Below are 71370 nucleotides of genomic sequence, written 5' to 3'. Positions count from 1 at the left end.
TGGATGTGCAGACGTGAACCCGCTGGCTTGCCCGTGCACTGTCACATACAGTACACGCTCTCCACAGGGTTCACCAAGGCTCTGCTCCAGGAGGCAGAAAACAGCCTTACTTGGTTTGTGTGGCTTTGGTTTTAATTGGTAGAAACTGGACATTTAGTATTCTAATGTGATAACTTTTATCTTCCTCAGTGATCCCTCCCCCACAGATAATTTAAGGCTCTAATAGTCCCTAATAGGAACCTCTAGTGGCCTATTGGCAAGAAGCTGTGCTGCAATCTTGAATGCACATGGTTTGAGGCTACCAGCTGCTCCACCAGAGAAGGATGGGCAGGCAGCCTCCTCGCGTGCGATTAACTGCCTCTGAAAACCCACTAGAAGGTCAGCTATGGGTTGGTTCTGACTCAGTGATACACAACAACAACAGTAGTTCATAATAGAAAGCTCTGGTCGCTTAATGGTAAGAAGCTGCACTGCAATCCCAAAGGCAAGTGGTTTGAATCCATCAGCTGTTCCGTGGGAGGAGGATGGACAGTCTCACAGTGCTATTGACTGTCCCTGAACACCCTTTGGAGGGTCTGCTATGAGTCACGGCAATGCGGTGGGCCTCTACAGCAGCCCATGGGGAGTTGTGTTGCTAATTCAAAAAACCTCCTTTCTCTCAAGTTGGATCTCACCAGCAGCTCTTTGGGAGAAAGGCAGGCGATTTACAGCCTTGTGGTGCTAAGAGCCTTGAACATAGTATGGGCAGCCAAAAAAAACCAAACAAATGGGTCTGCAAAATCCTGGAAACGTGCTTTGACAAAGAACTACTAGAAGTACAATTTGGGTTTAAAAGAGGCTGTGGCACTAGACACATTGCCAGTGTCAAATGGGTCTTGGCAGAAAGCAAAGTACCAGAGGAATGTCTGTTTCATTGATTCTACAAAAGTATTTGACTATGTGGATCACAACAAATTGTGGCTATTCTTGAGAATGGGAATCTCAGAACACTTGATTGTGCAGGATTAGGGTTAGGTGAAACCTATACTTGGACCAGGAAAACAGTCTTCAGAACAGAGCAAGGAAACACTGCATGGTTCAGAATTAGAAAAGGAATTAATCAGGGATGCATCTTACCTGCATACCTTTTCAATTTATATGCAGAACAGATCACGTGGGAAACTGGGCTTTATGAGGAGGAATGTGGCATCAGGCTTGGAGGAAGACTCATATCAACAACCTACATTGTGCAGATGACACAGCCTTGCTTGCTGAAACTGAGGAGGACCTGAAGTGCTTGCTGCAGAAGGTCAAGGACTGTAGTTTTCAATATAGACTGCAGCTCAACATCAAGACAGAGATTCTAACCAATTGGCAGCACCATGATAGATGGAGAAGAGATAGAGGTTGTTAACAATTACAGCTTGCTCGGCTCCACAATCAACACTCTTTGACACCAGCTGTCAGGAAATCAAGACAAATTGCATTGGAAACATCAACTGTCAGGGACCTCTCCAGAGTACTGAAAAACAATGATGTCAGTCTAGAGACTAAGGTCCACCTGATCCAGGCCATTGTAGTTATGTGCTGTCAAGTCACCTGTGACTCATAGTGACCCTGTGTACAACAGCCCTAAACCCTGCTCTATCCTTTGCCAATCTCACTGTCTCCAACACACCCACTCCTATTACCCAGTCACTGAATCAATCCACCTCATAGAGACTCTTCCTCTCCTGCGCTGTTCCTACACCCTCCTAAGCATGACGTCCCTCTCCAAGAACTTGTCCCTCATTGCAGCATGTCCAAAGTATGTCAGACAAAGCTTCAGAATCCTTGCCTCCATGGAGCAGCCTGGTTTAACTGTCTCTAGGGTGAACCTGTTCATTTTCTTAGCAGTCCATGGTATATTCAATACTTCAACACCACAGTCAAAGGCATCATTCTGTCTTTGACTCATTCTGTCTTCCCTAGTCGTTGTCCAGCTCTCTGACGCATAGCAAGTGATTGCAAAGACCATGGCCTGTATAAGGCACACCTTAGTCTCCAGAGTGACATCATTGATACTGTTTGAGAATTTCTGCACTCTGTCAGGTCACCTTTCTTTGGAATGGGAACAAATATTGATTTCTTCCAGTCATTTGGCCAGGTAGGTGGCTGTCCTCCCAATTTCTTGGCACAACTTGGTAAGCACATCCAAGGCAGTGTCTGTTTAAATACGTCGATTGGCATGCCAACTCCTGGAGCCTTGTTTTTTGCCAATTCTTGCAGAGACACTTGAACTTTCTCCTTCATCACCACAGGCTCTTGCTCATATGTTATTTCATGAAATTCTTCTGTGTCAGCCAATTCCTTCTGGTACAGTAACTCTGTATGCTCCTATCTTTTAATGCTTCTTGGATCATTTAACACCCTGCCCAAAGCATCCTTAAGATGCTTAAGAACTACTTGTGTCTTGAATTTGTTTTTCAATTCCTTCAGCTTAAGAAATGCTGAGCGAGTTTGGCCCTTTTGATTTTCTGCCTCCAGCTCTTTGCACATTTCATTATAGTAACTTGCTTTGTCATCCTGAGCTGCCCTTTGAAATTTTCTGTTCAGCTCTTTAATTTCTTCCTTTAGCTTTGGCTTCTTAGTGCTCTAATACAATATTCAGAGTCTCATCTGACATCCAACTTGGTCTTTTCTTCCTCTTCAGTCTTTGTAATGATCTTTTGCTTTCTTCATGGACAATATTCTTGATCTCCTCCCACAGCTCATTTGGTCTATGCTCATTGGTGCTCAAGGCCTCAAGACCTGTTCCTGAGATGGTTTTGAAATTTGAGTGGGATAGACTTAAGGTCAAATATTGGTTCCTGTGGATTTAATTTAATTTTCTTCAACTTCAGCTTGAACTTGCACATGAGTAGCTAGTGGTCTATCCCACAATCAGCACCTGGCCTGGTTTTCACAGCTCTGCTCTAGCGATTCTTTCCATAGATGTAATTGGTTTAATTCCTATGCATACCATCAGGTGAAATCCATGTGTATAGCCTGTGTTTGTTTCTTATAAAAGGTATTTGCAATGAATAAATCATTGAATGTGCAGAATTCTGTAATTCTGTCTCCAGCCTCATTTCTGTCGCCAAGTCCATTTTTTTCAGCTACTGATCCTTCTTCCCTGTTCCCAACTTTTGCGTACCAGTCGCCCATTATTATCAGTGCATCTTGATTGCATGTTCGATCAATTTCTGACTGCAAAAGTTGTTAGAAATGTTCCATTTCCTCCTCTTTGGCTCTAGTTGTCAGTGCATGTATTTGAATGATAGTGGTACTCACTGGACTTCCTTGTATGTGTACGGATATTATCCCGTCACTCACCACATTGTATTTCAGGATGAATCTTCTAGAAATGACTTTTTAAGTCATGAAACCAACCCCATTTTTTTCTCACCTTTTCATCCCTGGCATAATAGAATATGTAATCATCTGATTCAAAATGTCCTATGCCAAGCCATCTCACTTCGCCAGCCAATACCTAGTATGTCAGTATTTATACATTTCATTTCTTTCTTAACAACGTCCAATTTTCCTGTATTCATGCTTCTCACATTCCACATTCCAGTCACTAGTGTTTGCCTACAGCTGTTCTCCTTTGTGTTTCCATATCTGAGATCTCAGCCTCAATTGCCATGTCATGGTCTGCAATGACTTGCTATGCATCAGAGAACTGGGCAATGATTAAAGATGGCAGAAAAAGAATCTATGCCTTCAAGTTGTGTTGGAGAAGTCTTGAATATACCATGAACCACGAAGAAAACAAATAGGTCTGTCTTGGAGAGGGTGAAAACAAGTTTCTTTTTAGAAGCTCGGGTTTTGACTCTCTGTCTCACATACTTTGGGTATATGGCCAATAGGGTCTGTTCCTCAGAGAAGGACATCATGCTCCGAAGGGTAGGGGACAGTGCAGGAGAGGAAGACCCCAGATGAGATGGATTTATAATTAGGGCAATGGGTGTAGTGTGGAAGAGTTAGTGAGACTGGCTCAGGACCAGGCAGGCTTCCGAGTTGTAGACAGGGTCGCTATAAGTTGCAGGCGACTCGATGGCACATAAGAACACCCAACAGTGAGTCAGCCTGAACGTAGTTTTTATATGACAGCAATGCTCTTGTTAAGAATTTGCTCAGCAAGGGACCTCTTGTGACCTAGTGGCAAGAAGCTGCGCTGCAATCCTGAAGGCACACGGTTTGAATCCACCAGATGCTCTGCTGGAGAAGGAGGGGCAATCTCCTGACCAGTCAGATCTGATTTGACAGTACACACACAAATAATAATAATAAAAAAAATTTGTTCAGCAGTCCTTTCTAACTTTTCGCAAACTCTCCCTCCAGAGTGTGTGTGCACTCAACGACCTCCTCAGTGCATGCTCAAGGGAAGCTGAAGAAAACGTGTACTCCAGAAAAAGAAAAAAAAGGATAAATACCTTTCTCAGGTCTGACATGAGAGTCAATCCTAAAACGCATTTCAACTTCAAGGGGAGTTAAGACTTGGCACCTTTTCTTACCATCTTGGTTTTTGCTGTCACATTAAAAGGCAAATGAAATGCCCACTTTTCCTCAGGAATTGTAAGCAGTTCATTAGTGAAGGCCAAAGTCAGTTGTTGGAGCACTTTCTCAAACTAGTTCTGAGCCTTGTATCCAAATTGTTATCTCTGCAATTAACTGTGTGGCAGATTTTGTCCAAAAAGTGCCAATTAGAGAATAAAGAGAAGAAATCCCTACCTAATTCTGGATAATGACAGAGAAATATAAAATCTTAATAGTAAATATGCACAGAAAACATGAAGATAATGTGGATGATAATAGAAACAATAAGGAATCAATAAAACAATACTGCAACAAAATTGGAATTTTAACCAAAAAATATAAGAACTGAAAAATCCAATGAGAGGACCAAGCTCGGAGAAGAAAGAATACGTGAATTTGAAACTAAGGCATCAAGATTATCAAGTCTAAAAGAAACACAAGGGGGATAAGCTGAGGAAAGTGTGATGGGGTCGTAGGACATGGTCATGTCCTCGGTCAGGGGCAGTGCCACTGACATGCATGTGGTGAACCAAAGGCATGAGAACCCTGAAGCACCCAAGGGGAGAGCTCCATAAAGGACTGGCCACTTTCTCCTCAGAAACCTTGGTGGCCAGAAAGTGGAGACGGTCAGCATGCTCTGTGTGGCGAAGCAGCCCTTCAAATTCTGTTTTAAAAGCCACACGCTTCCAGATAAACTTGTTACTAGTAGACCTGCTCTCCAGGGACTATGCTGATAGTCAATTTTATGGTGTTTTTGGTATTGTTTTTTAATTTCTAATTCTAGATACTGTGCTGTGAGTTATTTCAAATGACAAGAACTAAAATAGTATAAATTGAGCTTACGTGGATTTGTGTACTGTCACGTTGGAACCAACCGATAGCTGACCCTCCAGCGGGTTTTCAGAAGCAGTAAATCACACAGGAGGAGGTCAGTGCCCAACCTTCCTGACTAGAAATGTGGAAATAGGTTCTTTGTGATAACAGCAATATAAAGGGGAGGCTAGTTTTACTTTGGCTAGTTTTAAAAAAAACCATAGTAGAGTAGACAAAAGACAGATTAAAATCAGACTTTATATGTTGCAAGATACAGGACATTAGCTGCTACTAAGGACAGTGAAGTTTGACATGGTGAATGTAGTCACTGAACTGCAGACGTCAAAATGGTTCAAGTGACATTGTTAGATTTCATCACCATGGCATTATTTTTTAAAAATGCTAAAGGTTTTTCAGGCAAAAAAAGTAAACTAGCAGATAGAAACCAAGACCTTAAAAGAGAATAATGGAGGGGAGCTCTGATGGCCTAGTGGCAAAAAGCTGCACTGCAATCCCAGAGGTGCATGGTTCGAATCCACCAGATGCTCTGCCGGGAAAGGAGGGACAATCTCCTCCTGTACCAGTCAGATCTGATTTGACGGTACACAGACACACAAAATAATAATAAAATTTAAAAAAAGAGAATAATGGATACGTTATAACATCAGAGCAGAACAGAGGGTGAGCCATGACCAGGACTAAAGGAGGGCATCACACCCTAACTTACCAAGAGGACAGCGTCCGAAATGCTCAGGCGTCAGCAGCAGATCCACGCACAAAGGCAACACGACTTGGCAAAATAGACAAGGAGAAAAAGCCAAGTCCACATTTCACCCATTTCAAAACTCCTCAGTAAATGATAAAAAGAATGTAAACCAGGATGTAAAGTGAAGACACACCAGGGACTGCCAGACACAGCAAGCAAATCGATCTGAAAGGAATGCAACCAGAATGTTCTTTAGAAAGAAAGATGGTGAAAGGAGTAGAGTCAACAGAAAGGGTCAGGCCCGGGTAAGGGAATGGAGCAGTGGGGTCATGACAGACTTTTCAACACAGGCGACGTTTCCAGCTCTGACTTGGACACACTGTGAGCATTCTCGTTCCCTGCTTGGTTTCTCTTTCAATCACATAAGCTGACAGCCTCTCAATTTCTTATCTACCGAGTTTTAGTTATCACACTGACCCCTTAAAATCTGAAAGGAGCACAGCTCCTGCAGACATGCTCTACGACTTAGACTGGGCTTAGTTTCAGGAAGACAAAAGGATCTTTCTGATATAAATCTTTAAGGGTTAAAGACTAACTTTATTGTTTTACTTTTCTAAGTTGTAATTTTAAAGGAAGATTACAGAAATGTTGGATTTTCATTCATTGTTGCACATTTTCCTCCCTTCCCCAGAACACCCCACAGTGCACCGCTTGTTCCAGATTGTTGACATACATATGCTTAATCTTACATTCTTTTCAGACAGTTCTTCCCCTCATCTGTTCAATGCAGTGTTCATTATCTGTCCACTCTTTTCCTATTCTCTCCCCAACCCCCCCCCATGTCTGTCCTATTTTATGCAGCCATATTGTACAGTATTTCTTTTTGTGACTCAGATTTTGCTCAGCATGAAGTCCTCCAGGCTTAGCCATTTTGTGTTGTGTTTTATTATGAATATATTGTTTTTCAGTGCTGCATAATATTCCATTGTGTGAATATACCATAGATTTTCTGTCCATTCATTTGTTGATGGGCACTTGGCCACTTCCCTTTCTTTACTATTGTGAATAATGCAGCAATAAACATGGGTGTGCATACATCTGTTTGGGTGGCTCTTGTTTCTTTAGGGCATATTTTCAGCAGTGAAATTGCTGGATCAAATGGTATTCCTATTTTCTACTTTTTGAGAAAGTGTCAGACCACCTTCCATAGTGGCTGAACCATTTTCCATTCCATCCAGCAGTGAATACAGGTTCCACTCTCTTCACAGCCTCGCCAGCATTTGTTGTTTGCGGCATCTGTTGAACTTGGCTGCTATGGCTGCAGTGAGCTGATCTCTCATAGTTGTTTGGATTTGCAGCTCTTTGATACCTGGGGATGATGAACATTTCTTCATGTCTTTGTTTGCCACCTGAATGTCCTCTTAAAGACTGCTTTATTCTATGGCAGTAATTGCAGTAGTGTTTGTAATTCTAGTCTGCATTTCCCCTTTTAATCAGGATTCCTCTATAGAACTTTTATAAAAATACTCCATAATGGTAGCTGGGTTCCATCTAGTACTTTGAGGAGGTCATATTTGTAGTGGTCGTTAGCAACATATCCCATTTGCTCCCCTTTTCGTGACTCCCTTCTCCCCGTTGCTGTAGCCGAGAAGACTGACTATACTGTGGATAGGCAGCTGTGGGCCTGTGAGACCCAAGGTGCTGGATGAGCTCGGAGTGGAGCAGCATCACTAAGCACATCCATGTCCTGGGAAGCCTTGGCCCTCAGCCGGTGCAGCACAGCCTCGGCGGCTCACCGTGGATGTCGCTGGAAATAATCCACACAACTATGGCAAATGCAGGTTTTTGCAGGTGTACAACTTAATGACAGATCATGTCCATCAAGCACGGACCTCTGCCCTTCCCGGGGTTCCCGTCACTGTAAACGGACACTCAGTGCCCAGCCACCTGCATCTCTGAAAGACAGCAGTGCTTTCTGTCCTCTCAGGATCGCGTGGAGAAGTAAAAAGTGAGCTGATGGACAACATCAGCCAGGCCCTCTGCAACCAAGACACCAGAAAACAGCGAGGCATGAGTGATCAGCCTGGACCCTCCAGTGTCAAAGGAAAACATCCTCGAAATACCAATAGACGGAAGAAATGGAATAAAAACATTGAATAAGGAGACGGAGTGGTGAACTGTAAATGCTATGGCACGGCCAGCCATCTTGAACCTTTGTGGGCAGCTTGGTGGTCCATGCAGGAACTCAGTGGTTCAACTTTGCCTTGTGCCTCATACTTTTCCAGAGATTCTCTTACCCCTCATTATCCACCAACTGGCTAGCAGTGTCCCCTGACCCTATCCCAGTCCCGCTGAGACCAGGCTTGTACCCTGTACAAGGCATCTGGCACCAGGAGCATTCAGCTTATGGACCTGCACGCTCAGTAGAAGGGGGAGGTAAGGCAGTGGGGCTGCGCACTCACGGCTCAGTCAGAAGGATCACAGCACCACAGAGACGACAAGATGGGACAGAAAAGTGACCAAGAGAGAAAACCAGAAGAAATGTTACTGGAATTTCCTGGTGAAGCATTAGAACGATTGTTCAATGGCGGACCACCCTTACAAGAAATACGAAAGGGAGTTTCTTTGGCCTGAAAACCAACAGTGGCAGCAAAGATGTTAACATACTTGGTGGCATCATTCAGACACTGACTCATACACAGAAATACGCAAAACTAAAACTAGGTAATGTCAAAAGAGAGTCAGCGGCCTGACACCCCTCCCAGAACCCGGACACACGCTGTCTGTGTGCTCCTTGCCTGGTGTCCACTCCAGGCCTGTGGGCTGGGTCCAGGAGAAGCATGGCTGCAGAGCCCCCCAGACCTGGGTCTGGGCCACCCTGGAGAGGCAGACACCCACAAGAGGCTTCCAGGGACTCCAGAAGGTGGAGGGCCTCCCTGAGGCCTCTGGGGCTGCTGTACGTAAAAAGGAAAAGAACAGCAAAGTCAAGACGACATTCAGATAAACAAGCTGTCCCAACATGAGAGTAAAGTAGTAATGTGCAGGGTTCCCTCAAAGGAAAGGCTTCTCAGGGAAATAAACAGATGTGTGTACTGACAAGTCGGAACAGCTCAGAGCTGAGCCTCCAGCTGGATTTTCAAGGCAGTTCATCACACAGGAGTGACAGCCTTTCTCCTGTGAGCAGTTGGTGGATTCAAGCTGCATGCCTTTGGGTTGGCAGTGCAATTCCTTACCATTATGCCACAAAAGCCCCTCAGAAAGGTGTAGGAAACGCTCAAACAATACAAGAAAATAATGCACAGAAAAGCAGATGGTACAAAGAAATGAGGACATAGCCCATCAATATGCAGTCTACATGGGACACCCTGCACATGAGGACAAAGATCAGAAAAGGACAAAAGAGGGCAAGCCAATGGTGATCAAAGAGGAGTGTGGTAGCACTGGCTTCAGAAAAAAAACAAGATTGTAAAAAGCCAGTTAAGACAAAACAACTATGAGATAACCTCTCACCCCAGTAAGAACAGCAAAATTTAACAGAATAGCAAACATCAAATGCTGGCAAGGTTGTGGAGAAACGAACCTTTATTCACTGTTGGTGGGAATATAAAATGGTACAACCACTATGGAAGGCAATATGGCGCTTTCTTAAAAAGTTGCAAATAGAGATACCATTTGACCCATAATACCCTAAAGAAACCAGAACTGCCACCCAAGCAGATATATGCTTGCCCGTGTTTATTGAGGCTTTATTCATAATAGCAAAGAGCTGGAAACAACCCAAGTGCCCATCAACAAACGAATAGAGAAGCTTTGATATATTCACACAATGGAATACTATGCTGCATTGAAAAACAGGGAATTCATAAAATATTATACAAAATGGGTGACCCTGGAGGACATTATGAGTGAAATATCTCAGTCAGAAAAGGACAAATACTGCATAGTGCCACTGCTGTAAAATGGGATTGACATCGGGGTTGGGGGGAGACTGAGAAAGATGGGATAAATAATGTATACTGCATTGAAACAGATGGAGAAAACTGTTTAAAAGGGATATGTGATTAGATATTATTGTCATGACCGGAGTCCAGAATGAAGGCTGCATAGTGGAGTGGACCTGGGGGGAGGGATTGTAAAACAATGAGAGAATTTTACTTTTCAAAGAGAAGAGTGTACTGGGGGAAAGGGGTGGGCAGGGAGAAAAGTGCAACAATGAATGAATGGAAACCCTAAGTCTCTGTAAACGTTCATTAAAATTCATTTTTTAAAAAAAGCCAGCTAAAAGCTATGGAAGGGGGTGATATGACGGACGTGTCAAGTGAACAAGGCAGCTATCCTCTGACAACTATCCACACACCCAGTGACCGAGCCCGAGACATGTAATTACAGCTGAACAATGCTGAGCAAGCAGCACAACTCCGCAGACAGAGCTCTGACCAAACGGCCCGAAGAATAGATACGAGGGCTCTGAGAGACTCCTTTTGCTGAAGGGCAAAGACACAAGAGCCAAATGGTGCAGTTAACCACCTAGGTCCTGCGGACACAGGACCCCCACCCAGGACGGCACAAGCCACGTTCTCCAGGAACACTCCAGAAGGGGCCACATAACTAGCACAAGGAATCTCCTCAAGCATAGTGCTATAATGTCAGAGATCAATAACAGGAAGTTACTGGGGGAAGTATAACTATACTAAATAACATCCTGGGTAATAGAAGACATTAGAAGCTGAAAATGTCTTTAAACAAATGAGAATGAAAACACAACATGCCAAGAGTCTTTGGGATGCATCAAAAACACAGCTCAGAATCCATAGCAATAAACATGCATGTCACAAAGAATGAGCAAAGGCAACTGGCTGACTCAGCCTCGCCGGCAGGCACAAGAGCAGGAGGCAGTGCCACCACTCCCAGAAGCAAGCAAGGAAGAGAGATTATAGAGAAGAAAGGAAACAGAAAAAAGGCAGCAAGACCAGAAGGTGGCTCTCAAACTATTCATGAAATCAAGCTCCTGGCCCACCTAACAGTGAAAGGAGATGCAAATATTTACATGAATAAGCACTCAATTGGGTGATGGCACAGCACAACTGCAGGAAAGGGACTGAACATGAGGGGACCTCAGGGTGGATGGCCAGGACAGGGCGGTGTCACGGTACGTGGACAAGCCACCAGAAGCTGCAGCTGACCCATGGCACCTACCAACCTGAAGGGCGAGTGTTCACACTGCACCCGCTCAGCACTGATAACCCAGGGAGCACAGCATGGTTTAAAGTTGAGAGGGGATTGCACCAGGGTTGTATTCTCTCTCCATACTTGTTCAACAGTCTGTATGCTGAGCGAATTATCTGAGAAGCTGGACTCTTGAGGATTGTGGCATCAAGATTGGAGGGAGACTCATCAATAACCTGTTACGCACATAACAACCTTGCTTGTTGAAAATGAGGGCCTGAAGCACTTGCTGCAGAAGATCAATAAATGCAGCCTTCAGTATGGATTGCATCTCAGTGTCAAGAAGACAAAGATTCTTACCACTGGATGGATAGGAGATTGAAACTGTCAACAGCTTCATCTTGCTTGGATCCACTGCTGGTACCAGCAGTAGGGAGAAAAGGAGACACAGTGCACTGGGAAAGTCTGCAGTGAAGGAACTCTCCAAATTACTGAGGTGTAGTGAGGTCAGGTTGCAGACTAAGGTGCACTAAGGTGCATCTGATTCAGGCCATGGTCTTTCTGATCACTTGCTATGCATCTGAGGCCTGGACAATGAATAAGGATGACAAAAAAAGCCTTTGAACTGTGGTGCTGGAGAAGAGCACCGAACGTCCCATGGACAGGCAGGAGAACAGAGGGGTATGTCTTAGAGATGCTCAGAAATGATAACTGAGCAAATCATGCAGATCACTGTCCTCAGAAACACTGCCCCCAGCTCCTGACATGGTCTCGAGTCCAAGTGCAAGGACAGCTACCAAACCACTTCTGAAAACGAAAACTGAGCCACCAGGGACACAGGACTCAACCGTGGTTTTCTCTGGAGAAGGAACAGAAGGGAAATTTGTTCCCCACAAAGGATGTTTTGTTTCTGGTCATAACAAGTTTTTGGATTCATGTGGGGAACTAAATTTTGGTAAAATCCAAGTTCTAGAAGTGCTGCCAAAAAGCGGATGCCTCTGCAGGAGAGAGAAAGTGGAGTGGTCACCAGATAGCAGTCTGAGCCCAGCCCTCAGCCACCAGGGTGCCCAGAAGGCCATGTACCCTGATGCCACAGGTGGCAGTGAGCCCAGGTTTGGAGAGTCTCTCAGAATGGCACTTTCCAGCCATCCTGGCATCAGTGGCCTAAGGGACAGGGCCACGGAGGATGAACAGGCCATGGAGAAAGGGACAAGCCTAGGCTAACTGCCAAGAGAAGCAGAATCGGGACGCAGACTTCTCACACATGTGCCCCAGGACAGCAATGCCACGTCCAGTGGGCACTGGTGGGCAAACTGTTAGTGCTGCTTGCACAGCCACCTGTGGGCCCTTGTGGACGCCCTGCAAGGAGGACTTTCATGTCTGCTGGCCTGGCTGTTAAGGCTGGCCTATAAGCACCAGCCCCCTGGGTTGAGAACATGTCCAGTGAACCTGTGGGAAGTGGAGACGGCAGTGACAGGGCCTCAATCCGTCTGTCTTGCTTTCTCAGGCTCAGCTGTGTGAGAGCACACATCCCATGTACCATGTACTCCTCCATGCAGCACACAGCACTCAGTGAAGTGTCATTTCCCCCCACAGCTGATGCACAGTCCCCCCTGGGGAGGTGGGCACCCCTGATGCGTAGTCCTGGCCACAGAACTCCTGACCATTCAACTCCCAGGTTCCTGCAAGGTGCTCCTGAAGTCACCATTGAGCCAAGTTCAGCAGGGTGAATGTAACGTCCCCAACACACAACTACCTTCACAGGGAAATACGACAAAATTAAATCACTTTTATTTAAGGGAAACAAAAGGAGTGTGCAAAGTTAAATCCCATGATTAAATACACATAAAAGAACATGCATACGTGACATCAAATCCACAAAGTTAGCTGATTACAGGACAGGAAGAAGTGACAGAGGGGGAAGGTCCTGCGGTGCAGATTTTAAACACCTGCAGCCTCAAGGACCAGGACCAGCGACAGCCAAGTTTCTCATCACCAAAGGCTGAAAGGACGTTCCTTCCCAAACCCGAGGGGTCGCAGCTTTTCTGCCGGGTGGGGCCAAAGTGTGCTGGGTGGCTTGGTGCCTCTGCACCATTGCCAGAGACCACCAGCCCAGAGACATGGGACAGACACGCAGAGACCATAGAACTCAGAGTCTGGACTCCTGGCGGCCTGGAGGCAGCCCTGCGGGTCCGGAGGCCACCGCTGGTGTGACCTGGAAATGGCGCAGGGCAGGTACCTTCATCTGTCCCTGTCCCCACCTCAGCCCACACTAATGGGGCTGCTGTCGAGAGCGAAGGACGTGGTGAACCACAGAGCTGGCTTCACAGGTGACAGGTGGCAGGCACACGCTGGTCACTGCTGTGGGTATTAGGTCCCTTAATACTGGAAACGTGACATTGTCCTCAGGAAGCACGTCACCACGTATGGCTTCAAGGCCGACCCTGGGGCTGAAGGCAGCCTGGGCACCCGTGGGCATCAGCAGAGTGTCCAGGCCTGGCTCACAGCTTGTCGTCGGTCATCTCCAGGAACTGTGCATACACGTCCCGGACGCACTCCCCCTTGGGGTTGAAGAGGAATCTATAGTAGCTGCCGTCTGCGCAGATGGCTGAAAGAGAGGAGACCCTGACCGGCTGTGCAGGGGCTGGCCTGCCCAGTTTCCTCAGACCAGCTTGGAGGAGCCAGGGCCCCACGCGTGCCCATGTCCAAGCAGAGGTGTGTAGGCAAGAGTGTAAGGTGGTGTGTGTTGGAGGAAGACATGCAGGCGTGGGTGTGGGAAGCCGTGAAGGTGCAGGGGCATGCTTGGGGGAGGGGGTCCCATGCACTCCAGGAGAAAGGAAACAATTCACTGCTCATTGGGACCCACTGCGAGGAAGCCTGGAGAATGGTGCTCACCAATGACAGCATTGGGCTCTGTCCCAAAGGCACAGACACATGGGGAGCCCGAGGGAACCTGGAACTTGGAGAAACTCCACTTGGAACTGAAGTATTTTGGGAGGAAACTGGCAGACGCTAAGCTGTGAGGATCAGCAAGAAAAAAAAGCAATCATGTAACAAACCCTCCTAACCCCACACACAGCAAGCAGCTCACCCCTGAGCGCCTGTACCACACACAGCCTGGGGGTGGCAAAGGGGGCCTCTTAACTTATTTCTCTAGGGAGCTCTGGTGGCCTAGTGATAAGAAGCTGCACCTTCAACCCAAAGGCAGGAGAGTCAGATCCACCAGCTGCTCTGTGGGAGAGGGATGGGCAATTTCCTCTTGCGATTTGTTGTTATGTGCCGTCGACTTGCCTGTGACTCACAGTGACCCTATGCACAACAGCCCTAAACCCTGCTCTATCCTGTGCCAGTCTCACTGTCTCCAACACACCTACCCCCATTACCCCAGACACTAAATCAATCCATCCATCTTATCAAGGGTCTCCCTCTTCTGCACTGTCCCTTCACCCTCCCAAGCATGATGTCCCTCTCCAAGAACTGGTCCCTCCTTGCAACATGTCCAAAGTAAGTCAGATGAAGCTTTAGAATCCTTGCTTCCAAGGAGCAGCTTGGTTTCACCCTCTCCAGGACAAACCTGTTTCTTTTCCTAGCAGTCCATGGTATATTCAATACTGTTCTTCAGCACCACAGCTCAAAGGCGTCAATTCTTCTATCACCCCTAGTCAGTGTCCAGCTTTCTAATGCAGCATTTACTGCCTCTGAAAACCCACAGGAGGGTCAGCTGTGGGTCAGTTCCAACTTGATGACACACACCACCTCTCTCGAGTAGAACAGTCCTCACAGGCTTCTGTGGCGCGTGAGAAGCTGCCTGTCCATCTCCAAACCCTTACAGGCTCCCATGGACAGTGGAGGCAGGCTAGCCTGGACTGAAGGTAACGATGTCCACTCTCAAGGACCAAGGTCCCTGGAGTCCGACTCCCCAGCCCAGCACCACTCACACACACCTGGACTGTTTGTTCCGTTTGGGATCTTCGGCAGCAAAAATGTGCACCGTGCCGTGGTCACTGGAGACACAGATGAGGGATGCGTCCTGGTTGAAGTTGATGCTGTGGAGAGTGGAGAAGGATGCAGAGGTACCACCGCGCTCCACCACCCACGACCTCTACCACTTGTCACCAACGAAGGAGGTGGGAGCCGCTCTGGAGCCCCACATGGGGGCCCCCATCTGAAGCCAACACCTGCACCTCCACCGGCTTTGCCCTTGGGGCACTCCTCAGTCTGTCAGCCTGATCCCAGTTTGCCCTCAGCTCAGAGGAGACATAGCCAGGGAGAGGAACCAGGGGAGCAAGAGCTGGCTAACACAGCTTGGATGCCCAGCTCCCTGCTGCACAAAGGTTTTTAATTCCTCAAAAGAAACACTGACAGGCCAGCCTGCTGAGCTGCACCTCCCCTCCTCTCTCCTGGCCATTCCTGGCCCTCCTAACCTCACCCTACAGGACTCGTGCACGGACAGCACTTATCACTTCCCACTTTCCCCCACGGCACTCCCCAGTTTCCCCCCTACCACCCCAAAGCTCCCATCAGGTGCCCCTCAAGTCCACTCCCCAGTCCATTCTCACTAGCTCCCCCACACCCCTCAGACCTCCCCAGTCCCCCTGGGCCTCCTCCCTACCCCAGCCCTTCACCAGCAGATGCTGGAAGGCCCTCTCCAGTCCCCTGCACCTCCTCCCCTACCCCTCACCAGTAGATGCTGGCCGTCTGGGAGCCCCTCCGTAGCTCCTGAATGAGGTGCCCTGATGAGGTATCAAATATTCTGATGAGGGTCCCCTTTGGAAAACAGTGAAGGCTCTCATTACCGAAGGTCAGGACCTCGTCCATACAGCCTCCCCACGTCCCCGACCCAGGTGCCCAGCAGGAGCCTGTCACAGTCCCAGTGCTTCAGTCAGTGCTGTCATGCACAAGGCCGAGGTGGCCAGCCCCCACAACGCTGGTCTTCCTCCAGGATCTGGGATCCCAGGGATGGCTCTGATTTGCTTTTAGCCACCCGTGGCCACAAGGACAGGTCCCTTGGAGGCGTCTTGTTGGTGTCCAGTCACAATTCTGCAGCACGCTGTGTGATGGTTCAGAAGGAGTCGCCACGGTCCTGAAGCTGAAATGGATGGTGAGTCCAGTCCCCACAGCCTCGCTCACCTTCTCAGATGCAGTCGCAATCCGAGTGCCTTGCAGGTTGAGGGCCACACAACTGAGAACGCCTTCGTGTGCAGGGATGTCCACAGGGGGCTTCTCAGTGCTGGCCAGGTCCACCAGCTGCACATGGCCGGTGTGTGTGCCCGGGAAGGCCAGGAGGGAGTTGTTGCTGTTGGGACACAGGACACACAGACCTGTAGAGAGAAGACAGCGCCTGTGGCTCAGGCTACACAGGCCATGTGTGCGCACTGTGTCTCCCATGTGCACAGGTGTGCAGTGTGTGTGTGTGTGCGCACGTGTGCCTGCTCTATGCCTATGTGTGTGCCTGTCCTGTGTGCACGTGTGCACATTCATGTCTGCCCTGTGTCTGTGTTGTATGTCTGTCGTATGCATGCGTCTCTGTCCAGCACACCTTTTGAGGAGCGTGTCTGCCCTCCAAGGGAGAGGACCTGCACTGTGAGGCAGGGATAGCTGCATGGAGCCCATGCAAGACTCTGTCCATGCTCCCTAAGCTGCTGACCCAGCCACTGCTCCAGGGACAGTGTTGAGCACAGGACAAGCATCTCACACAGCTTCCTCAGGGCTATGCACAAAATCCATCCCAGATTCTCCACTCCTGTCCATGCCTCTGCCCACTCCAATCGCGCAGCTCCACGCTGCCGGGGCCCAGCCTGCTAAACCCAACTGGCTCATCTTTAAGCTTGTCTGTGACTTTGACAATCAGCTGCCAACCTCAATAAATGCTCCATTTAAATTCCAGTGGAGACAGCACACCGGCTGGGACATGTTGACCACGGAACAGGACTTTTCAACCCATCAGCTCTAGGAATGGGTACAAACAGCAATGGTGCAGAGATGAGCCCATGTGGCTGCTGGACATCTCAGCCATGGCTGGACCTGGGACCCATCAGCCAGGGAGCAGAGGTGATTGTGTCCTGAGGACAGCCCAGGGAACGAGTCCAGGCCCACCAAGTCAAGCCACCACTCAGGCTGCTGCCTCTGCTGCCAGGCTCTCACATGCCCTGGAGCCACCCTCACTGGTGTAGACACTGGAGGAGAGAGGGTACAGATGGGAACAGCTCATGGGGACATGCAGCTCCACAGACCATGTGGGCGCTTCCATGCACTTACAGTGAATGCTGTCAAGAGCCAGCAGCTCAGTGAGCAGGAAGCAGGCACTGTCTGGACAAGTGGACCACTGGCCAGAGGAACAGGCTGACACGCACAGGGAGATGCTAACACACACGGGAGGTGCAGGCTGACAGACACGCAGGAGGAGGCACCAGGCCAGGGATATAAACCCGAGAGTCAAGAGCCAGGGCTGGAGGGGGAGCCCCAGGAGAGGCACCGAGGCCTGTCTACATCTACAGTACTGGGCTCACAGCTGCGGACAAGGCCCAAGATTCACCAGTTATCACCTCAACTGAGTCAGCATCACCCCCAGGTACTGAGTTGTGGGTGGAGGAGCAGCCAGTCACAGGCTCAAGGGGACACACCGCAACCATCCTCCTGGCCCAGCACTGGCCAAGACAGGCACTGAAGATAGTCCAGTGTTGCAGCATCAGCCTATCCTCAACTGCTCACCTTTCGGGTTGTAGCAGGTCTCAAAGACGTGCAGCTGGTGGGGATTGTGCGTGAACGTGAACACCTTGATCATGGAGTCCAGAACCACCACAATTCTAAAAGAAAACACCTTGTGACTGTACATCATCGAGAACATTTGGAGCAAGGTCCAGCTTTGCTCCGCACCCCTGCTGCTGGGGGCCCCTTGTCCATCCTGCTGATGGAGCTCTTCTCCCTGGGGTGGGGGTCTATTCACCTGACCCCCAACACCACCCTCCAACATTCCTCTGAGCAAGAACACCACGTGCTCCTGCACGTCCTGCTCTGCGTCTGCCTCACTCACATCCACCACTCTCCGATGGAGATGATGGGTGACCATCCATCCCGTTACCATGGACACTGTGGGAAGTGACCCTCAGGTGAGAGAGATTGTCCTTTAAGTTCTCTGACAAAGAAAACTCAGAGTCTAACAGGTAAGTCACATCCATGAAAACAACTAGGCCTAACTGCTGCGCTCAGTGCTGTCCATTCCTGAGATGGCATCAGAATGGCTGCAGGCAAGATGGACATCAAGTTGGGCCACGCATACAGACCAGTGGAGAGGGAACATCAAGGTCCATGTGCAAACACCCGCTGACGAGGGGGCCCTGAGGCACACACACTCATTAACTGTGGACACAGAGGTCCATGTGCACATGTCCACTGACCAGTGCAGGGAGGAGGCTAAGGCTCCAGCCACCTTGTGCTCTGGGACCACTGTTTTCTGCATCAGGCCTGAAGCCACTGACGCCCACCCTCCCAACAATCCGAGCCCTGAGTGTGGAAGCAACAGGTGTTGGTGTTCTGTGACTGCTGGCCCTCATGGAGGGGAGCTCAACTGGACAAACCCACCTGTCGCGCCGTAACTTGACCGCTTTGACCTCGGTGGAGAATTCTATCTCAATGACAGTCTTCTTCTTCAGGTCATCCCAGATCATCACTGCAGCAGACAGGAAGCATAAGAGCACAGGCCGCCGCCGGGGACAGATCAGCATGGCCAGCAGGCAGCCACCCTCCACCTGCACTCTCCCAGCTCTCCGGCCGGCACACCCCAACACCAGCACCTGTGCAGACTCCAGCCCCAATCTCTGCTCAGCTTGACCTCCCCTTCTCCCCACTGCAGCCTTACAGTACTTGGCCTTCTTCCGCCAGGAGCCCCTCACACACAACCAAAGACCTGACCCCAGAACTGGGCCCTCAAACCAGAATCAGGTTCTGGCCCCAACCCAAAGCTGGGCAAGCTTGCTGGTCTATGGGTTTCCAACTTAACTGTGTGGGTCCACAGCTTTAAATAGTAAAGAAAGAAAAAAACCCAAACACCCCAAAACTAGAATCTTTAAAACTTCTAGTGGTTGGCTTTAAAGTGAACTCGGAACCCTAGTGCGAATGATGGGAGTCGAGAGAGCCGGCGGGACAGAGTGAGGCCACCAGGCCTGCCCTGTAACCACAAACCCTACCCCAAGAAGCAGCACGAATGCAGGACCCTCTGGTCAGGCAGTGTGACCAGGACAGGGCCAGGCTACTGCCGAGAGGTGTACCATGACATGCACAGGCCTTTACCTTTATTGGGAGGGTACTTTGGCTTTTTGCCACCACCGACTAATGCTAAGTAGTTGCAGCGAAATAACATTTCAACGTGGCCAACTCCTCCTTCCAGAAATTCTGAAACAACAGTCATGAGATTAGTTTATGGACTACTCAGCCCCTGTCCCACTGCACCAGATGGTTCGGGGCTGCAAGGACAGGGGACCAGATGGGTCGGGGCCTGCAAAGACAGGGGACCAGACAGGACGGGCCTGCAAGGACGGGCGACCAGATGGGACAGGGCATCAGACACGAAGGGGCCTGTGAGGCTGGGGCAGGGGACCAGATGGGACAAAGACAGAGGGACCAGACAGGACGAGGCCTGTGAGAATAGGAACAGTTCTTCAGACCTATTGGCAAACGTGACCCCAAAGAATATGGGAGCAAACTCAGAGAAAAACTCAACCTCGGGAGAATGAAACCAACTCCCATCAAATGCTATCTCTAAGGATATGGGTGCAGACAGTTCATCAAATACACTTTCAGAGGATGTGGGAGCAGAATTTCATCAAATGCCTCCTTTGGGGTTAAGGCCTGGCCTCCCTACTGGCTCTGGGAGAACATTCTGGAAGCCTCCAAGTGCTGCTCTGTCCTCCCACACCTCAGCCTGTGGCCCTGGAGGGGATTCCTATGACCCGGCTGGTCATGCCTGACTGCCGTGTGGAATTCCCAATACCAGTTCATTTGTTTAGATGATGAAGCCTAGACGGACCTCTTCTGTCCCTTGATCCTCACTTGCAGCTTCCCTGAGGATACACTTCCTGCCAGCCACAGGCTCTGGGGGAGGGGGAGAGCTCAGGACCTGGCACAACACCGCATCCTCAAGAGCACTTCCTAGAGAGCCCTCCTGGAGGGGAGCCCACCCAGAGGGGAACCATGCCTGGCCCTAGCATGAGGGGACTCTGCATTGGGGCCACACCAAATCTGAGCTGATGGCTGCCCTGGTGCTTCCCTGTCCTGACTCAGGAATGCAAGCCGTGAAGACAAAAAGGAACACGGTCACACCTTGACCTGCTCAGCCTCCAGGCTTGAGAAGTGCCTGACCAGCAGCAGCAAGACCCGCGCACAAACGGGGCTGGGCCATGTTCCCCACAGCAAGGCCTGCAAGGACACACTAGGGCAGCTGGCTGAGGTGAACTTAGGGAAGGTGACCAGGTGCTCATACACGACCCCCACCTCTATGTACTCACACACGACCCTCTCCCCACATTCTCACATGACCCCTGCCACCACGCACTTGCCAACAAACCCCAATGCTCACACATGGCCCCACACACATGAAACCCCAAGGTGCTCACACACGACCCCCCCTCACATGCTCACACACCACCCCACACACATGAACCCCCAACGTCCACACACGCCCCTCCTGGCCGAGTCGTGGCCCTCCTCCTCTCCTTCACTGTCCGCGTGGACCCGTGTCCCATTCTCACAGCCGAGGCAGTCTCGGGCTCTTAGCATGGTCACCCTAGAGGCCCAGCCCCACCGCCAAGCAGACAGGCGGGGGGCAGGGTCGCAGCTCCACATGGGAGCACCACTGGCCACACGGGCTTCCCAGAAGTGATGCGGGTCAGAGTTGACCCCACCTGGGCTGCCACCTCACCTCGCCATGCACACGTCACTTATATGCCACAAAATGATCTGAAAATACAGAGTTCCCTGAGGGGGTTCTGCTGCCAAAAAAGCTGTGCCAATCCCGCTGCTCTGGGGTGAGCACAAGACCTCACATTACAGCCTAGCCAAGCTGCAGCAGAACCCCGCTATGTGCAGGGCCAGACATGGGCAGCCAGGCACCCCAGCGCTGCACCGTCACCGGCCTGCAGACAGGAGGAAACACACGTAAGAAAAACCCAAGGTGTCGCCACCCAGCAGGTAGGAGAGACCAGTTCTGGGTGGACCTCTGGTCTGACCCTGAAGGCCCCCTGCCAGGCTTGACTGGGCACACCGTCCTCACCTTGCTTCTCCTTCTCCTTCAGGGGATCTGTGTTATAGACACGGAAGCCATTCTCCATGCCACACGCGAAGCATCCTACGGAGGGACAGAGAGTCAGTCCTCTGCGCCGGGCCTGCACATCTGCCTATGCAGGTGCCCTATAAGCCAGCTCCCCGGCCCCGAGCCTTTCCATGCCATCGGACTGCCTCTCCCACCCCTCCGGCAGGCTTCTGCAGGACACGCAGTGACGGGGACACCCCTGCCACTGCCACCCTGCCCTGAACCGCTTCCCTGTGCCAGAGCCCTTCCTGTGTGCCATGGGCACATCCTGCACAAAGCAGCCGCTGTTAGGTGCGGCTTAGGTGAGTAGGACGCGGAGCAACCCGAGGACTAAGGGATCAGCACGCTGGGCCGTCCTCACACTTCCGACACACTTGAGCCCACTGCAGGAGTCGCTGTGCCAGTCCATCTGCTCGAGGGTCTTCCTCCTTCACTGACCCTCCACCTTTCCAAGCATGATATCCCTCTCCAGGTAACAGCCTCTCCTAGCAACATACTTGACATATGTGGGATAAAACTTCCACATCTTTGCTCTAAAGAGCACTCTGGCTGCACCGTCTCTAGGATGCATCTGTTTCTTCTCTTGGCTGTCCACGGGATGTTCGGAGCTCTTCCCCAACAACACAGCTCAAACGCATCAATTCTTTCTCTGTATGCAGCATCCTCATGGGCCCCAAGGTCTCAGCTCCGGAGGCCACAGCCACGGTCCTCACAGTCCACCGCTGGCCCTCATCTGTCTTTCTGACTCTAGAGACATCCCTCAGCTGCCCTGCCCATTGGGAAAAGCCCCAGAAGGCCCACGGCGGAGCAAGATCCAGCATGCCTCACAGAGCCAGAGCCCAGAGGGTGGCCAGCTCTTGAGCCCTGGAACGTGCTCATTTGGGCTGGAGGCACTTCTTCTCCCAAAGGAACCACCTCCGTCCTGACCAGAGACGGGGGACAATCCACACGAACGGAGCCCCTTCCCTCCTGTCTCTAGCCCTCCATCCTCTCCAGCCCTGGGCCTGCACCATCTCCTCTGCTTCATCAACACGTGTCCCTGGCAAAAGATTCATCACACACTAACAACACAGACAAATCCATGAAGGGAAGCACATAGCCCAGAAGAAAACAGAGCAAGAGACGTGGACCCTTTACAGACGTGCATATCAAATGGCCAGCAAGTGCTCGAAGCAGTGCTCAGCTCTAGCACCACAGCAAACACCAGGTCCACAACACAGCCAGGACACCACAACACTCTGCTGAGGTGCCACCTGCTACAGCTGTTGACCCAGCTCTGAGGAGCATGTCTGAAGAGACATGTGCCAAGGTCTCTGCAGGACACTGTTCCAACAGCCGGTCAGAAACGTAGCCCCAAGGGCCACCATCAGCACAGTAGTGTGTAAAGTGAGTCACCCAGAGGATCCTTGCTGTCAGGACACCCAGCACCACCCAGAATTACCACGGGGCTGCTGAGTGAGCCAGCAACACAGGATTCCTGTCAGAGTGTGGGGTAGACGCTGCTCTGCTCCTCAGGCGGCTATGGGTCGAGTCGAGCCCCGGAAGGCTATCTGTGCTGTGAGAGAGCACTGTGTCCACATGCCTGTGTCCTATGTTCACACAAGCTCAAACGTGAAGCCAGAAGCCCCACTCAGGAAGTGGAGCAGAACCTGCTATCAGCTTGTGACTGCGACTGTGTCCCCGACCCCTGAGACACCCCACCTCCTACTGGGTCATGTCACTGCACGGCTTGCTCTAGGCTGGACAGGCAAACACACTGAAGGAGTACTCCCTATGGACAGAGGCAGGCAGGCAGATGGTCAGGAAGATGACCTATCAACCTGAAGGGGCACACCCCTGTCCACAACTGACAGTCCTTAAGACCACAGTGCAGATCTGCTTGAGGGGAGGGGAGACAGGTTTGAGTGTCAGAAACTGTCTCAAAAATATGCATCTATAAAAACCCCAGTGGTCTGATAAACCATATTAGTCAAAGGATTAGAGATGGAATGGATACCCTTGACCCCACCACAGCTCTGATCCATATAAGGGGAGATTCCCCAAGGTGTGGCCTGGAGTAGCCTTTATCTCATGAGAGAAACAGGGAAAAGTCAAGTAGAGAAGTGAAGCATCACCCTCCACAGAGTGGACGAAGGGAACTCCAGCACCACCAAGAGCAGAGAGGGGGACCCCAGCACCACCGAAAGCACAGGGGGGCCCCGGCACCATCAAGAGTAGAGAGGGGGACCCCAGCACCACTGAGAGCAGAGAGGGGGATCCCAACACCACCAAAAGTAGAGAAGGGGGACCTGGCACCACCAAGAGCAGAGAAAGGGAACCTCAGCACCACCAAAAGCAGAAAAGGGGGACCCCAGCACCACTGAGAGCAGCGAGGGGGACCCCAACACCACCAAAAGTAGAGAAAGGGGACCCCGGCACCACCGAGAGCAGAGAGGGGGACCCCAGCACCACCGAGAGCAGAGATGTGGGATCCCAACACCACCAAGAGCAGAGAAGGGGGATCCCAACACCACCAAAAGTAGAGAAGGGGGACCCTGGCAGCACTGAAAGCAGAAAGGGGGACCCCAGCGCCACTGAGAGTAGAGATGGGGGATCCCAGCACCACTGAGAGCAGAGATGTGGGACCTCAGCACCCCCGAGAGCAGAGATGGGGGACCCTATCACCGCTGAGAGCAGAGAAGGGGAAACCCAAAACAATGAAAGCAGAGAAGAAGGACCCCAGCACGGCTGAGACTGGAGAAGGGAACCCCAGCACTGCCAAAGGGCAGAGGAGTAGAAGTGCAGCACAGAAAGGCAGATTGTCTCTTCTGTGCCAGGTCCCTGCCCTGGGAAGTTCTTAGACACAGCGACAACCAGGTCAGATGTGAAAGGAAAAGAGGACCTTCCACCAGAGAGAAGAGCCGTCTCCTACAGCTAACATCCTGAGTGTGGACTTCTTGTCTCCTGAACACACGTATGCCTGGTGAAACGCAGGTGTCACGGCAGCTCTAAACCTGCAGCCAACAGCGGAGCGCCCAGGGATTCCGGTCTAAGTTAAACCTGGGTAAACTGCAAATCAAAGCTCTCACATCCCTACTCTGGCTCGTTTCTAACACTTTCTTACAGAAACGTGTGGTCTGAGGTCAATCTCGTGATCTAAAACTCCAGCCAGTGGCTAAAGCTGAATTCACAAGGAAGATTGCTCCACAGGTAAGTCACGATCTCAGCACAGGGGCACCGCAGAGGGTCAGAGCTAACCCGAAGGGCTGGCTTCTTCTTGGCGTCCTGATCTCACACAAGACCGCAGAAGACAGGCTCCCCGGAGGCAGGCGCGCACGCTGGGTCATTTTCTGCCCTACCACTGACGAGGTGAAGACCTGTGAGCAGAGCTGGCGGATGCCCAGAACTACCTACAGGTCGGCTGCAAACCTTGGTGGACGTAGATGGCCACTGCGTCTCCACGGAGCAGAGGATGGGGTCGAACCTCCGACTGTGGACAGTCGCCCAGTGCTTTAGCCAGTGTGGGACCTCGGCGCTTAAAGGGCAGAAACGTCCCCGCCGGACACCGCTAAGCGGCTGCAGACCCTAACTGGGACTTTGGCGGCAGGTTACTCGCTGCATCAACAAGCTGGGCGCCCGCGGGGACCCCGGTGCCAGCATCCGGCCCGCCCAGCCCCGCCTCCACCCGTCCCGGCCGCACTCTTGGGGACAGCCGCGGGTGCGGCCACATGAGGCCAGCTGGGCGGGACACGCCAGCCCCGCGCCCCAGCCTCTGTCCCGGCCCCCGGATGGCTGGAGTGGCGGCCGGCGCCTGACTCGGGCGCACGGCTGGGGGCAGGTCGGGTAGGGGCGTCCACTGATGGGTCCGGGGCGGAGGACGCAGGGGGAGACCCCGTCCGCGGCGCAGAGGGGGCGGGCTGGGGGGTTCGGGGCCGTCCACTAGGAGACCGGGTCAGGGCCGTCAGGAAGGAGGCCGCAGAGGGCAGGGTCTCTCGAGGGGGCCGGGCCGCGCGGGCTCCTGACCGTGGTCCTGGTTGAAGCCGGCGTACAGCAGCCCGTTGCCGTGGGGGTTGCACGGGAGCAGGTTCATGGCGCCGCCGTCGGTCCGCTGCTTCTCAGCGCTGCATGCCGTTCCAGGGCCGCCGGTAAGGTCCGGTCGGGCCGGGGCCGGGGCCGTGGCCGGAAGTGCTGGGCGGACGTGCGTGCGCACCGCAGGCAGTCGCGGAGCACCGAGCGCGTCCACCAGGGCGGAGAGCGCCGAGCGCGTCCACCTGGGGGAGGGGCCAATGCGAGTCCGCTCTCCCAGATCCCGCGACACCCGAAACGCCGCGAGAGCGAGGGACCCTGGGAAGGGAAGGGGTGGGCCTTCCGGGGCCGGCGCTCCTCATTCGCTGGAGGGGTCGGAGACGGCCCGGGGGCTACTCCCTACGGGCACGGGGCGCCAGGCACCGACTCACGTTGGTGAAGACAGTCCTCCCCACGGGAACGCTCACTTCTTGGGTCTCATGTGCCACAGGACATAAAAATTTTTTCGCAGACACGGACACCCCTAGGACACAGGCGCCATGGACACACAGACACCCCTCTCCCTGGACAGAGATTACCCTGCGCGCATGCACACCTGGGACAGGATGACTTAGCTAACTCCTGGAGGCACCTTGAATCCTCAAGGGACCTCGGCGCGCCAGAGCGACCCTGCCCTTGGAAGTGGTCCCAGCAGGACCCTGGTCCGGAGAGGAGGCAGTGGACATTGTAGGGTTTCCTGTCTTTGTCCTGCAGAGCTGCTGGGGGCCTCAGACTGCACACCTCTTGGTCTCCACGTGCTGTAGCTCCTGCACCACCCAGCCCACTGCCATGGACTTGATTCTGACTCGTCCTATTGGAAGGAGACTGCCCATCTTCCTCCTACAGAGCTGCTAATGAACTAGCCACTGACCTTTTGGGTCGCGGGGCAACGTGAGAAGGCACTAGCGCTCCTCTCAGTTCGTGGCCGTGGAGCAGGAACCCACTCCTGGTAGATCTCCATAGTTTCTGAAGCTGCAAATCCTAACAGGAGAGACTGTCCTGTCGCTCTTGGGGCTGTTAGTGGATTCACATTACACAGAGAGGCGTAGAATTTGGTGAGGCCGTGCAACCCCTACTGACCATCTTGCTAAAGCTCCCTTTGTGCTGCTTCATTTGCTCTCTACCTTTCAGTCAAAAGCGACTCAGTCAACCTCCCATTGGGTTTCCTTGGCTGCATCTCACTGGGGAGGAGACAGCCGAGAGCACAGCCTCGGGATTAGTGGTGCACGTCCTTTAGAGCCCCTTCAAACTTAAAATGCATTTTCTTTCGAGTTGGAAGCGACCCCAGTGGGTTTTCAGAGGCTGTAAATCAGTAATACTGGGGTGCAGCTGGTGGATTCAACCCACCAGCCTTGGGGTTGACAGCATAACTTATACTGCCTAGGCCACCAAAGCTCTCCTTGCTCTCCTTTTGATTATTGTGTGTGCCACTGAATCTACCAGATTCTTGGTGACCCTGTGAGCAACTGCTCTGAGCCCTGTCCTAACCTGTGCCATCCCCACCATCTCGGTCACACTTGAGTTCGTTGTTAACACTGTGTCAATCCAGCTGATTGAGGGTCTTCCTCTTTTATACCACAATTCCACCTTTTCAAATATATTGTCCTTCTCCAGGGACTAGTGCCTTCTTACAACATGCCCCAAGTATGAGACAGTTTCACCATCCTTGCCTCCAAGGAGCACCCTAGTTTCACTTTCACCAGTACAGACTCCTTTTGCTCTCTTAGCAGTCCATAGGAATACTGTTCTCTAACACCACAACTTAAAGGTATCAATTATTCTTCCGTCATCCTTAGTCACTGTCCAACTGTCAGCAGACCATGGCTTGGATCAAATGTACCTTAGTCTTTTTTTTTTTTTTGGTACCTTAGTCTATAAACTGACATCTTTGCATTTGGTACTTTGAAAAGATCTTTGACAGCAAATTTCCGAAGCAACTTGTATTTTGATGCCTTGACTGCTGATACTAAGAGCATTAATTGATTGTGGATCCAGTAAGATGAAATAATTGACATCAATCTTTTCTCCATATTTCATGATGTTGCCTCTTGGCCCAGTGGTGAGGATTTTTGTTTTCTTGTTGAGATGTGATCCATCTTGAAGTCTGTAGTCCTTGACCTTCTGCAGCAAGTGCTTCAAGTCTTCTCAGGAAAGAAGTTTGTGTCATCTGCATAATGCAGGTCACTTTGTTGTTATGTGCTGTTGAGTCTCTTGTGACTCATAGCGACCCTATTCTCAGTAGCTTTGAATCCTATCCTGAGCCAGTGTCACAGTCTCCAACACAGTGCCCTATTACCCCAGTCACTGTGTCAGTCCGTCTCATCCAGGAACTTCTTCTGCATTATCCCTTCACTCTTACGAGCATGATGTACTTCTCTAAGGACTAGTCCCTCCTGGCAACGTGCCCAAAGTATGTTGGATGGAGCTTCAAAATTCTTGCCTCCAGACAGCAACTTGGTTTCACCCTCGCTAGGAGAGACCTGTTTGTTCTCTTGGAAGTCCGTGGTATATTCACTACTCTTCTCTATCACCACAGTTCAAAGGTATCAGTTCTTTTTTCTTTTTATTTTTATTCTTTTGTGTGTGTGTGTGTGTGTACCATCAAATCAGATCTGACCGGTACAGGAGGAGATTTCCCCTCCTTCTTGGGCAGAATATCTGGGGGACTCGAACCGCATATCTCTGGGATTGCAGTGCAGCTTCTCACCACTAGGCCACCAGAGCTCCCCTGGTATCAGTTCTTTTATTATCCTTAGTCATTGTCTATCTCCCTGATGCATAGCAAGTAATTATAAAGACCATGGCCTGGATCAGGCACACCTTAGTCTCATGACTGACATCTTTGCTCTTCAGCACTCTGGAGAGGTTCCTGACAGCAAACTTTCCCAATTCAATTTGTCTTTTGGTATCCTGGCTGCTGGTACCAAGAGTGTTGATTGTGGAGCCAAGCAAGCTGAAGCAGTTAACAATTTCAATCTTTTCACCATCTATCATGATCCTGCCAATTGGCCAAGTGGTAGGAATCTTTGTTTTCTTGATGTTGAGATTCAATCCATGTTTAAGGCTGCAGTCCTTGACCTTCTGCAGCAAAAGAATAAAATCTTCCTCAGTTTCAGCAAGCAAGGTTGTGTCATCTGCATAACGCAGGTTGTTGATGAGTCTTCCTCCAATCCTAATGTCATACTCTTCCTCATAGAACCTAGCCTTCCAGATGATCTATTCCTCATATAGATTGAAAAGGTATGGAGATAGGACACATCTCTGGCATCACCCTTCCTGATTTTGAACCATATAGTGTTTCCTTGCTCTGTTCTGATAACTGCCTCCTTGTCCAAGTATAGGTTTCACATAAGCATCATCAAGTGTTCTGGGATTCCCATTCTTCACAGAATTAGCCACTGTTTTTTTGTGATCCACACAGTCAAATGCCTTTGCATAGTCAATGAAACAGATAGACATTCTTCTGGTACTCTCTGCTTTCCGTCAAGATCTATCTGACAACATTAGCTATAATATCCCTAGTGCCATGGCCTCTTCTAAACCCAGCCTGCACATCTGGCAGTTTACCTTATTCTTTTCTTACCTTATCATCACATTGCTTATTGTCCAGCTATGAGGATTTTTATTTCATGTTCAGGAATGATACCTACTCAAGACTATAGTCTTAGATGGCTTATGTGAATCTTGCTGAACAGAGCACTAAGAATCTGACTACATATGTGGAAGTAAATGGTGGAGTAATTTCGATCATCAGTCAGAACAAGACCAATCAGAAAATCAATTGCAGTTCAAATTGGAACTAAAGACAATTTGAAAAAGTCTGTAAGATTAAAAATACAATCTTGAGCTCCTACTCTCCTTTACTGCCGGCAGTATGCTCTAAGGTCTTACACCCTTCTTTCCAGGAGTACCTCTCCATCTTCCTTTTCACTCTAACTCTGTTGCATGGCCCACCTTACACTAGCTATGCTTTCCTCTTATTGCCTTAATACACTGTTTCTGCTTGTTTTGATCTACCTATCTATCATTTATCTACCAAATCTTGAGTATAGCCTACATGAGATTAAAGGCCATCTCAAGAATATATTTAATGCATTAAACATTAATGACTAAATTATGGGATGACATCAAGGACATCGTACATAAAGAAAGTTAAAGCTATTTAAAAGACAGGGAAAAATCCTAAAGACCAAAATTCAGAGCAGACTCTGAAACCTACTGTAGGATATGTTATTGTTGTTGTTGTTGTGTGCTATCTCACTGGAACGGACCCACAGATAACCTAGTGGGTTTTCAGAGGCAACCACATGGGATGGAATTGCCCATCCTTCTCCCATGGAGTAGCTGGTGGATCCAAACCGTATGACTTTGGGATTGCAGCACAGCTTCTTGTCACTAGGCCACCAAAGCTTCCTTAAAACAATTGGGAAAAGTGGTGAAATAAGGGAGATGAAAGGAAGATTTCAAAGAAGTTCTCTAAAAGACAAAGCAAAGTGTTATAATTAAATGAGCAAAGATTTGGAGTTAGAAAACCTTAAGAGAAGAGCCCACTCAGCATTTTTCAAGCTGAAAGAATTGAAGAAAAAAAAATCAGACCTCAGGTTGCCAAACTGAAGAATCCATTGGGAAAATTATTGAATGACACATGAAGCATCAAAAGAAAATGGAAGGAATACAGAGTCACTCTACCAAAAAGAATCGATTGATTCAGAATCATTTCAGAAAGTAGCATATGATCAAGAACCAATGGTAATAAAGGAAGAAATCCAAGTTGCATTGAGTGCATCGGGGAAAATAAGGCCAAACCCAGGAATTGACAGGATATTAATTGAAATGTGTTTTTTAATTATTATTTTTTTTATTTTTTTAATTATTTTTTTTGTGTGTACCATCAAATCAGCTGTGACATTGATGTGTCAAATGTGTTAATGGTTGGTCACCCATGGTCTACAGTGTTTGGTGGAGCTCCCCGAGTAAAACAAGCTTGGAAGCAGGAGTGGCATCCACTTCCATAATAGCTTGCCTCCGGAAACTCTGTGAACCTGGAGAAAAGATGAGAGACACACAAGTGTTGAGGACTCTCCTTCATAGGGTCACTATGAGTCACCTGCGACTCGATGGCACTTAACAACAACAACAACCATCAAATTGGATCTGACTGGTACAGGAGGAGATTGTCCCTCCTTGTCCAGCAGAGCATCTGGTGTATTCGAACCACGTACCTCTGGGATTGCAGTGCAGCTTCTTGCCACTATGCCACCAGCGCTCCCTAACTGAAATGTTTAAACAAAGAAATGCAACACCAGACATGCTCACTCTATGCCAAGAAATTTGGAAGACACCTGATCACCTGACTGGAGGAAATCCCTATTTGTGCCAATTTCAATTTTCAATTGTGCCATTCCAACTGAATGTAGAACTTGAAGTATTTGCTGCAGAGGGCCAAGGAGTGTAGTGTTCAATATAAATTGCAGCTCTCACCATGGGACCAATTAGCAGCATCATAATAGATGGAGAAAAGTTTGAGGTTGTTAACATTTTCATCTAGCTCAGACCAGGAAATCAAAAGACAAGTTGTTTTGAGAAAGTCTGCTGTCAAGGAACTCTTCAGAGGGCTAAGATGCAAAAATGTCAATCTAGAGTCCCAGGTGCACCTGATCCAAGCCATTGTCTTCTAAGAGCTGGACAATGACTAAGGATGACATAAGAAGAATCAATGCTTTTGAGCTGTGGTGCTGTAGAAGAGTATTGAATATATTACGGATTGCCAAGAGCATAAACAGGTCTGTCCTGGAGAGGGTGAAACCAAGTTGCTCCTTGGAGGCAATAATTGTGAAACTCCATCACATATACTGTGGGTATGTTGCCAGGAGGGACCAGTCCTTGGAGATGGCCATCATGCTTGGAAGGGTGGAGGGACAATGCAGGAGAGGAAGATCCTGGATGAGATTGATTGACACAGTGACTGTGACAATGGTGGCAGGTGTGTCAGATATGGTGAGGTTGGCCCAAAATAGGGCAGGGGTTAGAGCTATTGTTCCTAGGCTCACTATGAGTTGTAGTTAACCTGACAGCTCATAACAACAACAACATTATTAATATTGCATGCAAGTAAATTCTTGAAGATAATTTTAAAATGTGTGTAGACAGAAAATTGTCGAAATTCAATCTGAATTCAGAAGAGGCAGTGGAACAAGGGATATCATTGCTGATATCAGATAGATCTTGTCTGAAAACAGATAATACCAGAAAGATGTTTACCTGGTTTTAATTGTCTATGTTATTTGACTTTGAATTTTAACAAATTATTAATAACACTGAGAAGAGTAGAAACTAAAGCTTGTACTCATGCAAAACCTGTGTAGAGATCAAGAAACAGTTGTTTGACTAAAACAAGGGAACACTGAATGATTCAAAATCAGGAAAAGTGTGTGCTGGGGCTATGTCCTTTCACTAACTCAAAAGTGTGTTCAGCAGATATTCTGCAAAGCTGAACTCCATGAGATGGGGCCTCAGGCTTGGAAGAAGACTCATAAACAACCTTCGATCCACAGATAACACAATCTTGCAGTCTTGCAGAAAAGAAAAGAGACCTGGGCATCTATCTAGCAGTGGGTGCCTGCTCTGATGATCTGCTGAGAAGCCAGGTAGACTCCACTTTTATGTTTCCCTCACCCCATTTGAGTAACCAAACCCTGAGTGAGGAAAATTTCTGCCCCAAGCCCTAAAGTTTTGTCTTGATCCATTTTCCCAAATAGTAATTGCTACTGTTTATAAACCCAAGATGTAGACATTTCGCACTGTCCCCTTGACTTGTCATTGTACCCTTAAAAAAATGTTAACAGCAGGATACTGTAGCCTGGGTCTACGTAGCCCAGCATCTGGGAGAGTAAGGGTATAAAAGCTCCTAGCTGAAGCTGGGGAGGGAGGAATCCTGCTGCTGGGACCCCCCCACTGTGCAGTGACTACACCTTCACTTACAGTCCTGTGGCTGTGTCTCTAATATGTTGGGCATAACTCTGTATCTAGCTGCTTCCCTCAAGAGGCTGGTGGATTACATTGCCCCATATGTTTCAAACCAAAAGGCCTCTCTGAACCTCTGAGTAGCCCACGAGTGAAGGAATATCTGCCCAAGACTGAGATGGCTTCTGAAATATCTAGTTTATTTGAAAACTAAGCCTGGTGCTGTTGAACGGGCCCTGCCACGTTGCAGCCCATGGGCCACAATGGAACCGCGGCCCGTGGGCCTTCAGTGGCTGCCTGTTCAGAAGTGGATGGCAGGTCTTGCGAGCCACGTCTGGCTGGACTGTCTGCCCTGCCCGAGGCGTTCACACGACTTCCAGCAGAAGCAGTGGGCAGGGACAGCTGTCACTGGCCGTGAGGAGTCCCAAGAGAGGCTGTGTGGTGAGCTGGAGAAGCAACAAAGCACACAGCTCCATTTACACCAAGGCCAAGGGCACAAGATTCATTAGTAATTGGGACAAATACAAGCATGGGCACTGGCACATGTAAAGAAAGCCAAATGTGTGGGAAGAGGGCTGCCGGGGGCTTGGAGACAGAATGATTTGCAATACAAGGGCAAGAGCGGCCCCAAAGCTAGGGAGCAGGCAGCCTCTAGAAGCCCGAGAAGGGAGCCTTCCCTGGACACTGTTGTTTGACCCTTTGGACTTTGGACTTTCAGGAGGGAGAGCAGAGTTGTGCTGTTTCAGGTGCCTCGGAACCATCACAACACAGCCACTGTCTCAACACGTGAGTCACACGTCATGTTTGGTCCTAGGGCACATAAAAATCAGGGTTGTGTTCTGCTGTAGTCTGGAGAAGGTACTGCAGACCCAAAGCTGAGACTCTGCAGGTTTGAATCTGCCAGCAGCTTCATGGGAGAAAGTTCCCAGTCTCGCCAGCTGGGAATCACAGCCTCAGAAACTCCACAAAGGGTCACTATGTTTCAGTGGCAGTGGGTCACCCAGAGGGTGTGCAATAGCATGAGGAGTTTCCTGAGAATCAGATGCAGAGACAAAGCAAGAGCACGCTGCTGGGGAAGGGGCGCTGGCAGACCTGGCGCGGGCTTGCTGGGATGTTTGCTCTGCATAACACCTCACCTGCGAAGCACAGCAAATCAGGCTGGTGTGGACCCCACCTGAGGGTCATTACAGCCCCTGGAAATTCCCACGAGAGGCTTGCCGATCCGACCCTCCACGTGGGGACGTCCACACCTGCTGCGCCTGCCCACCACCACTGTCTGCCAGAGCAATTCTGTTCTGAGGCTGCCAGCCTCCCCTGCTGTGGTGACCAGCACCTTTCAGAGGCTCAGGATACTAGAGGGAAGCCAATTGACTGAGGCTGGGCATGAGGCAAGGTCCCCAAGAACATGCATATGGTGGGTTCTGGTGCAAGACGCAAGAAGACAATGGAAAGCAAATGTTTCTTTAATAATATTTTTCAAGGAGGAGTCTCCTTTTAGTCTAGAAGGGCCATGGAAGATGGTCTCCTTAGCAGGCTGGAGCCTTGATGCTCTCAGCCTAGAAAGACAATTAAAAATTTTTTTAAAATTTATTCTTTTTTTTTGGTGTGTGTACTATCAAATTGGATCTGACTAGTATAGGTGGAGATTGTCCCTCCTTCTCTAGCAGAGCATCTGGTGGATTCGAATCACGCACCTCTGGGATTGCAAGAAAGAAATTTTTTTTAAAAGACAGCCCCTTACCAAGTTTTGATGCTTTAACTGTTGTTACGACATGTAGATTGCTTCCTATACAGCTGAAAGTTGGACAGTGACTAAGGGTGGGAGAAGAGTGGCTGCCTTTGAGCGGTGGTGTTGGTAAGAGCGTTGACCACTCCACAGACTGCCAAAACAGCAGACGAATCTGCCTTCAAGGAAGTGCAGCCAGGGTGCTCCTTAGACGTGAGGATGGTGAAACTTTGTCTCACTTGCTTTGGGCATATTTTCAGAGGAGCTTGTCCTTGCATAGACACATTCTGGGAAAGGCCAGTGAAAGAGGGAGACTTTTACAATGCATTGACATGTGCCTACCTCGGTGGCTTGAGCAGGGCAGGAATCACAAAGGCGGTGCAGGGCTGGGCAAGGTTCAGAGTCTCTGTGAGTCATCGTAGATTTGACTGCACCTCACAACAACTCCTTTTCTGCACATAACCCCACTCTCCTTCCTAAAAGTGCTGAAAAAAAACCAGAAACTCTTCCCCACACCCTTAACCTAGCCTCTAAGTATCCTTCCCTCACTGAGGCAGGTGTGGAAGCTCAGGTACACCATACACTACTCCTATATACAATAATTATATACTATACACAGGGAGCTCTGGTGGCTTAGTGCAAGAAGCTGTTCTGTAATCCTGAAGGCATGTGACTCAAATCCACCAGTTGCTCCATGGGAGAAGGATGGGCAACCTCCTCCCATGTGATTAACTGCCTCTGAAAACCTGCTAGAGGGTCAGTTATGGGTCGGTTCTCACTTGACGGTACACAGCAGCAGCAATATGTAACTATGCACTACTCCTCCGTTGAGTAATGTACACTCTAGAACTCCTCTGTTCTGTTCAGTAACGTACACTCTAGAACTCCTCTGCTCAGTAACACACACTCTAGAACCCTCCGTTCAGAAACGTACACTCTAGAAGCCCCCGTTCAGTAATGTACACTCTAGAACCCCCCCGTTCAGTAATGTACACTCTAGAACTCCTCTGTTCCATAACGTACACTCTAGAATTCCTCTATAAAATATAGGATTTACTCCTATTTTCTACTTTCTCCACTCCAGGATGGATTCTCCAGCAGCAGGCAACAGACACCATGTGTCTTCCTTCAGAGCAGAGCCACATATCTCTCCTCCAGAGCCCTGTGAAGGGACCCTGGTACCTGTGGGTGCAACCACATTTGGGGAAACAGGAAATGAGGTCATCTTGGTGAACATGGGACTGTGAGGTAAAAAAGGCCACGGAGAACCAGATGAAGTAAAACAAAAGAATTTATTATCTGCTCTTAGAAGTTCCGTAGTTCCAGGCTGGAGGGAGGCAGTGGAGATGGGAAGTTTCATGTGGGAAAGCTATAACAAAGGTTTTATGTGGGGTGGGGAGGTATATTGATCTATTCAGTGGACAGTGCTCTGTGGAGAACACTAATTGGATGCCCTCTGCCCATTCCCACGTAAGGAGTTACTTAAGGACCCTCAGGCAGGTTGTGTCATAGGTGATGTTTAGGTAGGATGTGGCCAGTGGTCGTGCTCTCTTCTGAATGGCTGTAGCCATCTTACACCAGGCTCATTGTAATGTCTGCTAAGAAGTGTGTCAGTGTGGAAGGTTGCCCGGCTTCCAGGTGGCCTTTCAGGGACCCACTCCCTTGTGGGTATCGTTAGTTACAGTCAAGTTGGTTCCAGCTCAGGAAGACGCATGTGTAATGAACAGACTTGATCTTACAGGATTTTCAAGGCTGTGGCCTTTCAAAAGCATGCTTAGTCTCTGAAGCTCCTCTGGATGCATTTGAACCACCAACCCTTTGGCCAGGAGTTGAATACTTACTATTTGTACCACTGAGGACTCATCACTTCCGGGCAGAGTCATAAATGGACAGAACAAACAGGGAGGGTCCCTTACAAAGGACAGCAGCCATAGGCGGCCAGGAGTGCCGTGGCCCAGCGAGCTGAGACCAGTGAGCAGGTGGGGGGAAGGCCTGGAGCAGGCCCTCCACAGCCCCTGAAGGAAGTCAGCAAGCCAACACCCTGGGGGCCCTAAGGCTGCCACAGCTGCTGTGCAGAGCTCCCCCCTTTCCCACTGCTGTTTTATGTTCTGATCACTCCCGGATGCCACGACCAGGAGGGGTGGTCAGTTAGTTCACCTTCCTATCTCTGCAGTCCCTACCCCACTCACCTCTCTTCAGTTTCCCCAACACTAACCGCCCTGAGCTTCCTCCTAAAAGCCAATTTCCAGATGTGATTCTTCAGCAAGCCTCAGCATCTGGGACATTTTGGAAGAACAAATATTATCAAGTCTATAATTGACTTTTTTTCCAGATTGAATATTTACCCAACTGATTGTCACTGTTCCCTCAGAGTGGCTGAAGGCATTGCATTTAAGAGAGAAGCAGACATGACTGCAAAGTTGTCTGGCACTTAGTTCACAGCCGGGTGGGTGGGGCGAGCATGGAGGTTGGGAGGAAGGTGACAAATGGCTGGGGCTCATTTCTAAATATTGTTGTTGATTGCCTTCAATTCCAGCACGACTCATAGCAACCCTATGAACAAAAGGCCTGAAGCCCCTCTACAACTGTTGACATTTATCAAAGTTCATAGAGTTTCCAGAGGCATATTATTTAGGAAATGGATGCCACTCCTTCAGTGACAACCAAACCTTGAGCTGTGTCCACAGAAGCCTTGTTGGGGCCTGGGCCACTAACACACGTGCACTCTGAGAAGGCTTTGTCTGTACCCCATGAAAGGGCCACCACCATGGAGCCTAAAGTGTGAGCCCTGGCCTGCCCTGCAGTGGCCACAAGCCACTGCTCAGCACCACAGAATTTAACCTGGAAGCTGATCAGCCCCATGGACATTTGGCCTGGAGGCCAGGAGTCTCCAGGCTGAGGCACCAGGGCCACGTCCCTCTGCACCCACCGGGCAGCCTTCATGCTGCCTCCAGCTGGTATCCACTCTGTTCCTGCATCCCTCCGTGTGTGTCCGGCAGTGACAGAGTGTGTAATGGGATTTCTTGTCTCAGTGACTGTGGCTGGGAGTGTCCGCAGGGCCACCCCCATTCAGAGCAGAGCCTTCCTCAGGACCCCAGCCTCCTCGTGATCCAGGCATTCCTTGGGTGTGTCCACATGACCGCTCCACAACCTCTTCCCTCCAAGTCTGTCCCCGTTTCAGTGCTTTGAGAAGATGCCACTCAGAGGAGCCCTGGTGGTGCAGTGAGTTCAAGCTGCTAACCCAAAGGCCATTGGTTTAAATCTACCAGCCACTGCTCAGGTGGAAGATGGGTGTCCCCTTCTGTAAAGGCTTACAGCCTCGGCCATCGAGGGGAGGTCAGAATCGACTCGGTGGCCGTGGGTCAGCTTCCTGATTTTTGCCCTGTATGACCTCCCGTTAGCGAGAACATTGAGAACATCGTCAAAGACCCTGTTCCCACATGGAGTCATGCTGTGACCATGTGATGCTATACACAGCAGACCAGGAAGTGAGGACAAACACAGTCAGGCTGTCCCTGAGGGCTGTCCCTGTCTCTCCTAGCCCTAGCATCCAGTCAGCCCGGTGTCAGCGTGGTCCTGCATCTGGTCTTTGTGAGGAGACCGCCTGTGTTTCTCACGGGGAGCCTGGGCTCTCAGACACCCACACTTCCAGTTAGCAGTGCAGTTTTGAGACTTTGATTCTGTAGGATGTGGTGTGGGCATGGGAGAGTGACAGGCCATCATACCTAGAAGCAGAATCTGTGACAATGTGAAAACACCCGAAGCCCTTGACCACGGGTAGGTAAGTGAGCACCAGGAAGACCGTGTGAGTCCTCCAGCCCCAAGTGGTCAGGCTGTCCTGGGTGTGAGGTCAGTGGCCCAGCCTGCACCTTGTGCCATACAGCAGGGCAGTTGGGATGCATAGTCCCCAAAGCTTGTGGGGCATGGCCTCCCGGAGAGGTTCCCACTCTACATTGCCCTGTCAACCGGCCGTCCCAACATGCCATGGCCTGGTCACCCCCTCATCGGGGCCCAGCCACCCCACTCATGGGCCTTGGTGTCTCATCTGAGAGAAAGGTTCTACCCAGGCCCCTTGGTTTTTAAAACTCCATGTTGTTAGCAGTAATGAGGTCACTGGGAATGTTTGCATTTCTAGCTGTTTGATTTTGCATCCCTCATGCTGTTAGATAGAAAAAAGGAGTTGAGGGCAAGAGATAGAAAGAAAGAAGCTGGTCCCAAGAAAATGAACAGGCCTTTATTGAGAGGGATAGCCAAGAGGGAGGCCAAAGTGGCCCCAGGGCAGTCAAGGGGCTTTCTTTTTATAGGGGTTTTAGGGAGGGTTAGGGAAGATGCTCAGGGATTTGGGGCTGTTTATTAACTTGGGTTTGGGCTTTTGTGATCAGGCCCAGAGCCTTATCAGGATTCACTGTCTGGTCTGGTCTTTGATGTTAGGTGTTAGCAGGTATCTCAAGAAATGATCAGGCCTAAGGCAACTGCTACATTCTTCTTCCAGCTGCCACCTCAGGAAAGTAGGAAGTGGTGGCCAGGGAGAGAGCCCTTGTAGACAGCACTGTCCCCAGTCCAGCCAGTGACAGGACCACCCTCCCAAAGGGCGCCCAGCTGGTACCATTCCCTATCACAGCCAGTGAAAGGATGTACCCTTCAGAGGAGCAGCCGAGATCCCCCAGTACAGTGAGGGACAGGACATCCCCTTCTGAAGAGGACCGCACATCTGTCAGCATTGAAATCTCACCAGACAGACCTTTCTTCCATATTTCCCTCTCTCCTCTGTTCTCAGAAAAAGATGTCTTTGTCACTAGATGACACTGGTCAGGAACCAAATTCTATTGTCCATATTTTAAACAGACCTTCTCATGAAGTCTGGGATGGATGAAGTGACTAGAATTGAAGGCTGCATCACGGCCAGTTTGAGTTCCCTGGAGGTGCTACTGGAACCCTACCCCTAGCTCTTGTGACCACAAATGACTACATTGGAAAATGGGATGAAGCTGTTATCAGTTAACTTGAGGTCCCACCTACCTGGTGTCCTCATTAAAAGAGACTCAAGGAAGATGCCACCCCAAGGAGGAGGAACATATGGAGAGCCATGTCAACAGCCCAGGAGCCACCATCATGGGGTGTCACCAGGGCCAAGGAGAGAAGTATGGAATGTGTGTGCCACACTCCTTTCTGACTCAGCCTCCAGAACTGAGGGTGAACAAAGCTCTGTTTTTGTGTTGTGTGCCATCCGGGCAGAGACAACCCACAGCTCACCTTCCAGCAGGCTTTCATGGGCAGTAAGTCATATGGCAGGAGATTACCCATCTTTCTACCCTGGAGCATCTGGTGGATTTGAACCGCGTGCCTTTGGGATTGCAATGTAGCTTCTTTCCAGTAGGCCATGAGAGCTCCCTGTTCTCATAAGCCACCCAATTTATGGAACTTGGTTCTGGCAGTCACACAACCATAGAGATGTTGTTGGATGCAGGAGTCAGTGCTGACCCAGAGAGCCCTGTGAATCAGACATGGAAAGCTCACCCTCACTGTGCCAGCCCGTGTTCTCCCCCGTGGACAGGCTCACACGGTGCTCGTCCGTCTCCAAGGCTCTTCCTCCCTCACACTGACCACTACTTTTCCCAACATGAGGCTTTTTTTTTTCTGTAAGAAGACTGGACTTCTCACAACACGTCTGGAGCACATGGCGTGATGTGTCACCAACTTTGCCTCTAAGCAGCACCTGGTTGCTCTTCCGCCAAGATGTGTTTGGGTTTGGTGGCCGTTCAACACTCTCCATCGACACCATGGCTCAAAACATGCATTCTCCTTCTGTCTTCCTCATTGTCTAACTTTCAGGTGCACAGGAAGCAATTGAAAAGTGCTTGTATCAGGCACATCTGGTCTTTAAAATTACACACTTGCTCTTTAGAACCTTGGGTAGAACCTTGACAGCAGATTTCCCAAGTCCAACACACCTTTTAGCTTCTTGGCTGCTGTGGACCCTTGCAAAAGGAAGTAACTGACAACTTCAATCTTTCCTCCATCTCTCATGATGACAGCATATTGGTCCAGTGGTGAAGATTTCGTTTTCTTGATGTTAGAGTGTAACCCCTATTTAAAGGCTGTCACTGTTGCTGTCTGTAGGCAAGTGCTTTAAGTCTTCCTTTGAAATGTTCAGAAGCAAAGGTGTAACTTTGAGGACTACGGTGCCACTCAATATGCATGTGAACACTGAGTAAGGAAGATCAAAGAAATGATGCTGTTGAACTGTGGTGTTAATGAAGAATGAAGACCACAAAGTGCCAAAAAATGAACAGATTTGTCTTGTTGTTGTTATGTGCCGTCAAGTCGCTTGTGACTCATAGCGACCCTATGTACAACAGCCTTAAACTCTCTGTCCTGTGCCAATTGCACTGTCTCCGACACTCCCATCCTGATTATCCCAGTCACTGAATCAATCCACCTCATAGAGGGCCTTCCCTTCCTGCGCTGTCCTTCCACCCTCCCAAGCATGATGTCCTTCTCCAAGGACCGGTCTCTCCTCACAACATGTCCAAAGTATGTTAGACGGAGCCTCAGAATCCTTGCCTCCAAGGAGCCACCCGGTTTAACCCTTTCCAGGACAAATCTGTTTGTTTTCCTAGCAGTCCATGGTATTCTCAATACTCTTCTCCAGCACCACAGCTCAAAGGCATCAATTCTCCTTCTATCCTCCCTAGTCATTGTCCAGCTCTCTGATGCATAACAAGTGATTGCGAAGACCATGGCCTGTATCAGACACACCTTAGTCTCCAGAGAGACGCCATTTCTCTTCAGTACTTTGGAGAGGTCCCTAACAGCAGACTTTCCCATGGCAATGCGCCTTTTAATTTCCTGGCTGCTGATACCAAGACTGTTGACTGTGGAGCCAAGCAAGCTAAAGCTGTGTACAATCTCAATCTCTTCACCATCCATCCTGATGCTGCCAATTGGTCCAGTGGTGAGAATCTTTGTCTTCTTAACATTGAGCCTCAATCAATATTTGTCTTAGTACACCCAAAATATTCTTTCATCTCTTCTACCTTGGGCATGTTGGTGGGGCAGGCTCTGATGAGAACACTGTGCTTGGTGAAGTGAGGGTCAGTGAAAAGAGGAAGACACTCCCTGAGGTGGGCTGATCTCTCCAATAATGGGCTCAAATACACAGGATTGTGTGGACACATTTGGAGGTGCGTCTAACAACATACAAACACAGTCGGAAAGGACCACGAGGGAAGCCATAAACATTTTATTTTTGAGGCCTGTGTTCTTCAATATTTAATGCTCACTGCACACCTCACCTGACAACCCTGGATGGCATTTCCCAGGCAGAGCTGTTGCAAACATGGTGACAGTATTCTCAGAACTTGAGCTATCTTCTTCATTTACTTTCATGACTTGTAGAACATCTTGTACAAAACCCCATAGATTTACAGAAAAATAAGCATATAAACCACTTATTAATCCCAAAATGTAGTAAACAGCATAGCAAAAGCTTTATCGAGTCCATTTCTTACACACGCAGGATCGGTCAGCTGCACAGAATCTCTGTATCCATCACAGGTACCTCCACACCTATCACCGGCACCCCTGTACCCTTACAGGGACCTCGGCACCTGTCACTGTCAGGAACTGCGTCCAGACATCAGAAAGGAGATTTAGAAGGGGCCCCTCCAGCAGCGTCCGTAGCCCCGACTCATCTTGCCAACACTGCTTCAGAAGCCCCTCAGCGCCCTCATCTCACCATTATTATAAAACCAGTTATTCTGATGAGAACTCTGCTGCAGCTGTGAAAGGAGAACATTCAAAACGTGCTGCCGGGACCAGACAGTGCCACATCCCCTTCAGAGCACACGTCCTGACAGCATCATGCAGAGCGGGCGTGTGACAGCTGCAGCCTCACTGCAGCGATCCCCACAGGCACATCGCCCAGGGTGCCCACCTGCACCTAGGAGACCTTGCAGCTGCTCCTGCCACGCTTGGCAGGGCTTCGGGGGCGGGCAGGCCTGGCCTTGCGCAGCCCCCGCCGGTGTGAGGAGGCAGTGAGCGAGTAGGAGCGGCCGTGCATCATGCGGGCGTTGAGGCCGTTTGCCATGGAGAAGGATTTGAGGTGGCTTCGTAAGGCGACAGGCAGTGGGAGCTTGTCCACGAGGTGCACAGGTGTGCAGGACACCACAGCTCGGCAGCACAGCTCCTGCAGACTGGGCACTGGAGGAGGACAGACAGTCAGCTCCTGCTGTCCACACCGCCTGGGCCCTAGGCCCCACCTGGGCCCTGCTTCTCTGTCACCAAGGCCCCTCACAGCAGTGCCACCCTCACCCCAGGAGACCAGGGCTTTGCACACATACTCTGCAGTGTCCTCGCACACAGCTGACACCAAGTGCCTGGGGCTCCCATTCTGTGCACTATGCTTTTCCTGAGTTCCTGACTCTGGGTGAGCACCCAGCTCCACACCCATCCTACACAGGTGAGGGACAATAGCTCACCCCAAAATACTCAGAAAACACCCCTCAAAACCTAGACAACACCCCTAATGACCTCAGACAGTATGCCTCAATACATCAGATACCATGCAAACAGCATTAACACCCCAGACAACATCCCTAAACACCTCAGAAAGCACCCTTAAATACACCAGACACTACCCTAAACTACACCCCTCATAACACCCCTAAATACCTCAATACTTCAATATCCCTGACAATGCCTCCAAACCACCTCAAACAGCACCCATAAATATACCAGACAGCTCCCAAAACACCTCAGAAAGCACCCCAATATCTAAGATAGCACCCCTAAACACCTCAGGAAGTACTCCAAACACCTGAGACAGCACTTCCACATACCCTAGACAACAACCCTAAACACCTCAAACAGTACCTGGGCTGCCATCGGCAACTTGGCAACCCATCCCAAACTGTGAGGTTGCCTGCTGTCTCCTGTGCAGACTTCTGCCTTTCTTGTGAGGGCCCTCACAGCAGCCATGGGCAGTGGGCCCCTGGTGGGTTTTAGAGGTGGACAGTGCCCATGCCAACATCTGGCTCCACAGAACCACTGTGCTTCCCCCCACAGCCTTCAGCCCAGCTGCCTGCACCCCCTGCCCTTAGCCCACCTGCACGCTGCCTCTCAGCCCACCTGCTCGACCCCCCCTCCGCCCACCTGCCCAGCACCTGAACGCTCACCCCACCTAGCTGTCACACCCAAGCCCTCAGCCCACCTCCCAAACACCCTCAGCCCGCCTGCCCGCCCCCCACCCCAGCGCTCAGCTCACCTGCCTGGCTCCCTCGCCAACCCCGCCCTCCACGTGTCACTCTCTGCTCAGCCTTCTCAGTTCACTTGCCCGGTTCCCACTCCTCCTGCTCCTCCCTTGCATAACCCCCTAAGTTCACCTGCTCAGCCACCAGCCCCTCATGTGCCCTTCTGTCACTTCAGCCCCCTTAACACCCCCTGTCCCTGCTTCCCACAAGCCCACCCTTGCTGGGTCTCCAGAGCCGGTCCATCCCATGCCGTAGCAGCACGATCCTGGCCAGCTCCGTGAAGGACTCTGTGACATTGAAGTTGCACAAGGGGCTGACCTCAAAGAAGGTCACACCCAGGCGCTCTGCGTAGGCCCGGGCTTGCTCAGTGGGTACCTGCCGCTTGAAGGCCAAGTGCAGCCTGTTTCCCACCAGGATCCTGGGGACACCAGGGGCATGCTGGGGGCAAGAGGAAGGCAAGGGGTGGATTACTGTGGGGCTGGCATGCCTGCTCATACCTGACAGGCCACGCACTGCCCAGACACCCTCCAGCCACCCTCCAGTCAGAGCAGGGAGCCAGCAGCCAAACCGTGGGGACACACAGAACTCGGCAACAGTGTCACAGGCCGAACCTCGTCAATCTCCTTGATCCACCGATTGATTCCATCGAATGACCAGCGGTTTGTGATGTCGTAGACCAGGATCACACCCTAGGAAGAGGAGGCCACGAACGTGGACATGACTGCTGGAGGCCCCTGCCCACTGCAATCAGACACCACAGCCCCACAGCCACGCTCACTATGGCACCAAAGACATCATTTCTCGTTCTTTGTATGAGTATGAACATGTCCAGTGATGCTCATAAATGCACTGATGAACCCCAAACTTTACACTGAGGGGCACCTTCCATGCCCACTCCTTCAGTTGTTCTGGGACGTGAGCCCTGCACAAGAGTGAAGGGAGTGTTACACACACACTCCCAGTGCACATGAAGGGTGCCACATGCTATGTACATGAGTGAGCACAGCTAGACGGGCACGCACATGTAAACATGCACACTACGTGTGGGCAGGCATGCGGGGACATCCACACATGTGCAGAGACGAAAGCCATGCTTTGACATGTGCATACAATCCCACATGTGTGCATGCATCTGCACATGTGAGCACACACCCACATCCCTGAGCCTGAGAAGAGCTGGGAGCCAACACATTCCCAGCCTGGACGTCATTTGACAGGCCTGCTCACATGGCCTCACCCTCTGGCTCCCTCGGGGAGGGTCGCTGTGCACTGCCAGTGCTATTTATTCAGTTACCTGTGCACCCCGCGAGTAGGAGCGGAATATGGTACAGAATCTTCCCTGTCCCGACGTGTCCCTGGAAAAGACATTGAAGCCCATCAACAAGGCATCAGCTCCCCCCAGCTGCTCGGCACTCAGGAGCCTGGGTCCAGGCAAGGCAGTCATCCACTGTCCTTGGGGGACCAGGTGCTGTTCCAGGGGTCTCCTACAGGTGAGAGCGAGGTACAGCATGGCTCTGCTAAGTCTTTTCCTTGTTACTGTGGCTGGTGACGAGACCACCTCTGTGTCCCATGTGTGCCCATGCTTCAGCCTACCCAAGGACATAACAGCCTTGCTTACTGGGCGAGATATTGGGCCCGTAGAGTCCCCAGCCCATCCTCAGTGGAACCTCCAGGTCTAGAGTTTGTCCACATACAAGAGATCATTGCTTATGGGTCAGGAGAGGGAGTGAAAGCAGCATCCAGACAAGACAGCTTGCTGACTTCTCTCAGGTCAGTGAGAGGGTGAAGGAGTGGCAGTGTGCACCTGTTCAGGTAAGCACTGTGTGTGTGTATGTGTGTGTGTGTGCTTGTGAGCTCACAACTGCATGTGCACCTGTGCAGGTAGTCACAGCACGTGTGTGCACGTGAGCCCACAACTGTGTGCACCTGTGCAGGTAGTCACAGCACGTGTGTGCATGTGAGCACACACTGCATGTGCACCTTTGCATGTCTTACAAAATGTACACACTCGCATGCATATGAGCATGCATAAGTGCACACATATACATATATGTCTTAGGGACCTCTGGTGGTCTAGTAGTAAGAAACTGCATTACAATCCTGAAGGCATGCAGTTCAAATCCATCAGCTGTTCCATGGGAGAAAGATGAGCAGTCTCCTTTCATGCAATTAATTGCCTCTGAAAATCCACTGGAGGGTCAGCCATGAGTCGGTTCTGACTCAACGGCATAGTAACAACAATATAGTTTATAGTGTGTACGTATATTAAAATAAACACTTGCAGACGTATGTGTCTTGTGGTATGCCCATGCACATATGTGTGTTGGGGGCATGTGTGCTGACAGTACGTGTTCACATAAGTACAAATGCATGCACCTGTGAGTAAGCTTGCATCAATGTGCCCATGCGTGTGCAGGTACATGTGAGTCGCGTGTGCATATAAGCATATGCACATGTGTGTGCAATCATGGGCTCAGAGTGCTCACCTGACTGCAATGAACAGGGAGCATGTCTGGGGTCACTTACTTGGCTCCAGTGTCCAGCATGGTCCAGGCGCCTCCCAGGACACAGCAGAGAGCAGAACCAGACTCCTCACGAGCGCCTCCTAGTGGACCAGCTGGTGGATGGACACACTGGGAGTAGGGATTGAGGAGACCAGTGGAGAGGGGGCATGTGGAGCTGCTTGCAGGGGGATACCACTGAGGTCCTGCAGGTAGTGGGTGACTCTGAGTGAACCAGGAAGCCCGTTCTTACCAGAGCTGCAGCTTCACACGCCGGCCATCCAGCAGGATGGTGGTCGTCCTGTAGTCGATACCTGTAATGACATGAGAGGTCAGTGTTAGATGGACGTGGCTGCCACATATCAAACTCCGGGAGAGAAAGGGTTCCTCGGCTTTGGGATGCACAGGATGCGTGTGTGACCCCTGTCAGCATATTCTGGGTACATTCAGACTCCCGCCTGCCAGGCCATGCCCCCTGTCAGCTTGAGAGTCTCAGGTTTGCACAGGGGCTCCTCCTCCAATGCCTCCGCCCTGCTGGATGAAGGCCAGGTATCCCCTCAAAGAGACCCCAGATGCTGCTCAGGAAGGACAACGCCACGCCCCACACTTCACCCAGCAGTCAGAAGACTGGGGCTCTTCACCTTCTGCCCCGAGAGATACAAGGTCCTGGCCTCTAGGAGTGCAGAGTGGCCAGTGGTCAGCGTGTCAGTAGGGGGCTACAGCTAACCTATTAGTGTCTCCATTCCTGTTGCCCCCTCATTCTCACAGTCCTGTGGTCTCACACAAGAGCTCCAGCATATACCGTGTCCCCATGGTGTTCTCCTGGGAGTGGGACAATGGGGTGGGCACCAGGCATTATCTTAGCACTGAAACACAGACATGGTTCATCTGTGTGCGCACACATGCAGCAAGAAGGTGTGGGGGTGGGCCTGGGGAGTCGCGAGGATCTCTGAGCTGTGGAACAAGAAGGGTTGCCTGAAGCCGCATCTGTGAAGATGCAGAGCCTTGGGAAGCCCATGAGCAGTTCTTGTCTGTTCTTCAAAGCCACTGTAAGTCAGAATCCACTCATAGTAGCGGCTAAGCATTCAGCTGGTAGAACAAAGGCTGGTGGTTCAAACCCACCAGCTGCTCCACAGGAGGAAGCTAAGGCACTCACTTCCCTTCCACAAAGATGTACAGGCTCAGAGACATCATGGGCTGCTCTCCTCTGTCCTACAAGCTGCTGTGAGTCAGAGTTCAATCAATGACAATGGGTACACCATACAGAAATAAGTACATAGATAAAGATACAGTTACAGATATACAGGGAGATATAGATATAAGTACATAGTGATATAGTTCCATTTTTTAATTAATTTTTTTAAATTTTATTTTATTGTTTTTGTGTGCATGTACCATCAAATCAGATCTGACTGGTACAGGAGGAGATTGGCCCTCCTTACCCGGCAGAGCATCTGGTGGATTCGAACCGTGCACCTCTGGGATTGTAGTTGCAGTTCCTTGAGCGATATAGTTCCAGATATACAGAGAGATATAGATGTAAGTACATGGAGATACAGTTATGTACACAGGGAGATATAAGTACATAGATAGAGATACAGTTACAGACATACAGGGAGGTATAAGAACATAGAGATACAGTTACAGATATACAGGGAGATATAAATACACAGATATAATTACAGATATACAGGGAGATAATAGATATAAGTACATAGAGATACAGTTACAGATACAAAGATAGATATAGGTACATAGAGATACAGTTACAGATGTACAGGTAGACATATATATAAGTATATAGATAAAGATACAGTTAATACACACATAAATATACAGATAAAAATACAGTTACAGATATACAGGTAAATACAGGCACAAGTATATAAAGATACAGTTATAGATATACAGGTAAATATAGAAATAAAGACGTAGGTAGATAAGCCCCAGGAATAGATGGTATACCAATTGACATATTTCACCTAACAGATGCTGCCCTGGACGTGCTCACGAAGTTGTGTCATGAAATCTGGAGAACAACCACCTGGCCAACTGACTGGAAGAGATCTATATTTGTTCCCATTCCAAAGAAAGGTGACCCAACAGAGTGTGGAAACTATAGAACAATATTGTTGATTTCACATGCAAGCAAGATTCTGCTGAAGATTATCCAAAAACGACTGGAACAGCACATCAGCAGAGAACTGCCAGAAGGCCAGGCTGGGTTTAGAAGGGGTCGTGGTATTAGGGAATATTGTAGCTAATGTTAGATGGATCTTGGCCAAAAGCAGGGAATACCAGAGGAATGTATATCTGTGCTTCATTGATTATGGAAAGGCGTTTGACTGTGTGGACCATAACAAACTGTGGCTGACTCTGAGAAGAATGGGAATCCCAGAACACTTGATCGTGCTAATGTGAAACTTATACTTGAACCAAGAGACTGTTGTCAGAACAGAGCAAGGAAACACTGCATGGTTCAAAATTGGGAAGGGCGTACGCCAGGGATGTGTCCTATCTCCATACCTTTTCAACCTGTATGCAGAACAGATCATCCGGGAGGCTGGGCTCTATGAGGAGAAATGTGGCATCAGGATTGGTGGAAGATCTATCAACAATCTGTGTTAGGCAGATGACACAACCCTGCTTGTTAAAACTGAGGAGGACCTGAAATGCTTGCTGCATAGGGTCAAGGACTGCAGCCTTCAATATGGATTGAGGCTCAATGTCAAGAAGACAAAGATTCTCATCACTGGACCAATTGGCAGCATCAGGATGGATGGTGAAGAGATTGAGATTGTTCACAGTTTAGTTTGCTCGGCTCCACAATCAACATTCTTGGCACCAGCAGCCAGGAAATTAAAAGACTTATTGTGACGGGAAATTCTGCTGTTAGGGACCTCTCTAAACAGGTAGCTATGTGTATAGGTACATGTTGTTGTTGTTGTTGTGTACCATTGAGTCAGAATTGACCCATAGCTGATCCTCTAGCAGGTTTTCAGAGACAGTTAATTGCATACGAGGAGACTGCCCATCCTTCAGCCTTAGAGCAGTTGGTGGCCTTGAACCGTGTACCTTCAGGATTGTGCACAGCCTCTTGTCTCTAGGCCACCAGAGCTCTTTTTTACAGGTGTGTGTGTGTGTGTGTGTGTGTGTGTGTGTGTGTGTGTGTAAATAGACATATGTATATATGTGTGTATATGTATATATATACATATACACACACACATGTATCAATAGGGAGCTCTGGAGGCCTAGTGGTAAGAAGCTGAGCTGTAATCCCAAAGGCATGCTGTTCGAATCTACCAGTTGCGGTGGGAGAAGCATGGGTAATCTCCTCTCATGTGATTAACTGCCTCTGAAAACTCACTGGAGGGTCAGCTATGGGTTGGTTTCAACTCAATGAAACTCAACAACAGCAGCACAGATTTTTTTAAAAAAATACTGATTTTAAAAAAATACTGATTTATTTACAAAATATCCTTCCCATTTCCTTTACCCCTCCATCAAATTGAATTGTGCAACCCTATAATCAACACCTCCGCTCCACCCTTCCTCACCCTCTGCTTCCACCCTGCCCCCCAACTTGGATTCTCACACTCATTCTACAATAATGGTTTTATACAGTATTTGTCCTTGTGGGACTGAATTAGTTTGTTCAACATAATGCTCTCCAGTCTCTCCCAGGTTAGGTAGTAACTTACAAAATCATTGCTCCTGTGTGATGTGTAGTATTCCATTGTATGAATATACCATCACTTCTCAAGCCAGTCTTTTGTAGTTGGACATCTGGGCTATTTCCATGTTCTTGCAATGGAGAATGCTGCTGCTATGAACACTGGTGTATAAGTCTTCGTTTGAGCCTCAGTTCTCTTTTCTTGGGATATATTTATTCCAAGCAATGGAATAACTGGGTCATACAGAAATTCTGTGTTCAGCTTTTTTGAGGAAACACAAAACTGCCTTCCAGAGTGGTTGTACCATTTTACAATCCCACCAATAGTGTATAACAGCTCCTATCTCACCACATCCTCTCCAATATTTATTACTTGCTGTTCTGTTAAACGTTGCCACTGTTACTGGAGTGAGGTGGTATCTCATTGTGGTTTTGATTTGCATCTCTCTTATTGCCAGTGATTTGGAACATCTCTTCATGTGTCTGTTTGCCATTTGAATTATCTTCCTCTGTGTAAAGTCTTTCCACATCTTTTGCCCATTTTGTAATTGGGTTATCAGTCTTTTTCTTGTGGAGGCCCAAGAGTATTCAATAAACTTTCGTTATGAGACTCTTGTCTGAGATGGCATTGCCAAATGCTTGTTCCCAGTCAGTAAGTTTTCTTTTCACCCTGTTGGGAAAAAAATTATGCACACAGGGATTTAATCTTTAGAAGGTCATTCATCAATTTTATCCTCTTCAGATTGTACATTTCTGCCTGTATTTGGCAGTATCTTTATACTGTAGAATAGGCCTTCTAAGCTTGAGCCCAGTTTGTCTTATGAACTTATGGTTTTGGGCTTTACTCCCAAGTCTCTGAATGATCTACCTTGAGGTAATTTTTTGTGTATGGTGAGAGATGGGAATCCTGTTTTAGCTTTCTGCAGGTGGCAGTTCAGTTTTGCCAGCACCATTTGTTGAAGAGGTTGTCATTTCCCCATTTTATTTCTTTGTCGAGTATCAGTGGACCATAGACAGCTGGGTCTATTTCTGGGTTCTTACTTCTCTTCCATTGGTCTATGTGCCTGTAATTGTACCAGTACCATGCTGTTTTGGTTATTACCACTGTGTAGAAGGTTTGGTAGGTTTTGGGTTTTTTGGTTGGTTTTTGTTTTGTTTTGGTTTTTTTTCAGAAAATACTAGTTTATTTACAAAATTCTAATACATTGTTTTTCAGACCAAGTTCTTCCCATTTCCGTCACCCCCATGTGTTTTTTTTAACTTTTTAAAAAAATTTTTATTATTTTTTTTGTGCATGTACCATCAAATCAGATCTGACTGGTACAGGAGGAAATTATCCCTCCTTCTCCGGCAGGGCATCTGGTGGCTTCGTCTGACATACTTTGGAGAGGTCTTTGGAGAGGGACATCATGCTGGGTAGAATAGAGGGACAGCGCAGGAGGGGAAGACCCTCTATGAGGTGGATTGATTCAGTGACTGGGGTAATCGGGATGGGTGTGTCAGAGGCAATGAGATTGGCACAGGCTAGAGCACGGTTTAGGGCTGTTGTACATAGGGTCGCTATGAGTCACAAACAACTTGATGGCACATAACAACAACAACCTTTGGGACTGCAGTACAGCTTCTTGCCCCTAGGCCACCAGAGCTCCCCCACCCCCATGAGTTTTGAGGTCAGGGAGTACTATGTCTCCCACTTCATTTTTGTTTCTCAAAAGTGTTTTGCTTATTTGGAGTCTCTTTTCTCTCCAAATAAATTGAAAATTTCCCTTTTGATCTCCTTGAAAAATGAATTTGCTTTCTGTATCGGGATTGTGTTGAACATGTAGATTGCTTTTGGTAGGATTGTAATTTTCATGATATTGAGTCTTCTTATCCATGAACAGGGCACATTTTTCCATTTCTTTAGGTCTTTTATTGTGTCTCATAGAAATGCTCTGTAGTTTTCTTTGCACAGGTCTTTGGTGTCTCTAATTCAGTTCACTCCCAAATATCTCAGTTTGTGGTTGGCTATTGTAAATGATATTGCTTCCCTGCTTTCCTTCTCTGAGTTCTCTTGGTTACTTTAGAGAAATCTCACTGATTTTTGGATATTGATTTTATATCCTGCCACTCTACTAAATTTGCCTACTAGCTCTAACAGTTATTTTGTTGAGTCCTTAGGATTTTCTGAGTACACTATCATATGATCTGCATATAACAATAGTTTAATTATCTCTTTGATGAGCTGGATGCCTTTTATTTCCTTCTCTTGTTGTTTTGCCTTAGCAAGCACTTCCAATAAAATATTGAATAGAAGTGGTAACAGTGGGCATCCTTGTACGGTCCCTGTTCACAAGGAAAATGCTTTTAGTCTTTCTGTATTGAGAATGATATTGGCTCTTGGTTTTGCACTTTTCACTATGTTGAGGAAATTTCCTTCTATTCAAATTCTGCTGAGTGTCAATCAGGAAGGGTGTTGGGTTTTATCAAATACCTTTTCTGCATCAAATGCTTAAGATCATATGGTTCTTGTTATTTGCTGTTGTTGTTGTTGTTATGTGGCGTTGAGTCTCTTGCGACTCATAGTGACCCTATGTACAAAATCAATCCACCTCATAGAGGGCCTTCCCCTCCTGCACTGTCCCTCAGAATTCTTGCCTCCAAGGAGCTTCCTGGTATGACCCTTTCCAGGATGAATCTGTTTGTTTTCCTAGCAGTCCATGGTACCATCAATACTCTTCTCCAGCACCACAGCTCAAAGGCATCAATTCTCCTTCTATCCTCCCTAGTCATTGTCCAATTCTCTGATGCATAACAAGGTGATTGCAAAGACCATGGCATGGCCTGTATCAGATGCACCTTAGTCTCTAGAGAGATACCATTGCTCTTCAGCACTTTGGAGAGGTCCCTAACAGCAGACTCTCCCATTGCAATACATCTTTTAATTTCCTGGCTACGTAGGTGCCAAGAGTGTTGACTGTGGAGCCAAGTAAACTAAAGCTGTGAACACTCTCAATCTTTTCACCATCCATCCTCATGCTGCCAATTGGTTCAGTGGTGAGAATCTTTGTCTTCTTGACATTGAGCCTCAATCCATACTGAAGGCTGCAGTCCTTGACCCTCTGCAGCAAGCTCTTCAGGTCCTCCTCAGTTTCAGTAACCAGTGTTGTGTCATCTGCATATCACAGATTGTTGATAGATCTTCCACCAATCTTGACCCCACATTCCTCCTCATACAGCCCAGCCTTCCGGATAATCTGTTCTGCATACAGGTTGAAAAGGTATGGAGACAGGACACACGCCTGGCGTACGCCCTTCCCAATTTTGAACCATGCAGTGTTTCCTTGCTCTGTTCTGACGACTGCCTCTTATTATTATTTACTTTGTTAATATGGTGACTTATATTGATTGTTTTTCTTATGTTGAACCATCCTTGCACATCTGTTATGAATCCCACTTGGTCATGGTGAATTTTTTTTTATGTACTTTTGGATTATATTGGCTTGGATTTTGTTAAGGATTTTTGCATCTATATTCATGAGAGATACTGGACTGTAGTTTTCTTTCCTGGTAATATCTTTGCCTGGTTTTGGTATTAAGGTTATGCTTGCTTCATAGAATGACTTTGAGAGTGTTCCTTCTTTTTCAATTCTTTAAAAGTAGTTTAAGTAGAATTGGTAGAATTAAGTATAATTTGGTAGAATTCAACTGTGAAGCCATCTGGTCTAGGACTTTTCTTATGGGGAAGTCTTTTTATGACCCTTTCCTTTTCTTCTTTTGTGATGGGTCTCTTCAAGTGTTCTAAATCTGTCTGTCAATCTGAGCAGAGGGCAGTGATGGCCCGCCCCGAGTCGGGGGCCAAAGATGGCCTGCCCTGAGCAGAGTTTCAAGGAATTTGTCCATTTCCTCAAGGTTTTCATATTTATTAGAGTATAGCTTTTCATAGTATTCAGATATTATCTATTTAATTTCATCTGGTTCTGTCGTGACATCACCTCCGTCATTTCTTACCGAAGTTATCTGTGTCTTCTCTTTTTTATTTCCTTTTGTTAAGTTTGCCAGTGGTTTGTAAATTTTAACTCTTTCAAAAAACCATCTCCTGGTCTTATTGATGGTTTCAATTGTTTTTCTGTTTTCTATCTCATTGATTTCAACTCTTGTCTTGATAATTTCTTTTCTTCTAGAGGCTGTTGATAGAAAGAGAATTGATGCCTTTGAACTGTGGTGCTGGAGAAGAGTGTTAAATATACCATGGACTGCTAGAATAAATAGGTTTGTCCTGGAGAAGGTGAAGCCGGAATGCTCCTTGGAGTCAAGGATTCTGAAGCTTTGTCTGACATACTTTGGGCATGTTGTAAGGAGGGACTGGTCCTTGGAGAGGGACATCATGTTTGGCAGAGTGGAGGGGCGGCGAAGGAGAGGAAGACCTTCAATGAGATGGATCAATTCTGTGACTGGAGAGTTGGGAATAAGTGCATTTGAGACAGCGAGGTTGGCACAGGATAGATCAGCGTTTAGAGCTCTTGTACATAGGGTCGCTATGAGTCGCAAATGACTTGATAGCACATAACAACACAACAACAACATAGATAGGTACAGGTATTGCTAGGCCTGCAGGGCTGACTCATTCCCAGGCAGCAACCTACCTGCTTACAACAGCCACAGTCAATCAGCGAGCTCCACGACCACTTCCTCTGCCAAGAGATGGCCCCTTCCCATCGAGCCGTTAAAAGCCTGTTCACTCACTTCCACGACTTCCCTGACCCATCCTGCCCCTCTCCAGTCTGGGACAGTGAACCTCGTCTGAGAGCCCCAATAAAAACTCCTTTGCTTACTCTCAGTTTCTTCACCTGTTTTACAAAATGGTATAGTTAGAGATATAGATATAGATGTATTCTAAAAACTTTAAGCTTATTGTAGGAATACTTATTTTCCCTGACATGTGATTCTGAACTGAGTGCCAGGACAACTGCACACTTGGGGTTTATTTGGAACCCAATATTGGCCAGCTTCAGCCTGGCTAACCCTAGCTGGTGCAGACCCACAGCTGATACTCGGGGTATTAACTGTCTGTCAACGGTAGTGTGGTCAACCAGCTTCACTCCTGCCAGTGCCCTGGCTTCATGTTGTTGCAACTGACCACGTGTGTCCTGAGTGTTGACTCCTCCCAAAGGCCCAGGTGAGGCACACAGGTCTGACCCTACCAGGCACTCCCCTGCTCTGTATTTATTCCTCATGCATTGGCTGTGAATCTCCAGGTTTCTAAACAATGCACCATTGCGCTTCTTTTCTGCAGAGGACATTTGCAAACACTGGATCTGGTGGCAGCAGAGTGACCCCCAGGGTTAAAAGGGATCTGTCACTCTGTACTCTGGAAGGTAGTGTGGAGAATTAATCAAGCAGAAGAAAATCGAGACGACACACACTGCACGAAAGACAGAAAAGGGGTCCCTGGTGGTACTGGAGCCCCCTGAATGCAGCCCTGCCTGCGACAGGGTGACGTTACCGAAACGAGAAGCAGTACCATCTATTCTGCTGAGTTGGTCTCACTTGTGTGTAGTGTAGTCCACACCAAAATATTCCACCAAAAAGAAAACCCAGGAGCCTCTTGACTGGAGAGAGAACAGAGAAGTCTGTCTGCAAAGGATGGAATGGGACGGTCACAGAAGAGAAATTTTAACACTCCCCAAGCAGAGATAAGGACCTCCACCTCCCGGGATCTGACCACAGAAATAAGTATTAAAAGAAAGTCAAACTGGGTAATAATGAGCTAATTATCAGCCACCACAGTCTATACTGAGGTGCATGTCCTCTCAAGATGACCACTCTTGTCAAAGCAGCAGTGACTGGGCCCGTGCAGCTGGTTCTAGAAAGAAGACAACAGTAGGCAGAACCCCACTTCCACCACCTTTGTGTCCATCTCCAGTTCCTCCAGAACCAGGCATCCAGGTTACCTGAATGGGACTCATGTTGATGGTGGGCCCAGGACATTAGTCCTCGAGGTTGACATGGACATGGTGTGATGGAACTCGGAGGGACTCTCAGCTGAGGTCTGCCATGTGCAGACCTGTAATGGTGTGTGTGCTGTGGGCCATGTCTTATTTGGATCCAGGACCTTCCATCTTTCCCTAAGAACTACCCTGAAGTCTGGACACCAGGTCCAGAGCAACCATTGCTCCTTTAAGCATTCTGTTTTCTCTGAAATAGAAATTGTATTGAAGAAAGTGCTCTCACACAGCCTCTGCTCTGAGCCTCTGTGGCCAGCACCACTCCTTTTCATAGAACACCCCGTTTCTCCTCTCCTGAGTCCTGCATCACACCACAGGCGGTGTGTGTTCTCTCTGTGACGCCATCAGGTTCATGAACATGTGACCATTTGACGATGGTGATGGTGCTGTGACAGGGACAAGCTGTACTCACTGGGCCATTGCACCTGGAACCTGCTCCTCAGAGCAAAGAAGGGGGCCCTGGCTCCCACACAGCCGGCAGCTGGGAGGGCCCCTCCGCCTTGTGAGTCACAGCCACAGAGGCAGAGGAGATAATTTTAAACCTTCTGGGGAAAAGTGAAAAGTCAAATGCTGAGCTTCTCCTGACACTTGCCGCTCCGCCCGATGGGTAAGAACTCACTGATCTATTTCCAGCCCGCCACCACCTGCTTCCAGGGCACAGACAAAGGCATGTGCCCACCGAGACATAGCTCGCTTGTGTAAATAGAATCATTATTTGTGGAATCGTGACATGACCATGGTTGTCTCAGACTGTCACAGATCAAGGACTTGGGCCAGCTGGACACTGGTAGACTATGGGTTTCTGGTGGGGATGGAATGAATGCTCTGGAACTAGCATAGGCCATTCCAGGCGAGTGCACCAACACCCCTGATACTGTCCTTTAAAGGAGTGACCACCTGAAAACAGGTTCAGTGGGCTCAACAGAGCAGGACTGTGCCCTTGGAGATCATCAGGCTTTTCTGCCAAGTGTCTCTGGGTGGCAGAGAACAGTAACATCTGCCTCCGCCCCTACAGCCACACTGACCCAGAGGACCCCAGAGACACACTGATCCCCAGAAGACACTAAAGCCACACTGACCCAGGGGACCCCAGAGACACACTGACTCCCAGAAGACCCTAAAGCCAACTGACCCAGGGGACCCCAGAACTACTTTGTACCATCAACTTACTTTGGTGCTAAAAGAACCCCTTTAGCTTTACATATCAGGGTGGACAGTTCACTGTGTGCTGACAATCCTAGCTCTGTGACATGCCTTCCTTGTTCATAAAACAAAGTACCATCCCTGTCACGAATCACAGTATAAATAACCCCAGTTGATGGCACGTCATGAGCACTGTGGTTGAGTCACAGCTGGGGGAGGGTGGCTGGTTAATTATTAGCGTGGAGGAGGCTGGAAAGGAGCTCTGGGGGGTAAAGTGTAACATGTCAGGCTGCTGACTGAAAGGTCACAGGTTTGAATCCATCAGCCACTACAGATGGTCAAGCTCCTCCATCAAAGTTCAGAGGGTCAGGCCAGCAGAGGGATGTTCTAGGGGAACCAACTCGAGGACAGCTTGGAGGTGAAGCTGAATCCACACAAGTTCAAGGCAGAGTGCTTCACAGACACAACTGTCCTGGAGACCCCATGGCAGCTGAGCCTGTCCTGCAGGGTCACTGCGAGTCAACAGGAGGCTGGACCATGGCTTATAACAGCTACCAGCAAGAAAATCCAGAACATGATCATGCCACCTCTACCCAGAAACTCACAGGGACATCTCCTAACAGATTGCCATCCATGCAGGTGGTTTCAGGTGGACAGCATGCCCAGAGCCAGCCCATGCCCCCAGCAGTGCTGAGGCACCGCCTGTTTGGAGAGCCGGTCAGACTCGAAGCCAAGCATCCATACCATGCCCTCAGTCTCTCTGGTCAGCAGTTCTCAGATGAAGTCAGGTTCCACTGTCAGCATCCCATCGACGCGCATTCCTGTCTGCCCAGCCGTCACGATGCCCAGATGTGCCTTCAGCCATGTGACCACAGGATGGCAGACCCATGAAGTAGAAGCAAGTGGCAAGGCCATGACAGACTATGGTGACACTTGACACCAAGCCATGCCCATGGGAGGCTGGCAGAGTGGCCACGTGGCCCAGGAATTCACACCAGCAAGAGAACGACACAGCAAGGAGCCGGGCAGAGCTCACACACATCCTGCCGGATCTGACGTCCCTCACGCCATTTTCAAGTGTCATCTGTGAGACAGTGTGGGCGCACACTCAGCCATCAGACAGGCCACACTTCGGGTGGCTAGGACAGTCTTGGGGTGCAGCAAAGAGGAACACTCTCCAAAGGCATCCAAACCTCCCAGCTGACAGGTCCAAGGGCAGCTAGGGAAATGGCTGAGAGCATCTCGAGTGGCCACTCTTACAGTGTGACCAGGGGAGGGGGCTGTGACTCACCTCCCCTGGGCTGATTAACGTAACCCACAGGATTCTTCCCGCACACTGGCCTCGCAGTTACCAAGCTGAGCCCTGGACAGACACAGACATGAGACAGGTGTTCCCAGCAGGCAAAAACGCAAGACAAGGGTGACTCTCCTGGTCTGCAGCGACCAGGGGTGTGAGAACACAGCATTGAGCATCAGCCCTTCCACCTTCCCTCATCACAAACAAAAGAAGAGTAACAGACTATACCACAGTGAGAGGAGGGACAGTTGCAGCTGATGCCGGAAGCACACCCTTTGGAGACCAGGGAGAAGCCAGACCCTGAGGCTCTCCTCATAAGAAGAGCACGTCCTGTCTGACAGAGAACTCACCCCACGCTGGTCACACTCAGGAGACTAATGATGCTGAGGGAGCCTGTGGAAGGGTGAGGGCTGCTGGTACTTAATCTAGGGGCTGGTTACATAGGTTTGTAAACTTTGTGACAACTCATTGAATTGTGCATTGTAAGTTAACTTTCCTCCATGTATGTTCCCCTTGTCTATTGTCATCAGGTCGTATCACCCTTTGTGACAGAGATGAACTTCCCCAAAGGGTTGAAAAGCTATAATTTTTCCCTAAACTCACTGCTACATCTTTCTCCTAAAGAGCAGCTTGGAAATTTGAACGGCTGACCTTTTAGTGAGCAGTAAGTATTAAACACTGTACCATCAGGGCTCCTTTACATGCATAAAATAAATTCCCAATTCATTGTTGTCAGAACAGACTTGTGGATGAAAATTCAGTGGTTTTTTTAAGGGTATAAATCTTCATGCCTATTTGATCTATCTGCTGAGCAGATCTGAAGAAGCTGGACTGTACAAAGAAGAGTGTGTATCAGGATTGGAGGAAGATTTATAAACAGTCTGCTTTATGCACATGACACAACTTTGCTCACCAAAAGAAAGGAGAATTTGAAGTTCTTGTTGGAGAAGATCAAACACTGCAGCCTTCAATATGGATTGTATCTCAATCTTAAGAAAACAAAAATCCTTACCACCCGACAGATGGGCAACAGCAAGATAGATGGAGAAATGATTGAAGTTGAAGTTGACATTGATTTCATCTTACTTGGATTCATAGCCAACACACTTGGCACCAGTAGTCAGGAAATCAAAAGATGCACTGCGCTGGGAAAATTCTTCAAGTACCTCTCCAGAGAACTAAGGACAACAATTCTGGCCTAAAGACTAAGATGCCTGATCCAAGCCGTGGTCTTGTCGATTACTTAATATACATTTGAAGGTTGGACAATGAATAAGAATAAAAGAAGAATTGATATCTTTGAGTTGTGGTGTTGGAGAACAGTGCTGAATAGTAAAAAAAGATAAACAAGTATGTCTTGGAAAATGTGCAGCCAGAGTGCTCCTTGGAGGCAAGTAGAATACATACTTTGGGTATATTGTTAGGAGGGGTCAGTCCTTGAAAAAGGACATCACATCTGGACAGGCAGGGGGTCAGCAAAGGAAAGGAAGACCTTCAATGAGATGGTTGACTCAGTGACTCTAACGGTGGACTTGAGTGGACTGGAGATGACAAACAGGCGCAGGATGGGGCAGGATTCAGACCGATTACTTAGAGGATTGCTATGAGTGATAGCAGACTCAATAGCTCTTAAAAGCAACAATAACAGAAGTAGCACGAGAGGAGAATGCCTATCTTCCTGCCAACGGCTTCAGGTACATTCAAACCATCTTTGGGTTAGCAGCTCAACTCCTTACCAACCATGTCACCAGAACCCCCTTCTTATGGGTACAGAGAAAGGTTTACATGGGCAGGAAGATGGAGAGGAGAACAGGAAGGAGAGACAAAGAACCAAACTTGAAAGAAAAGAACCGGAAAAGTCATCCTAATTGTTTCTTGCAATGAGAAAGCTTGATAAGAAGAGGACATCAGAAGGTTTTCTAAAAAATGGAAGTGCATCAATGCTGAGTTCTACAAGCCCTGTCTAGAGTAATCTGCATTCACTGGGAAGCCACTGGACTCACCTAGTTTCCGAGATCTTAGTGGAGGTGTCACTGAACCCAAGCCCTTCAGGACATTTTTCTCAAAAACATCTTCCTTGCTTTGGGCTGCTTTGGTCAACTCAAAGATATTTCTCAGTCAGTTGACTGTTAACTAGTTACTGCTCATGGTACATTTAACTTGCAGTCTTTCATAAACAATAGGATTGTTTGGTGTGGCCTAAAAAAATGGAAATGAGTTCTTTTAGAAATAAACTTTAAAAAAAGAAACTTCTAAAAATCAAGGAACAAACTAGAGACCAAAACAAAATCATTACTGAATAAATGAATACATGCAAAAGTTACGAACAGTTTGTTAAAATAAAAATCATTCACAAAAAGAAAATATTTGAAATGATGCAGAAATGCAGAACTGAAAACAAGAAGACTGAAGCAATTTGGGAGAAGTGAATAAATATTTGAGACAAAGACGATTCAACATGGGGACAATTGGTGGCTTCCTGAGGAGGTACATGCCTGATCATTAAAGCTGATGGCTTTGGTGGCTGTGTTAGGTTCCATGGCAAAGGAGAATTAAGGCTTCAGATGGAACTGATTTAATGGGGTGATTATGAGTCTGAAGCAACTCAACAGAAATGAGTTTGGTTTTAATAAGCCATGATGGTTGGACATTCAGCTGTTTATCGGAGGGATGGTCAGTGATTTGAGTCTACCAGCTGCTATGTGCAAGAAGGATATGGCAGACCATAATTCTCTGTCCTGCAGGGTCGCTACAGACCAGAATTGACTTGACTGCTATGGGCTTAGTTTTCCTAATCCACTTGCTTTATAATAGGAAGATTATCCTAGATTATCAAAGTAGCTCAGTGTAATTACAATGGTCCTTAAAAGGAGATACAAGAAGGAGAAGAGTCAGTGGGAGGTAAGTGGTAGAGGGGGGGTTGGGAGCTGAGTTCAGGGGGGCTGGGAGCCAAGGGGTACAGGGAGTCTCAGAGCAGAGGGATGCAGAGGCCTCTAAAGCTGAAGGAGGCAAAAAACACGTTCTTTCTGGAGCCTGTAGAGAAGAAGGCAGCCCTGCCAGGTCCTAGAGGAACCAGGTGGCCTTCTGACTCTGAGAACAGCAAGATGGTGAATTTGTGATTTAAGCCACTAGACTTGTGGTAACTCTTACAACATCCATAGGAATGTAGTATAATTAGTGTCTTCAAAGTAGTGTAACACAAATAACAAAAATGCTTTAAAAACATGGCAAACTAAATGTCTCTAAAATATATATAACTATATCTGCAAAAATCACAATAAGGGTAAGATTACCCAGATGATGATTGTAACTGCTGTCAAAATTGTACACCTGTGAAAAGCTGAACTGGGAAAAAACAATCTATAAGTTATTGAACAAACTGTATCAGGCAGTCTACAAAAGATGTTCAGCTCTGATTGGGTTAGGGTTAGGCTAATGAAATCCGACACCAAAAGAAAAGAGTCTTCAGAAATTCAGGAAGAAAAGGGAAATTCCAGGCTGACTTCAGACTTCATGACAGTCCAGAGGGATGGTTGCATTGTGGAATGAGAATCACAAAGTGCTGGGGAAGTACTCTAGCACCAGAGAATCTCATACTGGCAAGACAGTCCAAGAGCAAGACAGCCCGCAAACATGCTCCAATATGACAGAGTTCAGGAGACACAGCACATGCGAGCCCTTTTTAAGATAAGAGGCAGCAGATAAGGAGGCACAGCAAAGTAAAGACTCCCAGGCGTAGCGAGTGTGACGGGACTGGTGAGCACAGCACTCCTCCAGACGGACCATCATGATGAACAGTGACAGTGCAGTCCGCAGCGAGTGTTCCAAACCCACAAACAGCAGCACAGGGGGGCAGGAGGGGAGAGGAAGGAAAGTGGCAAAGGGTCAGTGCTGGGAGCAAACAACAGTGTTTCAAATAGAAACATGTCAGTTTTCTAAAATCAGAGTTAATTCAACTTCTTCTGAGTTTGCATACTGTCTTTCTGAATCCTAAGGGGCTCGTCCAGTAGAGGGAGATGCCAAAAGGCACAACCCTGGAATTGGTTCTTTTCTGCAGTGTCTCAAGTCATCCAGACAGGCAGACAGGGACACACTGTGCAGAGTGGCTTTCAGCTGGTGGTGGCTTCAAGTGTGCAGAGAAGTGGGTTCCTTAGCACTCCCCTGCTGGTGGTCAGAGAAGTGCACCACCAGGTTCATCTGTAAGACACCTGATGTCCTCTTATTTTCCTGGAGCCTCAGGCTGACGTGAAATCCTAATTCTTGGATCCCCACATCGTCTTTCCTATTCAGGTGTGATCATCTGTCAGGGACCACATCCCAATTCACTCCGTCCTTCACTGCTCAGGTCAATTTGCATCATACTATGACCCTCCTAAATCCATATTACAGGATCTAGTCCCCTCAAGCTCCTGCTGTCTACTCTCTGGGTGAGGTTTTGCCCCAAATCATCTTAAGAATAGGTTTGAAGCACTGAACACCGATGGTCAAAGATCAGATAAGTTGTGGGATGACATCAAGGATATCATCCATGAAGAGAGCAAACAGTTACTACAAAAGATGGCAACAAAAGGGGGGGGAACCACGCCAAAATGTATGTCAGAACTGACTCTGGAAATTGTACTAGTGTCGATAAGTTTACACCAGGAAATTTGGAGGACAGCTATCAAGCTAACAGATTGGAAGAAGTCCATATTTGTTTCCATTCTCAAGAAAGGTGATCCAACAGAATGTGGAAACTACTGAACAGTATCATTAATATTGCACGCAAACAAAACACTGCTGCAGATCATTCAAAAACAGCTAGAAGAGTACATAGACAGGGAACTGTCAGAAGTTCAAACAGAACTTAGAAGAGGCCATGGCTCTAAGAATATCATTGCTGATGTCAGATGGATCCTGGCTGAAAAGAAAGAATACAAGAAGAATGTCTATTTATGCTTTACTGACTACACAAAGGCATTTGAGTGTGTGGATCGTAATAAGTTATGTTTAACATCATGAAGAATGGAAATCCCAGAGCACTTAACTATGCTCATGTGAAATCTATACCTACACAGAGCAAGGGAACACTGCATGGTTTAACATTAAGAAGGGAAGTGTTTTGGGGTTGTATTCTCTCCCTAAACCTATTCAAGCTGTATCCTGAACAAATTATTCTCTATGAAGAAAAAAATTTAAAAAAAGGAAGACTCAGGGGAGCTCTGGTGGCCTACTGGCAAGAAGCTGCACTGCAATCCCAGAGAAGCATGGTTCGAATCCACCAGATGCTCTGCCGGGAAAGGAGGGACAATCTCCTCCTGTACCAGTCAGATCTGACCTGACAGTACACAGACACACACACACACAAAATAATAATAAAAAAAATAAAGGAAAAAACATTAAAAAAAGAAAAGGTGCATATGTTAAAAAAAAAGGAAGACTCATCAATAACCTATGTTATGCAGATGACACAACCTTGTTTGCTGAAAATGAGTAGGACTTAAAACACTTGTTGCAGAAGATCAAAGAATACAGCCTTCAATATGGATTGCATCTCAATGTCAAGAAAACAAAAATTCTTACCACTGGACTAACAGGCAATATCATGATAGATGGAGAAAAGACTAAAACTGTCAACAACTTCATCTCACTTGGATCCATAATCAACACCCTGGGTCCCAGAAGTTAGGAAATCAGGAGACTTACTGCACTGGGAAAGTCTGCAGTTAGGGATCTTTCCCGAGTATTGAGGAGTAATGATGTCAGTTTGAGGACATGTGTTTGATTCAGTCCTTTCTGATCACTTGCTATGCATTTGACAATTGGACAATGAATAAGGATGATGAGTAAGAAGTGATGCCTTTCAACTGTGGTGTTAGGAAAGAGTACTGCACATCTCACAGGCTGCCAAAAGAACAAGTATGTCTTGGAGAAGGTGCAGCCAGTGTGCTTCTTGGAGGCAAAGATGGAAAAGCTCCGTCTCACACACCGTGAACACGTCACCAGGAGAGGCTATTCCTTGGAAAGGGACATCATGCTTGGAAAGACAAAAGGCCCACAAAGGAGAGGAAGACCCTCAACCAGATGGATTGACATAGTGACCGCTACAAGGGGCTCTAGTGTGTCAGGAAGTGTGGGGACGGCAAAAGATAGGATAGGTTTCTGGTCTGTTGTTCATATGGTTGGGAGAGGTTGTATTTGACTCAATGGCACCTAACAACACTAAATCCATATCTTAAAGGTCTCCACCCCCAAATACCCAAAGGCATGGATTCCTGCTCTGAGATCTTTGTCCTGGGTGCCCCCCTTCCCGCCTGTTTCCCTCACCTGTGTCAGGTTCTGGTTGGGTTGGCTTGACACTGGGAAGGCTCTGTTTGTATAAGTTCTGACTCCCTGGGCTCTGGGAACTCAGGCATCAATTGCAAACCCCGGATGCACAGAGAATGGAAAGAGAACCAGGCTCCGAGGTTCCTACCTCCAGGAGAACAGCGCCTCCTGCACTTGTAGCCTGGAAGCTATCACACAAAGCTAACTCTTCCCTGGTAAGTAAAGGAGGGTGGGAGGTGGCTGCCCTCACCATCCCTTCTGCAGTCTCTCTGGACTGCACTGCTCACTTCTTTCTCACTCCTCACCTTCTGGGGGCTCACAGGATCCTCATGCAGCTGCTGTCCATGCTCTGGGCACCTCTGCTGGCTACCGCTCCAGACCACTGCTGGGGTAAGACAGCTGGCATCCAGCTCCCATCCCTTTGCTGCCCAAGCTCTCTGCTTTCAGAGGGGGGCCCTTTCCCGACCCCTGGACACCTCCCTTTCCCAGGCCTGTCCACCAGGAGAGGAGGCCCTCAGACCAGGGGGGATGCTGGAGATGACTTGGCCCTCTTCCTCCAGAGTCCTCCTTCGCGCCCCTCCCAACCCACAGGCGGGCCTGCCATCTCTACACTCAGCTCCAAATGCTCCCACCACGACTTCGGTCCCGACTACAGCCAGGCCTCAAGACACGGCGGGCTCTGTTGGCTGCTCCATTTCCCCGCCCTGGTGCGCACAGGCCAAGCGGCTTCTCCAAAGGCGGTGCGCACAGCCCGAGCTCATCAGGCCCGCCTACGGTCCTTGCCCAGTCCTCGATGCCCTACAGCGCCATCGTTCTCAGGTCGGCCAATCCAGCAACGTACAGTCCAGCTAAGCCCGTGTTCCCGGCCTAGCGCCCCGGGCCCCGTGGCCCCGTCACAGTCCCTCGCCCGCGCTCCTGACGCTGCACCTCGAATCCTGCACACGCTCCAGGCTCCCAACCCGGTGTCCTGGTCCCTCTCCACCAGCCATTGATCTCTTACCGCTCGTCCCCAGCTCCGCACCCCGGGCCCTCGTCCCGGGGCCCAGACAGCAGGTACCTGGTCCTGCGCCCCCGGTTCAGGGTCAGTGGTTCCTCAGTCTAGTCCTTCGGCCTCCTCGTCCCTGGGCTCCTGACTCCACTCCCCAGCCCCAATCCCTTGGCTTTGGGCCTCGCGCCCAGCGCCCTCACCTCTGCTCCCTGGCTTGCTCACCTGCCGGGTGGCCATATGGGGACTCGGCAGCGCCGTCCTGCAGGCTGGCCAGGATCTCACCCTTGCCCACGTCGCTGTCGCCCACCAGCAGGAACTTGAGCAGAAAGTCGTAGGCCCGCACTGGGCTACCCAGCGCGCTCATCGTGCCGCGTTCCGCGCCCCGCGCCATGCCCGGCCCACGCGGAGCGGCCAGAGCAGCGGGACCAGGCTGTGCCCGCGCCTCCCCCGCCGGCGTTGACAGCCTGGAGCCCGGTTGCTCTCCACCATTGGTGCGCGACAGTTGCTAAGGCAGCTGTCCTCGGCTATTGGCCAGCCTGCCCTTCCATCTTGGATTCATCCCACCCCTGAGCTCTCTCCCACCCTCCCTTCCCCGTAGGAGGCTGCCGCTGTAGCCAATAGAGCGCAGGAGGCAGGGCTTAGGCGGTGCCTTTAGTGAACAAGGGGAGGGAGATGCTTCCTTTAAGCGAATGATATGTGGGAGGCGTGGTCTCAGGCGGCCATAGGGCGGGGAGGAGGCGTGGTCCCGATGGGAGTGACTGTTTTCTCAGCAGCCAATGGCAAGGCGCAGCCGGGGTGGGGGCGGAGCCGGGGCGGGTGTTTACCATCCCGCGTGGGGCGCCTGGATCAACCTCCCGCTGGCTGCAGGTCCTTATGCTGGGGTCCGGAGTGGGAGGTGGGCGAAGACGCGCTGTGGGGACTAAGGAAATGCGGGCTGGCCCCTGGGCCATTTGCCGACAGGGAGACAGAGGAGCAGAGGCAAAGGATGGGTGTGGAGGGGAGAAGGCAAGATGGGTGAGATCTTGCCGGCCTTCCCAGAGCTCTGGGAGATCTCTCGCACCTCCAAAGTTCTGTCCTCTGAATCCACTGTGACCATCATCTTGGCCCCGCCTTAGGCCCAGCTCACACAGACTCTGGAAGTCCTCAGCCACCGTCAGGGCTTACAGAGTCTGGAGGCTTGTGGTGAGCCATCCCCGTTTCTGTTCACCCATGCTTCATGGTGAAGATCATACTTCACCAAAACAATCATGAGCTATCATCTCCAGTAAGAATAGCAAAATTCAACAGCGCAGCAAACACCAAATGCTGGCGAGGTTGTGGAGGAATTGGAACCTTTATTCACTGTTGGTGGGAGTATAAAATGGTATAACCACTATATGACTCTTTCTCAAAAAGTTGTAAATAGAAATACCATTTGACCCAGCCCTAAAGGAACCAGAACTGCCACCCAAGCAGATATATGCACACCCATGTTTATTGCTGCTTTGTTCACAATAGCAGAATTGGAAACAACTCAAGTGACCATCAACAAATGAATGGAGAAGCTGTGGTATATCCACACAAGAGAATATTATGCAGCACTGAAAAACAAAGAACTCATGAAATATTATACAAAATGGGTGACTATGGGTGACATTATGGTGAGTTAAATATCTCAGTCACAAAAAAGACAAATATTATATAATGCCACTGTTATAAAAAAAGGACTAATGAGGGGTTGGGGAAAATGAAGAAAAAAGGCTCTAAATAATGTACATGACATTGAAACAGACAAGGGAGAGAACTGTATAAAAGGATATATGATTAGGTATTATTTGTATGACAAGAGTCCAGAATAAGAGCTGCATAGTAAAGTGGTCCCTGGTGGGGGTGGGGGATGAGAGGACTGTATAACAATGAAAGAACTTTTTTTCCAGAGAAAAAAGTGAACTGGGGGTGTGGGGGGAAGGGAGGAAAATGTGTAACAATGAATGAATGGAAATCCAAGTTCTTTATAAACTTACAATAAAATCTCAAAAAAAAAAGATCCACTTCACCAAAGAAGACGTTCAGATGGCCAACAAGCACATGTTGTTGTTGTTGTTGTTATGTGCCGTCGAGTCGCCTGCGACTCATAGCGACCCTATGTACAACAGCCCTAAACTCCACTCTGTCCTGTGCCAATCGCACTGTCTCTGACACTCCCATCCCAATTATCCCAGTCACTGAATCATGAAAACCCTGCTCGCCTTTGAAAAACAACCTAGGCGAGCTCTGGTGGCTTGGTGGCAAGAAGCTGCACTGCAATCCCAGAGGTGAGCGGTTCAAATCCACCAGATGATGTGCTGGAGAAGGAGGGACAATCTCCTCCTGTACCAGTTAGATCTAATTTGACGGTACATACACATCCCCTAAAAAAACAGCAACAAACAAAACAACACTACCAAAGAACCTAGAGAAAAATATCCTAAGTGCACGCAGCTGCTCACTCATCACTGTTCAGAGATGCTGTCGGTGGGTTTACCAACAGGCTGTGAAGGCGCACGGTTTAGAAGTGTTGTTGCTGTTGTTCGTTGTTGTCCATGACCCCCAACTCGTGTCAACTCCACGTGTGCACAGCTGAACTCCTCTGTGGGATTTCCAAGAGTGGGGCCTGTGCCAGCAGGTCATCAGGCCTGTCTTCCAGGTACACACAGTGCTATGAGTGTGGTCTGTCCTACACGCCCACAGGGAGCTGCGCTGCTCACATGGAGCCACGCCTGTCCAGCGCCGGAGTCCACCAGGTTCCTCAGGAGAAGGATGAGCAATCTTCTCCCATGAAATTTTCAGTATTAGAAAACCAGTGGAGGGTCAGCTAGGAATTGGTTCAGACTTCCTTATAAGGAGACTTCCTGCAATGGTCTTGTAACTTCCACAAAATGACTGGATGGGGCTATGCAAATGAGGCAGTAGAAGACCACTATGGGGATTGGACTCTCTAGTGGGGGGAAGCCTTGCAAATAAGGTATAGGAAACTCTAGCGTTGGTCACTTTTATTATTTCTTTGCACTTAAAAAGAGCTTGAAATTCCAGAGCTGATGGAAAGGACCTGGCTAACTCCTAGGAGAAGAGGTCGAAGCAGTGTGACCTTTGGAAAACCTCCAAGATCCATGGGATAGCTGTCACCCCCAAAATAGTTAGAAGTAGGGGGCCTCACTGCTTAGGAAAGCTGAGTGACTTTGGGCAGGGACTTGTTGGAAGAGCTTCTGATTACATGTCAGGGAACTGAAGAGCTTTGTAACGTTTGCCTAAGCAAGACAAAGGCAAGTGGCAGGTAGGCTAAGAGCAAGAGGCCCCAGAAGAGGCGACCATGCTGTGATGGAGAAGAAGCTGTGTGTTGAGTCTTCTGACTCTGAACTGTAACCTCTTAATTCCCTAATAAACCCCACTGTCAGGAGCCTTGAGCCTTAATTAATTACTTGTAGGCATATTGTAAAAAGCCAATTATAATTTATCGATTCATAGCAGTCATTTGCAATTTATCTACATTGCAATTCATAAATTTATAACAAACATAATTAATAGTATAGTGGGGAACACTCACCCCTGGGAGCCTAACTTGTGTCCTTCTTGGTCTTTCACAGCTACTGGTACGGGGTCCTTGGCTGGTTCAACAGTTCACAGCCACTGATGTGGCCAAGGTCAGCAGCTCACTGCCACCAGTGCAGCCAGAGTACTCAGTTTTGAAAAGAACCTTTTGGTCTTCAGCTCAGAAAAGAGACTTTTGGATTGTCACAGATCAATGTTGCAGCTCAGGGTCTTCGGATGAATGCAGCCTTTGGGTCTTCAGCTCTGGAAAGAGTCTTTGGGTTATGTAACACATTTCCTCTTCAGCTGATTACAGAGAGGTCTACTAATCTCCCAGGATTTATATACTTTGGGCTCTAGGGTTACATTATGGTGAGGCAAGTGGGGCATGCTGGGACATGTTGAATTACAATATGGTTTAACCAATCATATTTAACAACAAGTTACGTTCCCTTAGCAATATGGGTAGTAACAAGTTACATTCCCTTATCTAGGGCTTACACATGTTGAGGCAAGTGGGGGGGGGGATGTTTGGGCATGTTTACCTCAAAATGTTTCAGTACACTTCAATATATTTCACAGCCTACTTTTATATTTTCTCAGCAGATTTATAATTTTTAGACTTATATATTTTTATAGTAAACTCATATTTTCACAGCAAACTTAATATACGTTTTCACAGTAAACTTAGAATGTCTTCACGTTATAAACTCATATAATTCCTTTGTAGTCTTATTCATTTATACCACTCAAAGCACTCATAAAACATATAAACTTTTAATATGTTTTCACAGCAAACTTATGATAATTTCTTAAACTGCTCATAACTCATGGGCAGTAACAAGTTATCAGTTTCTCTAATGGGTTTACACATGTTGAGGCAGTCGGGGGCTGACAGGCAAGTAGGGGCATGGTTACATCAAACAGAAGATTTACAATATATTTTCACAGTAAAAACATATTTTCACAGTATACTCACAATATGTTTTCATGGTAACTCATAATGTGTTTTCACAGTAAACTTATAATGTTTTATTATACTTAAACTACTCATAACACCCACAACTGTGAGTGTTGTCTGTGGGTTCTCCATGGCCATTGCAATGACTTTTCAAAGCCAGTGGAGAAGTAGAGCCTGCCAGGACAGGGAGTTGGTGAAAAGGGCAGTGAGAGAAGGTGTATCTGACAACCTCTTTATGGATTCAGCCTTGGGCTGATGTGCTGCTGGGTGTGGAAGTCCGTGGAGGTCTCTCACCCTTCATGTTCTCACAGCACCTCTGGGCAGGATCGAACTGCTAGCCTTTCCCTTAATAGTTGAGTGTCTGATCGTTTATATCACTTGGGCACTACCACAACCTTCTCTGAAAAATAAAGTTATATATTTTCCAAAGTAGCTTTTCAGCATTCACTGGCCCCTGACAATTTCCACAGGTTCCCTGCCCCATGACCCCTGCCCTTCATGCCCTGTAAAATGGTCAGTGCACATGCTTGTCAGGAGGAAGACTAGCTATTCATGGGCAGAGTGATGACCGAGGTAATTTCTGGATGCCTCCTTGAGAATCACCTGATTCTCCTGAGTTTGAACGTTGATTTTTATACAACCCTAGAAAGGAGCATTGTTGGCCTAGTGGCAAGAAGCTATGCTATAATCCCAAAGGCATGCAGTTCAAATCTACCAACTGCTCTGTGTGAGAAGGCTAGGCAATATCTCCTGTGTGATTTATTGCCTCTGAAAACTCACCGGAGGGTCAGCTATGGATTGGTTCCGACTTGATGGCACACAACAACAGAAGGTTAAAAGTTAACTTAGAGAAAGTGAAAACTTGCAATCCTGGTTTTCTTCCTGGGAAAGTGGACTGTTAAGTGTTGACTAGCCATCCTATACATAGGTCATGAACTGGTTTGCAATGCACCTTACCAGCCTGTTTTGCATTCTTTCTCCCACTGACTGCATGAGGCATTGATGACTTGCTGGACTGATGAAACCAGAGAGTTTTTTGTGCTGTTGAACACTTTCACTAATTGAGGAATCGTGTGTTGTTGTTAATCTGGCTTGGGATTGCTAAACTAAACCTGGATTTGCAGTGTGTGATATTCTTTGTGTCCCCCAAACCCCGACCTATTTCCTTAATAAACCCTACCACTGTAAGTCAAGTCTGTGAATCAATTTGCAATGAACACTGGACACAATAATTGGTAGAAATAGGTGCAGGAACATGTGAGGTGGCATAGACGACCATGTTGCTTTTTATATGATACTATGCATTGGGAAAATCTCTTGTCAGGGACCCTGTCATAATACTGAAAAGCAACAATGTCAGTCTAGAGACTAAGGTGTGACTAATCCAGGCCATGGTCTTCACAATTACTTGCTTTGCATCAGAGACCTGGACAATTACTAAGGATGACAGA

General features: G+C 48.8%; 2 protein-coding genes across 2 annotated transcripts; both read right to left on the bottom strand.

Moving 5' to 3' along the window:
- Positions 1–13720: 13720 nt before the first annotated feature.
- On the bottom strand, positions 13721–25599 carry WDR45B (WD repeat domain 45B). Its single transcript, XM_006886120.1, has 10 exons — positions 25533–25599; positions 21492–21566; positions 19514–19615; positions 18806–18893; positions 17936–18030; positions 16355–16545; positions 15906–15991; positions 15169–15270; positions 14120–14241; positions 13721–13832 (listed from the first exon to the last, which is right to left on the bottom strand). The coding sequence occupies exons 1-10, from the start codon at positions 25597–25599 to the stop codon at positions 13726–13728; spliced, it is 1035 nt and encodes a 344-aa protein (XP_006886182.1). The 3' UTR covers positions 13721–13725.
- A 16606-nt stretch (positions 25600–42205) lies between these two features.
- Positions 42206–65826, bottom strand: RAB40B (RAB40B, member RAS oncogene family). The gene is made up of 6 exons (XM_006886119.1): positions 65635–65826; positions 46269–46329; positions 44809–44869; positions 44126–44203; positions 43730–43952; positions 42206–42465 (listed from the first exon to the last, which is right to left on the bottom strand). The coding sequence occupies exons 1-6, from the start codon at positions 65801–65803 to the stop codon at positions 42206–42208; spliced, it is 852 nt and encodes a 283-aa protein (XP_006886181.1). The 5' UTR covers positions 65804–65826.
- Positions 65827–71370: the final 5544 nt, after the last annotated feature.

Source organism: Elephantulus edwardii, unplaced genomic scaffold (genome assembly GCF_000299155.1).
Source record: "Elephantulus edwardii isolate Elephantulus edwardi_28Jun2011 unplaced genomic scaffold, EleEdw1.0 scaffold00048, whole genome shotgun sequence".
Taxonomy (NCBI): Eukaryota; Metazoa; Chordata; class Mammalia; order Macroscelidea; family Macroscelididae; genus Elephantulus; species Elephantulus edwardii.
The sequence above is the reverse complement of the archived record's forward strand: the minus strand, read 5'-3'. Positions and strand labels throughout refer to the sequence as shown.

What these genes read in the sequence shown, in the direction of transcription:
- RAB40B (XM_006886119.1), bottom strand. Translation starts at nt 65,803, where the DNA reads ATGGCGCGGGGCGCGGAACGCGGCACGATGAGCGCGCTGGGTAGCCCA. An exon ending in CGTGTGAAGCTGCAGCTCTG is followed by an intron (nt 44,870 to 46,268) that starts GTAAGAACGGGC and finishes TGTCTTTTCCAG; the next exon opens with GGACACGTCGGGACAGGGAA. An exon ending in CCTACTCGCGGGGTGCACAG is followed by an intron (nt 44,204 to 44,808) that starts GTAACTGAATAA and finishes TCCTCTTCCTAG; the next exon opens with GGTGTGATCCTGGTCTACGA.
- WDR45B (XM_006886120.1), bottom strand. Translation starts at nt 25,599, where the DNA reads ATGAACCTGCTCCCGTGCAACCCCCACGGCAACGGGCTGCTGTACGCC. An exon ending in AAAGTACCCTCCCAATAAAG is followed by an intron (nt 18,894 to 19,513) that starts GTAAAGGCCTGT and finishes TGTCTGCTGCAG; the next exon opens with TGATGATCTGGGATGACCTG. An exon ending in TTGCGACTGCATCTGAGAAG is followed by an intron (nt 15,992 to 16,354) that starts GTGAGCGAGGCT and finishes TGTTTTCCAAAG; the next exon opens with GGGACCCTCATCAGAATATT.